Below are 70,998 nucleotides of genomic sequence, written 5' to 3'. Positions count from 1 at the left end.
AATAGGAGAGGGAGCTACAGTGTCAGGGCTGTGTGTTTTCATGTGTGTTTAGTGGAAACAGTCAAGTCAAGGTAAAGGTCAAAAGGATTGGAAGTTTTTCCTCTTTAATTGAGAGAGGGCAGCAGGATGGAAAAGACATCAGTCAGAACAGTGACAGAGGGCGAGGGAGAGAGGGAGGCGTCAGCTCAGAGAATAAACGTGAGCCGACTGGACAAAAGCTACCCGCTTCAACAAAGAGCTGGTTGTTAAACAGGTGGGGTGGATTGTGTGTTTAGTTCTTCCGGCGATCATTTGGTGGGTCAGAGAGGAAAGGTGAGGCAGGTTCATGAGGCCTCATCATGACAAAGGTCACCTCGGATTGAGAAAAGGTCTTAATCAAGCTCAGACTTGACAAAGTCAAAGACATCCATGATTCAAACCCACAGATGTAAGGGAGAGCACATGTTAGAGCTCTCAAGAATGGAGCCTCTGCATTGCACTGAGGCTGATGGGAATGTCACTAGTTTTGCAGGTACTTGGTCATGAATTAAATATTGGACAATGGCATTAGATGAAAAATCTGAAGTTGTTACAATTCATCCTGAGGGGGACTTGAATGTCTGTAGCAAATATAACGGTAATCCATCCAGTAGCTGTTAAGATGTTTCACATTGAACTAAAAATTTCAACCAGCTGTTCAGTCTAGATCAAAGTTATGGACTGACTAACGTTGGTAGACAGACAGAAAAAACATTTCACATCAACATCTCTGTTCAGAAACAGTGTCCCTGTTACTCTTGATAAACCACACAACTGGGTGGAATTTCCAGAGCAATGTGGAGGAAAGAGATGTTACTGTTGAATTTTTTCAAATGTAATTCTTTAATGTGTGAACCCCTCAAAATAAATCTCATTCACCTTCGAGTGTATTGCGGTGGCAGCAGAAATGTCATAATACAAGCACGTGCAGGCAAAACCAAACACATCTTTTTTGGAATTTGGGTGAATTGACCCTTTGTAGTGATTTATCCTTCATATCATACTATGTTAGTATTTAAAGTAAGTACTTGTTGTCTCAGTCTGCTGTAGACTAAAATGAGAAGATAGTAACTACGGCCCAGACAGCAGAGCTGCCAGCCGGCATTGCACAGTAGTTGCGTAGTGATGATACAGACCATTACCTCTGGTAAACACTGAAATCTTTACTTAATAGATAACAATATCAGGCTCCCTTCACCCTCCTCACTTCCTCACTGCGCCCACCCCCTACTATCTTTTCTCTGCATTCACACACACACACACACACACACACACACACACACACACACAAAGCCATCCTTCATTCAACTGGTGGAGTCGCACAGAGTTCATAGGAAATTATTTTTAGCTAAAGGGGTTTACTGAAAAAGAAAGCTGCTGTGGGGGCAGTAAAAAAAAATCTTTTTACTACAGTATATAGTGAGACACTAAAGAGAATCGTTCAGGGAGGCATAGATGGCTATCTACTGCAGTATAATATAAGAGAGAAGCACTCATGGGAAAACTATAAAGAACTGGCCATCTATTTAAAGTTAAAGGCCCTGAAGATGGTTTTTCTCAATCACACTCTTACCATGAGTGATGCGGTTCCACATGAGCGCACTCACTTCTTTTCTTATTTCACATTAGACATTTTTGTATTTCCATTTTTCTCTGTGCTCTTTTCATTGGTTTGAAGTGGGATCCACCGATTAGCATTTAGCAACATTTGAATCAGAATGTGATTGATGGGTTGTTTGGGGTCACTGTCAATTCGGGCTGCAACTAATGATTATTTTCTCGATTAATCATTTTACCTACAAAATGTCCGAAAACTTAGAAAAATGGCTTATGTGATTTCCCACCGCCCAAGGTGACGTCTTCAAATGTCATGTTTTGTCCAACCAACTGTCCAAAACCCAGATACATTTAGTTTACTATCATTCATGACAAAGAAAAGCATCAGATCGTAACATTTGAGAAGCTGGGACCAGCAAATGTTTGCTTAAAAATTGACTAAAATGATAATGTGATCATCAAAATAGCTGCTGATTAATTTTCTGTTGATTGACTAATCAATGAATCGACTAATCTTTGCTGCACTGCTGTTCTGATCAAACCATGGCCACACAGTCCTGATCATTGAGTTTTTCAATGTTAAACCTACAGATGTTTTGCTTGTTTATCCATGAATATCTGTGTTACAGAGAAGTACTTTAAGTGTACAGTGCAATGACAAGCAGTATAGAAAAGATGGTAGAGAAAGTATTTCCTAATGGAAAAGCATTTTGGGAGCCCAGCAGTGGTTGCAAAGTGACAGATTATGAGATTATCTTTGTCCTGGAAGTACAGTTTCCCTGGAGGGAGGCAGGGTGACGGTGACCCAGGCCGGGAGGCAGAGCCGAACAGGCTGGCCGGAGGAAGATAAACAGGCTACTCTGTATTGTTCTCCTGGTATCACTGAGAAACTGTCAGCCGAACTGATTGAAGGCTGAACCTCCCAAAATAGGCCCTGTGAGGCCGGGCTGCCTTTCCCTTCGACCCTGTTATAAATAACCCCTCTGCGTGTGTGTGTATGCCCTGTGTTCATGCATTTTATGTGTGTGTGTGTGTGTTTTAGAGTAAGGACAAGAAAGAAAGAGTGTGTGTGAGCAGAGAGAGAGAAATGTGATCACTGCCAAGGCAGCCTTAGAAAGTGAAGCCACTGAAAACAATAACAGGAGGTATGTGGAGCTCAGAGCCAAACAGTGACAGGGACCCAGCGGTCAAGACCCTCAGCTGACCTCTTCTCAACACACACACACTGATTTGGACCCTTTAACATGCTAATAGTACACTCCCTCTCCCTCCAATACCCAGGCTGCATGATTCCTCCATGCCTTTGTGTGTCTAAGTCGGTAATGTTTGAATAGGGGCTTGTAAATGACCACCTGAGGGAATATCACTAGATCATTTGGGCTGTTTACTCTGTTCAACAGGTGTGCCGGGGGTAAATGTTTTTCATGCAAATATATGACGGCAGTGCAGCACGAGCACACTCATAGAAACACATAACATAGCTCAATGCATCTGGGTGGGGACTCGCTTGCTTGTTTACAGCGCCGAGCAACAATCAAACAAGAAAATTCTTCCTCTGAAATGTAAAACAGCAGAATAAAGTTAGTCAGAAAGCTTTCTACTTCGACCCCAAAAACCTCAGCCCACCCGCACTGCCTGGCCTAACAGGCTTGGCTCTTATTCCCTCTCGCCAACTCCCTCTCCGTCTCTCCTTTCCTTTCCCCTCACTCTTCTGGGTCCAGTAACTCTGCTCAGCTCAGCCCCAACTCTCAGTTTATACAAAGGGTTTTTAGGCATGTTGCTCCTTATTTGATCTGGCTCCTCTCTCTACCCGTCAGACGGTCTCCACTTTTAATCCACGGGTGTACAGTTTTTCACCTTTTGATTTAGACGTGTGCTTGCATTCGGCTTTAGATTCATTAAAAGGTAATAGATGCTCCTGCATGCACACACTCACGCTGAGCTGGTGACTGTGCCAGGCCGGGGGAAGTCACGCTCACAAAGACACACAGATAACTCATAACTCAGCACAGTAGTGCACAGTCTCTGCCTGGCCTCAGTCTGCTCCCAAGTATGTCTGCTATGCTCAACACACTGCTGACCTGATTTCCTATCATCAGCGCGGGTTACCTAGAGAGAAGAGAGAGCAGACAGAGGCCAGAGAAAGAAGCTTTCTCCAATCAAGAGCCTCTGTGTGAAAGAGGCATTCGGTTTATTGTTCTAGCCAACCTGTTGAATCGCTCTCAGGAGGGAGGAGTTTATGAGTTCAGGGGAAGGTCAGAGGTCATGTTGACTCTCAGGCCAGGTTAGTACGCGAGGGGAATAAACCAACCCCTCTGTAAATTTACAAATATTTACATTTGCCATTCTCCTCCTGCAGCAGCTCACTGTAAAAAAAAAAAAAAAAAAGGTTTTTTTATGAGGAGGAGCAAAGACAGGAAGGCTCGGGAGGCAAGCATCAGTTTTGAATTTGCTAGCGTGACTTTGTGCCAACCCATGTGGAAGACGCCCATGCTCTGATATCCCATACTGCTGCCTGTGTTTAAATCATATAGACAGCAAAAGAGCCAAGGCGGACTCGAGAAATCATGGGGCAGTAAAGAGAAAATGACAGAAAACTTGAGGGTGGGACATAAATCTAGACTCAAAGACTTCCAAGATGCAAGTTAACTATTTAAAACTGACAACTCGTAGCTGCAAGAGTTGATTAAGTTTTGCTTATGTAACAAAAAATACGACATTTTGAATGTGAGGGAATTGAAAATTATGTGATATTTTCTGGAAAGTTGCAGGCATGGACATCACTGCACAATCGTGGAATAAATATTAGATTATTTGCAAAGAGGTTATGAAAGATAACATTTATTGTAGAAAGTTGATTCAAGTTGATTTGTGAAGTTGTTTTTGTAATAAAATTCATGAGTAGATCAAATAGTTGCTTCTTTTCCAACTAGCTGTAATTGACGCCACCATGTAAACCTGCTGTTTTACCAGAAGGTGTTCATTCAGAAATTCAGTCCTGCATGATCTATTGTGCACGTAGTATATCCAGTGCATGTTGTATAAACTTTCACTCCCTTTCCATATCTCTGTATGCTGTGCAGAAACTAGTGCAGCCTTGAGGAGTAAGAGGAGGAGAGGCTGACCTCAGACTTTGACCTCAGGTTGTTTTCAGGATTCCTGCTCTTTGAGGGTACTGTAACTGAAACCTGGCTGAGGGAAGGAGTGACCAACGGTCAGTTCATACAAGGCTAAAGGAGGGGAGGGCGGACGGAGTACACGGCCAAATCCTTGACGTAGATGTGGCTCAGGGCATGTTTGAAATGTTGCAAGGGTTTATCATGAAACTCCGCTATTTCACAATTGTTTCTGTGTATAATTGATGTATAATTATTTCTTCTCAGTATATTTGAACTGAATATTTGTATTTTTACAGAAAATCCATCTTAAATAACTGATTTTGTCTATATTTGTGTTTGTGCATGCATGTCTTTTTGCAATGCATCTGGCTTTATTGGCATTACACATATTGTGTTTGGATTACAGATAGATAAACAAGAATATGACTTATTTTAAAGAGAATGTAGCTAAATCTGATAGCCTTGGCAGTTAAAGGAGTAGTCCAACATTTTTGGAAATACACTTATTAGCTTTCTTGCCGAGATTTCAATGAAAACAATAATACCACGCTCATATTTGTCCATTAAATATAAGCTTACAGCCAGCAGGCGTTATCTTAGCTTAGCATAAAGACTGGAAACAGGTGGAAACAGCTAGCTTGGTTTTGTCCTCTGAAGCTCACTAATTAAGATGTATCTTGTTTGATTAATCTGTGGGAAAACGACATGTTGTGATTTCATGGTGGGTTGTGACAGACATGAGAGTGGTGTCTCACCTAACTTTCGTCAAGAAAACAAATAAGCATATTTCCCAAAATGTTGAACTATGCTACTATGCACACATGCAGTAAATTCTCTGAAATATTTTTTTTCATTTGTTATTCTTCCAGAATGGGTAATAAAGAGCAAGTTTCACATAGTGTTCAGACCTCAGATAATATTTAGGGAGAATTGGCTCTACTGAGGTTGGATTACAGTTCAAGCAAGGCAGTCGACAGCCCCAGGGCCCCAAATGCCCAGGGGCCCTGTAGTCCCCAAATTCACCTTGTTTCATTTGTTATTCAGTAATTTGATTAAATGCAAATGTGTGTGGGATTATGCACTATTCAGGCACAGTATCAACTGAACTGATGGGGGGCCTCTCTCAGATTCCTGCATTATTATCCAGTCTTGCGTCTCTGTTGTATTGAGATTCGGGCCCCTTCACACAACAGTTGGTTGGGGCTCATGGTATATTTCTGCCCTGGATCTGCCACCGTGGACTAATCTGGCTCGGATTTTAACTTGAAAAGGTAAATGGAAAATAGGTAATAGAAATAGCTTTTGGTTTGCTTTGGCTTTGTTGATGTTTTTTAACTCATTGATATAAAGGCAGAGTAAAGGCACTTTATGTTAAAGGGCCACTCCAGTGATTAAGTTCAGTTTACATCATGAGAAGTACCATTCAGCCTGTGAAAACAGTCTCTGGAGGGCTCTCTGTTTTTAACACCTTGCGTTACAAACTGAAGGTGTGGAGCTTGAAAGAAGTGGGCAATTAGGAGACGGAAGAAGACTAGTGAAAGATGCTAATGAGTTGCATTATGGAAAGTGTGGGACGCTGCGTTTTTGAAGCTCAACCCATGCCAGGAACTAAGAGTCAAGATAGATCCATTCTTTCTGTCTGTCTCTAGTGCAACACTAAATCACTGGAGTACCTGTTTAAACAGGGCCTCGGAGCACTGTTTTCTCAACAGATCAGTCTAACCTTCCAGCTTTCCCCTAACAGTATAATTGCTGAAAATGAGAGTGTACCTGCCAAAAAGGAATAATACCTTATTTGTAATAAAAGCCGGCTGCTCATTTTTGTTGAGGTAAATAAAGGCTATTCTGCCATTTTTGGCCGTTGTCACGGCAAGGATGGCAATGTCGGTCAGTCCACCACTGTGGTCCAGACTGAAATATCTCAACAATTGTGAACAACAACAATCAACAAGTGAACTACCCTGAAATTTTGCATACATTCATGGTCCCCAGACGATGTATCCTACTGACTTAGGTGATCCCCTGACTTTAACTCACCATGAGGGGGATGTGTGTGTTTTTAAGTGAAATATCTCGACAACTATTGAATGGATTGCCATGAAATTTGGTTCTCAGGTTCCCAGAGAATGAAGCCTACCAACTTTTCATCTAGCACCGCCAGCAGCCTGACATTTGTAGTCCAGAGTGAAATGTCTTGAAAACTTGTTGGATGGATGAATGGATCACCGTGAAACTTGTTGACATTCATGGTCCTTGTGAACTTTGGTGACCCTCTAACATTTCATCATATAGCACAGTAACATAAAAGTAATGACAATACATGATTGATGACTTTCAGATCAGCCATCGCTGACCAAGATCTCCATTAGTGAACAGTACAGGAATTCATCAGCAGCAGCAGTTAATTGAAACGCAGGCTTTGATACAACACGCAGTAGTCTATGACCAATCGACCATAAACATACCGATGCCGACTTATTAACCAGCTGCGTCGTTCCGCTCTATCTCTTGTGGCCCAGTGCCTCCTGTGCCAAACATGGCTGCGCTGTGCCAGGCCATACCATACATGCCCGTTCACACAGACATAAATCCTGTTGTTTGTTGTTATGTGTACATACGTGGCCCACTGGCTTCTCTGAATGGGCAACAATTGCTCTTTGTGTGAATAATTGGAACAAGGTTATTTCAGCAGTTTTGTCAGCCAATTAGGGTCCAACGGAGCTGACCTCTCTCTCTGCCACTCATGTCCTTGTCTCGCCAGTGTAACTCCTCATTAGAGCGCTCCACCCATCGATCCCGTTCCCCTTTTCTTTTTATTCTCCTCCACAATGATCTTCCCACCTGAGTTTCACCATTGGCCTGTGCTTACAGTTTAACTTCGAACTAAAATGCTTTTAGTGAAAAAGTATCTCTCTTGGTTCTCTCAGCCACATCCAGACCACACTGTAAAGATGTCAGCCGTCTTCTCCTCTGGCTCTCTGCGGCCCTTTCAGAGCACACACTCCCTGCTTTGATCCGGACCCTGGCACAGGATTGGTGGAATGGAGCAAATATTGACTCCATCTGAGCCAGACAAATCACTCCCCCCTTCCTGCGTTCTTTCTCTTTCACTCTCCTTTACACTTGCTCAGTTCCCGTCTAATCTGCCATTACCTCTTTCTCTCACATTCCCTTTCATCCCCTTTCTGCTGCTGCCTTTCTTTTCACTCCCTTTGTGTCCCCGTCTGTCAGTCTCTCTCCTCTCTGCTCGAGGCTTCTCAGGCTGTCGGCACTGTTAGGTCAGGACTCTCCTCCTCGTCTCAGCTGAGTTAGGTGCCTTCGCAGAGATCAATCCGTGGCTTTCTATATCTCAGTGTAAAGCTAGTGTGGATTTCACACTGTCCAAATGAATACGTGTCACCTTCAATGTGCTGTATGTTGAACTACATGCTCCTGCCGTAAGCCTGGAACATACTTGTGCATCCCTTCAAACATGCACAGGCAAAGTGTGAAGACATTCATGAAGGCATGTGCTAACATACTTTTATGTAATGCTCATGTTTGCTGCAGCCGGCTGCCACATTGACGAAACCAGACTATACAGAAACAGAGAAACCTATAAAAATCTGTAAATGGAAAACTATTTTAAACCTAACTTTGAAAATAATCCTTTGTGCTTTCACCGTTTGGTTCTTTGTTTTGCTTCCATGTTGACGCAAGACCAATACTACTGGATAACCGGATAGTCAATGCATGTTTAATCCACCAGCTCTGGTGTGAGCTATAGTTTCCCCACAAGACTAAAGCTGGACTTTGCTCCTGCAAAGATGCATGTAAATGTCTCTGCGAACCTACAAAGAGAAGGGTGTTATGGGTAAATATATAATTATAGGTGGCAGAGGCTCGTAGAGGAGCTGACGCACACTCCTGTCCTGTTGGAAGGCAGATTTGAAGCAGAGACGAAACATCCTCTGGGAACCATGAATGTCTGTACACAAAATTTGTGCCAATCCATCAAGTAGATATTTTACTGGATAAGAGAAAACTTTGACGTGCTGGTAGCGCTAGAGGAAAAATTCAGGGAATTACAGGAGTCGTTAGGATCCATCTTCCTGGCACCATGAGTACCTTTTATAGGGATCTCCAAAGACGGTTATTGCATGGCAAACCACCAAAGTGGTGGACCGACCGACCGACAGACAGATACCAACACCTTCTCCTCCCTCCTACACAAAGACGATTACGTGCATCTTTGTTGAAACATGTTTCAGCCCCGTGTCCTCTCTCTGTCTGTAAGTGAGTTTGGACTGAGCTCTTCTGTTATCGTTACTGGAACAGCATTACATGAACAGGGCCTGTGGTCTGAAATTAGTTAATGATAACCATCAGACAGGTCTTCATACTAGTCCCCTCTGTTTGACCTATTTAAGTCACTCGCTGTCTCGCTGCTGTCTTCATCGGAGGCAGCCTGCAGGGGTGCAAACCCAGAGCCCCGACCCTCTGCTGGTCTGAAGAAGCCTGGAGGCCTCATTAACTTTAACAGTTAAAGGGTCGCGGGCCTACTGTTTCTGGGCCCGAGGCTGGGGTGTGTGTGTGTGTGTGTGTGTGTGTGTGTGTGTGTGTGTGTGTGTGTGTGTGTGTGTGTGTGTGTGTGTGTGTGTGTGTGTGTGTGTGTGTGTATTTTCTGGAGGCAGGGTGTGTGCACATGCAAGAAGTTTTTTTCCGAGTGATATATCACTCCCACAGGGCCCTGCTACTCTGATCTGCAGTGCCATTACTCAGATCAGCCATCCGAGACAAATCACAGATCTGCTGCTACATACGGACCTCCCCGGACCTCCACCACATCTGTGTGTTGTGGTGCCTAGTTGATACAGACATTTAGCTTATCAGGGTTGTGTGGTTGGTGGTGCATGTCGGCAGGCCAACACGTTAGTTATTGCTTCTTGGGGATCCAGAGAAAGAGAGATAGGGAAAGAGGGAGAAGAAGGAGACAGATGGAGGGAGGGAGGAGGGGAGCAGAGGGCTATAAGTGGTCACGGACCACTGGTGGCCATGGCAATGACCTCTGGCTAATTGTAGTTACTGATAGACATGCTGCTTAGAAGTACAGAGATATCCATTTCTCTAATCACACACAAAGTTACTGCATGTGTCTATGCATGTGCCTCTGGAAACTACCCTCGCCATTCTTGGAACGCCTTTAACATTAACGTTTTTATTTTGACAGATCAAATCTTAAGCCCACTCTGTAATGTGGTTAAAGTCTTCAGTTGTTGGCTCGCAGCGGGCTTTGAAGCCGCTAATCTCCTTCGCCATCGCCGCGTCCATGTTGTAGGATGCCTGTCCAAGAAAAGCAGCAGCCTGGCCCTGGGACATCTCAAGCCCTGGGTGTGTTAATATGCGTTAGACCATAACTCAGGACGTACCCACCCCTCCCGTCCACTCATCGCTCTCTCTCACATTTCCACCGTCTCGCCTCTCTTCTCAGAGGCAGCAGGGTGGGAAATGTTAATGAGGTGGTTCAAGAAGGACCAGAAATGTCCTTGAACGAGACCTACCAACTCTAGAGGAGCTGTTATGTTGATGAGCTGGGCTCCCAGAGGATCAGTAGTAAACTATGTCTTTAGTATCACATTAGTATAACTGGTCCTCCCTTTTTTTTCCTCCTTTTCTGTCTTTTATCCACATTTCATCCAACTCTTTCACTCTCATGCACCGCTTTCTGTTTGTTGCCTCTTTCTTCATCCTCGCTTGTCTTCACTAATCATCTCTTCTCTCCTCCCTCTGTTTTTTTCATGATGAAGATGATGTTTTTCATTATTTGTCATGCACACAACTGTGCCCAAGCCTCATAGGCTTAAAAGACACCACTAATAAACATAAACCAGATCCAGAGAGCAGCACATACATTTTAAACAATTCTACAAAGAGTCCCAAAATAAAGAAAAACAATTCTTTCATAATCAGATTAACCATATTCATTATAGTTATATCCGACTACTTAAATCAATATAAAGAGTAAATTGTCCATCTTGCCTTCTTTTCTCAGGGCTGAAACATGTTTCAAAAACTCAATTTTTCCTGGTTTTGTTGAGCAGTTTCATTAAAAAGTGACACTCTTAAATCACCGTAGTATGTACAATACAGAAGCAACTCACCAAGCTCACACAAACATCTGCCAACCTCAGTGGAGGAATACCAGTTCTTATTTGTACAACTTTGTGCAAGACATTGATTAGTATTCACATGTCTTTAATTTTGGCTTTGACAATATATTTTCAAACCATTTTTCTTCAAACTTGTGTGAAAGCTTATTTAACATCCACCAGAAGTCTTTCCAGTAGATACACAACATATCAGCCTCTTCAGACATAGAGTAAAGCTCTTTATCCCGTGAAGGACTTTTCATTTTTTCCTCTCCACCTCTGTGCCCCCCCCCCCCCCCCCCCCCCCCCCCCCCCCCCCCCCCCCCCCCACTGTCCCCTGTGGGCTGTGTTTAGGCGGCATGTTCTGTTTTAGAAAACTGCGTTGACTGACTGGGAAGGTTGGTGGATTTCAACTAAATAAATATTGTGTAAACAAGTTGGCATCGGGCAGTTTTCACATCTGCTTCAGACCGCAACCAAGAAGAGCTCGCAGCCCACACACACACACACACACAGAGTCGTCACTCCCGCTCAGAAGTGGCATGTCTCCTGGGTGTACTTATCTGAGCTCCAAATTGGTGGAGCATGTCTGTTTTCAAGTGCTTAACTGTGATAAAACAGTTACGAGAAAACATCAGTGTTCGTATCATTAAAAAATATCTTTCCCAAAGCAACTCAATGCTGCCATTAAGCCAATAGCCAAATATTTAATCCATGCAAAATAAAAAATAAGCATTTTCCACTTCCCACTTTCATTTTCCACTTTGTTATCGGACAATTAGTGTTTGTATTGGCACAATAGTGAGCCCATAAGGCTTTGTACTTCCCCAACAAAGTGTCCCTGCTGCAGATGCTGCCAGCTCAGGGCTGTTTCCGACAATGAGTAGATCATTACTACCGATCAGTGTGACCCAGTACAATGGAGCATTCTTATGTTGGATTGTGCAACTAAGAAAGCGGCTCTGAGAGTTATTCTAGCTTAGTCAGGGCCCATAGTGGTGTGTGTGTGTGTGTGTGTGTGTGTGTGTGTGTGTGTGTGTGAGAGAGAGAGAGAGAGAGAGAGGCGGTGGGAGTGTATGGTTTATGCGTGTGAAAGAGAGGGAGAGAGTTGTGTAATCTGTCCATTTTGTGTCTCCTGTCTCTCCCCCCGGCCCCCTGGCTGCCAGGCGTCACACCAGTTTATAATAAGGACCCAAAAAAAGTTGTCGAGTGAACGGACTGAAAGAGAGAAAAAAAACGGAACCCTTCCCACTCTCCAAAACTCACGGGGAGTGACTGTGACAGGAGGAAGGGGACAGAGAGAGGGGGGGAGAGAGAGAGAGAGCTGAAGAAGCCTTCGCAGAACTTCATCACATTTCTTTCAGGACTGCACGGATCGGAACGGACCACTAGCCAATAACTAGACTGGACTGTTAATCAATAGCGGTGATTAGCAGCGGAGTGAGATCTGTTGTGGGAGACTCTTGGAGGAGCATGCGGCTCAGTTTACTATTCAGGTAAAACGTTGGCTCCACACAGCTGCAACCTGCTGCCTCTCTCAGTCTGCTTGTACACAACACCACATGGGGGGGTTGCATCCTCCTCTGAGCGGCCACGGTGTGTATGTGGACTGTGGAAGAGGTTTTTAAAAGTTGTTTTTGGCGAAGTTTTGGCTTTTACGCACGACGCCTTCTTGTTACGCACCGGGCGCTGTGCAGGATGTACGACAGGAATGTACCCGACGGCATCTGGGTTTAGGTTAAGAGTTCCCTCTTTCTCCTCAGGGCGGATTTTTTGAGAGTTTCCCCCTCTGTTGCATATCTCTCTCTCTGTCTGCCTCCCCCTCTTCCTCTGTCCCCGCGGCTCTGAGTTTATTCTACAATGTGCCACTGTAGCGGCCAGGGAAACGTGGACCCGGGTAGGGGGTCGTTACTTCGGCCTGAGCGGCTCTGTTGTGTCGGACTGTGCGGGACCTTTGTCTGTTTTTCGGGGTAGTTATGTAGTCTGGTGTTAGGGAAGCTTCCAGAGACCACGGCGGTGCACCACACTGGGAAGAAGGGACCAATTACTCTGACTACATGTGGCCTGCGGACTGGTGATTGCGGTGATGGTTTGGTTCTCGATGTGGGCGCTGTAATGTCATCTTAGCAGATCGTTTAGTATCATGCTGAGGCTATTTTCTTGGCAGATGAAGAGGTGGTGTTCCACTTGTTTCCAATACACTTGTCTCGCAGTTTCATGGGGATTGTTTTGTGAAACCATAAGTGTAGACACAACAGCTGATTTAAGAAAATGTACATTTCACCTCAAAGCGAAATAGGCTCAATATTAAATTCAGTTACTTTTTCAGATGCACTGCACACTCTGCTCTAGTGCTTCCTAGAGTAGTTTCATGTCAAATTAAAGGACACTAACCCAAAATTAAAGGAGACATTCAACACCATCCCACACCATAAACCACATCCTTTGAACATCAGACCTCAAATAAAAAGTACCTCACTGTACACGATGATTTTAGATGTTGTGACTGATTGCGCCTGCAAGTGTGGTAATTGTGTGTGTGTGTGTGTGTGTGTGTGTTAAAACCACATCCCCAGGGTGTGTATAGTCCCAGAGAGAGGCATGTGGAGGGAAAACATACTTGCTGTTTAAACCCATTAGTTTGTTAGTGCCTCCCAGGCTTCCCCAGATTGATTGAGATGTTTGCCTGTGAACCCTGAAAGGAAAAAGAAACGTGTGTCAACCCCTCCCTTCTTTAGTGGGAAAGAAAGTGGCATAAGTGGTTGCTAAAGTACAGTTAGGTCACTGGAACATTCGATAGGGTGTCCACTCAACACATTCAACACTGCTGTTAAACTAAATGTACATTGAAAATGGAAAAGGTTGAAGAGAGTTGATGCGCATTGGACAGAGAATAAAGAAAGTCTCTGTGAGTTCGCTCAGCGTATACCAATTTAACGTTTAGGTCATGGAACAATTATGTCCTTTATAAAAGACCTGATTCAACCTGCTGATGTTTAAACTCCTGCCACGTTGTTCACCCTCTGTTCTCCGTCCCTCCAGGCTCTATGTACTGTGGGGCTTTGTGGTGGCCACGACCTCCGTGACCAAGGCTGCCAAGAGGAAGGTGAGTCATCAGCTCATTATGAGTGAGATCCACAGACAACAGCAGCTCTATAGAGAGGGGAAAGGTGATGACAATTAAAGGACAGATTCACATTTTTTGTATGTCATATAAGTATGTCAATCTGACAGGCCCACATGTACATTGAAAGAGTTATTGGACCCTGCCCTCCCCTCCATACCGTCTACGAAAACACAAAGAGGGGATTTCGTACTAAAAAGACTGTAACTTTGGAAGATAGCCACTTGATTTTACTAACTCAGACTGCTCAAATCAGCTCCAGCTGAACTTTTGTTAACGATAACGCCGTCTTTTTATGAGCTGCTGTTAACAAACACAGTCTGTTTTCAGCTTTCAGATGTCAGTGCATTTTTCAGATAATCCATTTAGGTTATTAAATGGTTTATTTAGCTTAAAGCTGCTATAATCAATATTTTATACTTTACTGTTTCGGTTCGCTCTCACTGCTCTCATAGTGTTGTTTGGACTCAGGCAGCTGTTTTCAGAGAAAAGACTCTGATACACCCACTGTACACTACCTGCTCATCACCAAACAGCAGACAGACTCAGTTCGTGACTAGCTGGTGAACATAGTGCCGCATTTAGCAGCTAAGGAGCCAGATATTTCCCTCAGCAGTGAAGACCATAAACAGAGCTAAAAGAGAGAGAATATTGGACTTGCATTCACCAGATGGCCTGAAACACAACAACAAATTAATGCTTATATTGCTCCATAACTGCTGGATGTGTAAATAAGCACCTGTTTGCCAAAAAAAACTTGGTGATGATATGTCAACTTTGTGTTCAAAACTTGTTTCTGCTGCCCCTAAGTGGCCAAAAGGTGAAGTTCCTCAACCTATAGATGAACACTTAATCCTTCAGTTTATCTAATAAATCTGTGAGCCTCTCCGTCGACCTTTGTGTCTGACTGTACTCTGCTGTACATGTACACACTGTATATCCAGTATTATTGAAGTAAACACATCCTGACGTCCAATACAACAAACTTTCTCCTACTTTAACAACTTATTTGCATAATTGTACTTAGTGCCAAAGGTGTCTCTCTGACGAGTCATTTTCTCTGACGGTCTTAATATCAAAAAAGAAGACATTTGGTTTTTGTCCCCGTCTCTACCTGCATGTACATATAGGCATGTCAGTGTTGTTTTAAGGCGGGTGTAATAAGAGGGGACACAGAATCTGTCTGGTTCAGGCCTGGTAGTACAGTGTCGCAGGACTTTAACCAGTAGCTCCGGAGGTCAGCGGTGGCTGCTGCAGGGTCACTGCACGGGGCTCATTAATGCTCCCAGTTATGTGGCAGCTGTGTGTTTGATGTCACTCATTACACCAGACCACACCTCCCCTACGGACACACACACACACACACACACACTCAGAGTCATTAGGCTTGTCTGCCTCGACTCCCCCTCATCTCTCTCACCTCTTTCTCTTTCCTTTTCTCCCACCCTCCCGCCATCTTACCTCAGACAGAGACAGGAACTTTTTAAATCTGGATAACACAGTATCAGAGCACACAGGCAACACACATAGAAAGACACACACACACGAGTACACTGCTTACACCTGTCCTCCCTCTCGTCTGCAGTTTGTACAGTATGTTTACTTGCATATTTCTGCCCATGTACACACACATTTACACTCCCAGAGAGAGAGGAGAGAAGTGGAGCGAAGATTTATGTTTTGGTTCTTTCTGAATGGAAACTTTTGTTCAGCTCTCATGTTTGCGGGTCTGCCAACCAGGCCAACGCTTCAGTTATGAAATGAGAAGAGAAACATTTATCTACAGCCGCAGAGGAGGACATCAAAGCCTGACCTGGCACCCACATACATGCACTCACACACACACACACACATACATACATGTATATATATACAAACACACATGCACAGCCAGATCAGCCCCAATCTTGTCATTTCTGCAGCACATTCATATGACACCAACTCCAATGAATTTATCCATCTGCTCATAAGCTGCTGGCAGGTGACCGAGTCTCCTTTAAGCCTGAGTGAACTATGAAAAGTTTGGGATTTATATTTTGGCCTCAGAGGAAGGAAACTCACGAGACTGCAGCTCATCAGTGGACTCAGTTACTGTGAAGAAATAAGTCCTTCCAGAAATTTTGGATTTTGCAATGGCAAAGTTAAGTACTTCTTTAAAATATTGCCATGGCTTGCAGTTTTTAAGTTTTTTTCAGTAGAATTAAGGTTACAGTCGGTTGTAGTGCACTTGAACATTCAATTAAACTGACTTTATAATTTCCCTTATGTTTTCATTCAGCCCTAACATTTTGAAACAGTACAAAAAATACTGAGACCTGACTTTTGAATCAAATTTTCACGAAATGCAACACGAAACCAAGAACTTTTTCAATGCTTTCTCTTAGAGTCAAAAGAGATGCAGCTGCTGGATTAAACTGAGGACTCCCCGCTGTTTTAGTACAGCGGACCATTTTTTAAGAAACTTAATTTTATTTATCTTGTTGTGGTTACTAGATAGAAAAAAGATAAAGGTACAGAGGTTCAGAGGTACAGGTGGTGGCCTCACACTGATTTCTTGTACTGCTGAATGCTGAAAGGTGGTGATGATAGACCGGTTACCTCATGAACAGATGACCTTTTGTTAAAAACCAGTATATTGTTGTCGCGTGACAAGGAGTGATAAGGAAAGATGTAGCACTGACAGATTCAAGGTAATTACCTCAAAAATAGCCTATAATGACTCATAAGAGAGAGCACTCCAGTTCCAGTTTCTCAAATGTGAATATTTTCTGGTTTTCTTAGTTTTATAAGTTAGTAAAGTGAAAATGTTTGAGTTTTGAACTGTTGGTTGGACTCTGGGAACAAACATCTTTTGGCTATTTGCTGACATGCTATGGATCAGCAATTAATCGATGACTCAAGGGGAGATTCATAATAAAAATGATTGTTTGTAGAGCTGAAGCGATTAGTCAGTGTATCAATTAGTCAAGCAACAGAAAAATAATTAGCCAATAACTATTATGATAATCAATTAATAATTTCAGTCATTTTTTAAGCTAAAATAGTGAAAAAAATGCCAAATATTCTCTAATTGCAACTTCTCAGATGAGAGACTTTTTAGGTTTTGGACTTTTGGTTGAACAAAACAAAAAACAGTAATAAAATGTGTGTGTGTGTGTGTGTGTGTGTGTGTGTGTGTGTGTGTGTGTGTGTGTGTGTGCGCCAGGTGGCAGGCCGACGGTCCAGACAGGTGTTTGAGGCGGAGCCTGTGGAGGGGGTGTGGTCTGTTTGGGGGGAGTGGTCCGAATGCTCTCAGACCTGCGGGGTGGGCGTCTCACAGAGGAGCAGGAAGTGTTTACCTCCTCCACCCCCCCAGACCCCTCCTCTCTCCCACTCTCCGCCTAACTGGGCAGGCTATTTGCCCGGGGGCATCGGAGGTCCTGTCATATCACCTGTGCGCCCCTACTACCCTCCTCGTTACCCCGGGCAACACCCGCCTTATCACGCCCCTTCGATCCCCACCAATCACAACCCAGGATTGTCGCTGTATCGGAATACCAACGCCGGGGGAGGAGGGGCTCCTGTACAGGGACAGGCCAATCCATCTCCTCCTTTTTACCAGCCAGAATTCTCTCCAACCAATCAAAACCATGTCCCCGTTTACCGATCGCCCTACCACGCTCCTTCACACGGCTACAACCAGCCAGCACGGATCGTCAGGAGACCGACCAATCCAGGAGCAGTGAGGGCTGGAGGAGGCGGGAGCAGAAGGTCGGTCTCCTCCAATCGGGAGGGTCTGCCTGCGAGGAGGTGAGTGAAAATGGACAATTGCAAGACAATTAGAGTTTATCACAGATATATCAGTATCTGCGTATGTGCTGATAAATAAGAACTTTCAGGACAGAAATGCAAAGGATATGTTTGAGGTGATGTAGAAACAGCTGTTATATTAAATCAATCTCACCACAAGGTCCACTTAGTGGCTATTCTGGAGCTTTCAATCATATCACACACTTGTGTTCCACTTTTTCTGAGCACTTCTGAGAAGTCCTTGAAAAATGGAAATTCCCATGAGAACTAGGCAACTGCATCTGCTGAGAAAGACGGTGTGATTTGATGGAAAGCTCCAGAACGGCTGCCGAGTGGACCTTGTGGTGAGATTGTTTTTTCAACTGCTGCTTCGAAGGTCAAGAATGAAGTTGAATCTCAGTTGTTATATAGTTTACATGTCAGAGAGCACTGACAAGTTAATTCTTCAACTTTAAAATGTCCCACTCAGTACATATTTTGGTCACAATTCTTGATTAATTAGATTTCCAGAATCCTTATCGACCAATAAATTATTATCAGATGTTTCTAACTCAAAAATATTGATATTGGTGTAAAAGCCAGCATCAGTCAGGCTCTAAAAACAACAATCGTCAACATTGCAAGTGTTTTTTCAGTGGACAATACCAAAACACTGATTCAATCCCTTTCCAGTTAATGGAAGCTTTTACATGTGCTTTGCTAAGCAGCCCGAGTTGGTCATTTCCAGGAAAATGACTCCAGCACACAGGAAGTGAGTTTTGCCTCGCTTGCAGTAGCAACAGTGGCTTGTATAGAATAAACAGAAGAAAGTACAAGCTAAAAAAAATGCCATTGACCTCTGAAACAGCGATGACTTCTCAACAAAGACGTCACCAAAATAAAAGAAAATGCTGATTCCTCAGAGTACCATTTGATGTGCATGCAGGATTCATTCAGGTGCCATTAGTTAAAGGGCTGACATTGTTTAGGCATTAGAGGGGGTTTGTTATGATGTTTTGAGTATTGGGAGTTGGAGTTATGCCCATCTGTGCCGCTGGTATCTGCTGAGTTATTACATCATTACTTCTGGTTTTTGTCATACACTCTGCCCACTCTCACGACTGATCCTGCTGGCTCCATGTCGGTTACGATTATGTTGGACATGTAACATGAGCTGTATTTGAAATGTGTCCTGTCTTTCTCTTTATATCTGTCACTGCCTCTGGCTCTCTCTGTCCATCTGTGAATCTTCTTCCTTTTTTCATCTCTTTCTCTTTGACTCGCAGGCCTTCAAACATCCGTCCAGGTCAGTTTGGGTACGGCAGGGTCCCGTTCTCTCTGCCTTTGCATCGTCCCAACCGGCAGGCTCGCCACACTGTCAACGGTACAGATGCTGCAACACCAGCATCTGGACTCGCCGTCAATGAAGACAATGCAGAGAACAACAGGAGAGAGGAAGAAGACACAGGAAGTGATAGAGAAGACAGGGAGGCAGGGAGGGGTGAGGAGGACGAGGAGGAGAGCACTGAGGCACCTGCTGCTGAGGAGTTTCCCACAACCACCACCACAACTGGCAACCCACACCGCCATGTTGACAGACCCTCACACACCAATACAGAGCATGGGAGGCCAAGAGGGCGAGTCCCATCCACTCATCACTCTCACCTCTCACGCTCCTCGTCGCCGTCTCTCCAATCCAACCGCCACAGGTTTGACTGGCACTCCGTCACCGCACCGCCTCCTCCCGTGTCTCCTCTCTCCCGCCCAAACTCCCCTGCCGCCGCTTCACCCTTTTCCACTCCTCTCCACCGCTCCAGCCCCGTGCACAGAGACAGGGAGCACCACCCAGGCTTCAGCCCCCAGGTCCCACCCGCTGGTAACATCTACCCACTACAGCACCCCCACATCCCACACCTGGGAGGCGAATCAGGCAGGGATGGAGGAAGAGGAGCTGCTCAGGTCTACAGATGCTCTGGGCCGGAGAAGGAGTACCGCAGGTGCTTCTCGCAGGTAAGATCTTCACCCATAAACCCCAGAAAGAAAAGAAATATTCCACTTGATTTACTGGCTTCACACCCTCTTAATCCCTTTTATACCAGCTCCTCAGCGCGTATGTCCCCTGCTCACCTCTGCTTTATTCAGCCTGCAGTCATGCTTGATTTATATGCATGCCGCGTGTTGAAGGGAGCAGTTAGGCGGCCATAAAAGGAGGAGTTGAAGGTCAGCAGAGTGTATTTGATAGGTAGATCATTCCCCGGCTCCAACACTAGCTGGTTGTCTATGAGCACTCGGATGGAAACTGACTGCGAGTGCCTCCACTTCGCCAAGGCGTGTGTGTATTCTGGGTCACAACCAGAATACACACCTCCGTTGTGAAGCCGCACACATGCCTGTATGCATGTGTCTTCGCTTGATATCATTGCCACTGATTGCACATATGTGTGAGTATGAATATGTGATAGTTTGTGTGTGTCAGCGGCACAGTGTGTATTGATGAAATGTCCTGTCTGGCTCGGGGCCTGCAGTGATGATTGGGGTTGCGACCTGCACCTCTTAGTGCAGCTCAGCGCGAGCATTATCAGTAGCAAAGTAAGCATATGTGCTGCCAAAAAGAGCAGTCAGAGACACAGACAGGCCGGCCGGCTCACCTTCAACACACAGGTGAGAAACTGAGGTTGACTCCGCAGTAACTCAGGTTTCACTGAGACAGGAATGCCACGCTTGATTTCACTCAATTAAATGTGAGATTGAGAGTGAATATCATCGATAAAGAGTTTTATGCAGTGTGTTTTATTTATCAGATCCTATTCACAATGTCCCTTAATTAATGTATTGTCAATATTCTGTATCTATTGCTATGGTGGAATATTTTAAAGCATAACAACCAGGACGTTAGTCGTTTTTAGTTTAGCACCTGACCTGGCGAACATGTGACACATTCTATATATGTTTATTAAAATCAGCTGCATCAGCCCAGCGGTATCAGACTTGGCTAGCTGCACATTTTCCACTTTTTGCAAAGGCTGCTTCAAATTAACAGCCGGCTTTTCACACAATCTTCCACCATCTTTGCCATTTTTCAAACATCAATCAAATATTCTTGTCTCTGGAGAGAGCGACAGCATGTGGAAAGTCACAGATTTCAGCTTGAATGTATTTTTGTTTTCAAGCGCAAGCACAAAAATGTAACACCTGCAGCATCTTCCTTTGGTCAATAAGTGTGAACTATAACTTGTGGTAACTATAGGGCTGGGGATTGAACCTAGATACTCTTTTAGTAACTTCTGACATGTGCGTGTAGCACCAAGTACCCAAAACTGTCCCGTGTGGAAGGTTGGCACTGAATTATTTGTCTTGTTTCTTTATTCTTTGATTTCATTTTCTTTATTTATATTATTATTTTAGGACAACATACATTAATCTACATTCCTGTAACTGTGCCAGTGTTAGCTAGCCGGCTAATTGTCAACTGCAGTCCTTTGTGATCAGACAAATTTTACACTATATTTTATTTAGTCCTTGTACTGCTGCATTTAACACATTTAACACGTTTATGTTAACAAACTATGGTATCGATGGTAGCTAGTATTGGTTATCTAAAAAGCTGAAACAATACCAAGACAATAAGAAATACATACAAAAAACAATATGACGTCACATCTCTCTTGGGCTTATCAGAGTGCTATTCAAAAAAACGCCAAAATGCAGCGGTGAGAAGTATCATTCCTGCTCGAGTTTCATGAAAGTCGATCAACCTTGTGTGAGATGTGGCACATGATGGATGGAGGGACAGACAAATGAAATAAACAGGAAGAAACTGATCCATAGTCTCTTTTTAAGATTTGATCATGGGGACAAAAATACAGAGAGGGACATGTGACCGGGTTATTTATACCAGCATACCACTTGTAGCAAGGGAGAGTGTAGGAGGAGGTGATAAGATTGAAGTGAACAAGTACCACACACACACACACACACACACACACACACACACACACACACCCTTATACGTTTTCACTCTCACACATTATTTCCACAACCGGCTCTCATCGAGTGGAAGTACACACTTGAATTTGGGGCCAGGTTGGCACTCTTGGGCCCTTGACTTTTCTCTCTTTAGATAATAATTTGGCAGCCTCTCTTAACCTCTTTCTTTCTTTCTTTCTTTCTTTCTTTCTTTCTGTCTGTCTCTGCCCGGCTGTGTGTGATAGTCCCCATGTTAAAACAGATTTAGTAGCTGGCAGAGTACTTGCCCTGTGTGTGCCAGGAGCGCTAATAGCAGTCCTGTGATGGCTGAGCCTGACTCATTGGGTTACATATTTACCCAACATTAGCCTCTGCTTTAGCCTTGTTTGCTCCTGCAGTAAATTGTTGGTCCACATTTTATACGTTTTATCATTGCTTAAAGGTAGGTTTAAGTGCTGATGAATGCAGGGCTTTGCCCAGGCTTGTATGTACTGTATATATGTGTGTGTGTGTGTGTGTGTGTGTGTGTGTAATTGAGGGAGTGAGCCAGACTGAGTGTGACACATCCTATTATCTATTAGGTGTGTTTGTCATAACACACCGCGCCTGAGGCCCATCACAAGTGCTGTTGGCTGTGTGTATGTGTGTGTTTGTACTGTTGCGTAGAAGCAAGTGGGGAACCAAGAGAGGGACAGAGGAAATGAGAAAGGCAAAAGGGGAAGCGTGTGTGTGTGATGTGTGATGTGTGTGAGAGTGTTAGAGTGAGGGTATAAAGGGAGGGTGGTAAAGGAAGTGACGTGGTTAAATAGTAGTAGTGAAAGAGAGTACTGTTTTTAGAAAATCTGCACACAGTAGTGGGAGGGTGAGCTAAAGGGCAAGGGGAGAGAGACGGTGGGGAGGCAAAGAAGAAATGGAGATGAAGGCTGGTGAGCTGAGTGTTTAGGTGTGTATGTAAGGAGGCTAGTGGAGGAGACAGAGGAGTAAAGAGAGGGAGGGTCAGCAGCAGCAACAACAGATAGAGCCGATGGAGAGAAAAATACAAGAGGAAGTTTGTGTTAGAGGAAGAGAGGGATTTATGGAAAAGTGTGTGTGTGTGTGTGTGTGTGTGTGTGTGTGTGTGTGTGTGTGTGTGTGTGAGCACAGAGTGTAACAGGAGGCGAAGTTATTCTGTCAGGGGGAGAGGGGAGGAAAAGGTGGAATTTGAGAAGAAGGTGCCTGAAAATAAAAAACACAGAAGAGACACACCAGCACTCCTCCTCCTCCTTTCCTTTCTTTCCTCAAGTCTTTCACCCCAAATTCTCTAAGCATTCCCTCTCGCTTTATGTCCTCCTCAGAGTAAATATTTACCAAGAATCACTAACAGTGCATGCCGCTGCCACAGCAAGTGAGGCGAGATCAGAAGCATGTGGATTTAAGATGCATGTTGGTAGCAGTTCACCACACGGTCTAGTAAAGCTCGAACCCAGAAAACACAAGGGTGTACTTTTCAATGGGGACGGGGGGGGGACATGTTCCTTTCACTTTTCAAAATCCTATTTTTGTACTCAATATGATCTCTCTGAATATTGTCCTTTATATGTGACCCTACCAGCCTGGACACCACAGGCTGCTGCTACCCACCTAGTATAATTTTATCACACAGCTAAATAGAGTCGAAGCTTAAAATAGAGGTTAGCTGTATGACACTTAATGAATATATCAAGTTTTGCAAACTAGTATCATAAACGTTGTTTGTTGTCGCAGACCGGATAATCAGACTTGGAAGCTGATGTTCTGTCTGTTCTTTGCTGGTTAGGAGGTGTATAGGTTAACTCAGGGAACTCAGATACCAGTAAAATCAGCTCCTGTATCGTTTTCCTCGCCGTGGTTTCTGTGGTTGCCATGGTTACACGGCAGAGCCACGGTGGCAAGTTGTAAAAGTTCAACCATCATAAACTCTAAATGCAGCTGCAAAAAGCTGTGCACATTCACTAGTGTGGGCGCCTGTCATAAAATATCAGGTCTCTATCAAGGAAATAAAACATTATTTTAAGTTGGGTTAGAGTACAATAATCAATTTCATGGTAATTTGTTATTTTCTATATTGATGTAAGCATACTGTATATTAATGCCCATTAATAGCATTCACACATTATTTAAAAACCTCTGACTTCATGGTGCCCCCTTCCCCCCCACCACACTTGAGCAGACATAATACCATAAACAATACTTTTGTTGAAACACACACTAAAATGTAATCGATTTTGCTCCCGTAGCTGAAACCTGAGGAGGTGTTGTTGTACCTACCAGACACACGAACGTAGCTTCAGGCTGCTGCAGCGAGAGTCAGATCATCTAATCACAGTCTGTCATTACACAGGCGCTGTTACACAGGAAATATATCATTACAACTATCTGCACGAAGACCCTGCCACGCTTTCTGTTGTTCTCATGAAGTGACAAACAGGCCCAGATGTGTTGGTTTATGGGACTTAAGCCCACACATACACAAACCACATTGACTCATTCAGACTGATGTGTACTTTGTTTGCTGTAGTACTTTAACAAGCAGCTGTACCTGCTTTTATACAAAAACCAGGTACCTCTGCTTGTTAAAGTCTGTTTATATCAGCTCCAGTGTGCTTTGAGTTTCCTTCAAATCCTTCTTTCATGTTTCTTTTCATCGCTTTCTGCTTTTCCTCTCACTCACTTTCCACCCCTTCAGTCCTTTCTTACTCTGCCTATTTTAAATGTAATCTTTATTTAAAGGAATAGGTCGACATTTTGCCAATTTATGCTAATTTTCTTTCTGGAGTTAAAGAAGATTGACACCACTCACATGTCTGTACGGTAAATATGAAGCCACAGCCAGCTGCTGGTTAGCTTAGCTTGGCACAAAGACTGGAAACACAGGGAAGCAGCTAGTCTGGCTCCATCCAAAAGTAACAGAATCCACCTACTAACACCTCTAAAGCTCACTAATTAACACGTTATATCTTGTTTGTTTAATCCATACAAAAACCAAATTGTAAAAATGGTGACGACATGACTCCAGGAAATAGTCTGGCACATAAACGGCTGTAAAATCGCAACATGTCATTTTTACACTTTTCAGTCTGCAGTTTTCAATCTTTATGCAAAGCTAAGCTAACCGGCTGCTGGCTGTAGCCTTATATGGGACAGATGTGAGAGTGGTATCGATGTTCTCATCTAACTCTTTATGTTCAATTTCAGAAGGTTCCAGACAGAGGAAGCATCATTACTGTAAACAGTAAAAGGTCTTTTACATAGTTCAGTGCAGAGTTTGGGAGCTTTTAATGAAAACAAGTCCTGGGAACAAAGAGCATAGCTGTTCACACTTTGTACCTCTCTCTCTCTCTGACACCCATGTGTTATTATGAAAATCTGTGTTAAATCAAGAGTTATCACTGCATGAAAACACTCTGGTTTGTAGAAATATGATGTGGGTTTGTAGAGCTGCTACAGAGAAAGTGGAACATGGAAAGAAAGTCATTTTCAGTGCCTTTGAGCAAAGTTCTGGTTTCATTTATTGATCTTGTGGCTACAGTGTTTATCTGAAGTTTTCTTCCCTTTTTCTTCTCTTCTTTTTTTCCTTTCTTTTCTTCTCTTTGCGCTCTAACACGTTGTTTTGAGGCTCAAACTCAAATTCCTCCTGAGAACGACAGCAAAGTTTCGTTTTGCGCAGCACAGGGCCTCCTCCGTCAGTCGTTGATAGATGAGCTGTGTTTCCTCTGGAGGACTCCTGACCCCCCCCACCCCCCAGGTCAAGGCTGAGACCTGGGTTGTGCCCTGCAAAGCGCCGACATGCAGCCGTGGCCACAAGATTAGCTGGAGAATGTTAATCGCTCAGGACAAACACATACATGAGCGTACACACACACACATACACACATATTAACATATGTCATGGATTTGTGTGCATACATGCGGTGATTAGTCCTGCTGTGTGGAGTGTGTTGATTTATGGCTGCAGGGGCCGGCGGTCACTTCTTTTGTCTTTATATTGTTGCAGTAATGCTTGAGGAATGACCGGCCAGCCTTAACCTGTATGAGGAATTGAGGCGGCATGGCCAGCTGTGCAGGCATAGACTTGCATGGAAAATGACTGAGCATTGAACAGGATGATGATGATGACGACATGTCACCTGGGCTTTCCCTACAGAAACACACATGTGGTGAAAGGTTCCTGCTTTCCCCATAATCTGTTCCTGCACAAAACTCATTAGTCCCGTCTGGGTCGGTCTGGGTGTTTTTGTTTCACGTAAGAGTGTTATGTGTGATCAGGACCTTGACTTGTGTGTGTTTATATATAAGTGTGTGTGGCATTTTCGTGTGTGTGTGCACAGAACAAAGCTTTTATCCCTCAGGCATGCTCCTATATACTGCACACAGACCTTTTCTCTCCTACCCCCTCCCTGGTAGTAAAACACATCTATAACTTTCACAGCTCCTGTGCAAAAACACTGACTGCCTCTCTTTCACCAGCTGGATTCACTTTTCTTTCACCTGCTCGCTGCAGCTATCCATCTGTCACTCTTCCACCCCGGCAGTCTGCCAGTTTTTGTGTCTTTCGCTTCAGGCTTCTTTTATTTTTACTGACCGATCAACAAGCCTTTCAGTGGCTTGAAGTTGTTCTTTTTCAGGTGCTTTGACTGTATTTATGGTATGTGATAATAGTGAATGAGTTGTGATTGGAGTTAAAGAGAAATCCTAGTTTTATACAACTTGAGATTAGATTTAGCCATCATTTTTACTGGTGACGATTTCATTTTTGCTGAAATCTGGGAATCCCAGGAGACATCGCAAAAACATCCAACGGAGCAAGAAACTCAGGCAGTCAAACAAATGTAAAGATTTTAAACAAACCCCCATGTTAGTCAAACATACTGGGAAGAGAAAATAAAGGCAAGCGGTGAAATGATTCCCAAAGTGAGCCTAGTGTTGAGTGTAAATGATAACCAGAATATAGAAGTAGGATCCAAGTTGGAAGAGACTGTAATTTTCCTTTAATCAATATTAACCAAAAAGAGTGTAAAAACTGCCAAAACAAATCAAAGTTATTTTAGTTAATTAAGTATTCAGCTGTCCAATAGTCATTTGATTATTTATTCTCTAAAAAGGACTGGTTATTGTTTCACATTTCTAGATACGTTAACCCTAACCCTAACCCTAACCCTATGATACCTGAGTTTGGGTACTTTCTCTTAATGCATCACTTGAGAAATGCAACTTTTTTTATTTAACAAAAGAAGCTGAAGTTCTCAAATCTTATATGTTGTTTAAACACAAGCAGCCGTACAAAAACTGCAGAAATAAAAGCATATAAAATTTGGATTTAAATCAGGAACTAAGAAAGAATACTTAACATTTTTTGATATTCTGTGCTATGGATACGTATCGGTAGGTACCAAAAAAGTATTGAGGTTTGATATCCAGCCTTATCTATGAAAGGTAAAAAATAATGACAACTTTGATGTTCTGGTGACTTAGTGGTTAAGATGCATGCCATATAACCGTAACGTCCCTGGTTCGCTTCCAGTCAGGGACCTTCGCAGCTCATCAAACCTCTCTCTTCCCTCATTTCTTGTCTGTTTCTCTAGCGACACTGAAAAAAATAAAAACTAAAGGCCAAAAAAGAATCTAAAAAAGACAACTGCTTGATGAACCAGAGTCTAAAGAGAAATTTAGATTTATATTAGAATTCCTAGAAATCTTCCAGTGTTATCGAGGCCTACTTACAGTACAGAGAGTTGATACACAGCTTAATAAACTGACATGAGGCAAGTCACATTTTAAACCTCATATTTTTGAACATTTTAAATGATGTTTTTGAATGTTGCTAAGTGATTGAATGGTTTTGACTCTGTTGGGAGTGTTCTTGTGGTTTGAGTGTTTTGATTTCATCCACAGGCCCAGACCCATCCTCACTGCCTTTCTCTCCTTCCATCTACCCCCTCTTTAAGGATTTAGCTTCTGTAAAAGCCATCGCTCTCTTTTCTCTCCCCTTCTTTGCCTATTCAATAACTGCCACTCTCCTTTTCTCTGCCCACCCCTCCCCCCTTCCTCTGTTCATGCTCCCCCTTGGCGGTTATGGGGAGACCCCCTAACCCTGCACTCATGGTAAATGAGGGAACACCAAAGTATACCAGTCCTTACAATAACACACACATTCTCCTCCAGGACCATGAAACACCAGTGAACACGTCCTCTCTCTTCTGCTTTTACTCTCACTTCACCTCCCCTCCCTCCTTCCTCCATTCAGTCCATTAGCCTCCTGATGTTTTTACACACCCTCAGCTCTTTTAGGAGGAGAATCCTCTCGCCCTGTAGCGCTCATACAATCACCAGCGCATGAATGCACACACTTGACTTTTTCTGTCATTCTCTCTTCTCATTTTACATTCCGTCTTTTATGGAAACTCATTCTTTTCTTTTTTACTGAACTGTAGCGTCCCATAGCTGCATACAGACCGTCTTTGTTTGTGTGTGTGTGTGTGTGTGTGTGTGTGTGTGTGTGTGTGTGTGTGTGTGTGTGTGTGTGTGTGTGTGTGTGTGTGTGTGTGTGTGTGTGTGTGTATTTGGGGTCATCGTCCGCTCATTGTTTATGGTCTTACAGGAACACACACACGTGCACAGATACACAGAAACTATCCAGTTTGAAATGGGGCCCAACATGTTTATGTCCAGCAGAAATATTTACAACCATTACCAACCACATTTCACACACACATCCGGGCAGATTTACACGGTTGCTTGAAAACATCGGGTCACATACTTACACTGACCTTCAAGCTCCCACATGCACTCACGTATTCAGTGCAGCCCAAACACACTCTCGTATAAGAGGCTTAAACCAGACTATAACATAATGCCCATAAATAACACAAAAATAAGTCTGTTTCAGCAGCGTGAATATGTGGCAGAGTATAACATAAAGTTTCATGAGCTGGTTTCACACTTCACCAGAAACAACAGATGATCCTTATGAGTGCCTTGTGACATGACAGCTATATGCATTCCTTCTCTCTCTCTCTCTCACACACACACATACACACACACAAACACACACAACACAGTGAAAGTGTGAAATTCAGGGCATGCTTTGACGGTTTATCCATTAGAGTCTTTTAGTTACACTTTGTCGCAGAGCCTGGTTCACATGGGAAATGTCGATCTGTGTGTGTGTGTGTGTGTGTGTGTGTGTGTAAACTGTAAACTACTCCCTTGCTCTTGTCTCCCGAGACGAGTGACTAGGAACGTTCCAGCTGTTTGTGACAGCTGTGCAAGTGAAGGGAGATTCGGGAGAGAAAAAAAAGAAAAGAGAAACGAATCAAAGAAAGAGAGGAGCAAAAGACAAGAAGATTGTGGCGCTGACATAGATTAGAGTTGCAAAGAAATGTGAGAGCTCTCTGTGTGCGGCATGCCAGAGTGTATGTATGTGTGTGTGCGTGTGTGTGTTTCAGCCAGCTGTATATCAGAGGGCTGTGAACTCAGTGGGTTTTTGATGAGGTAGGATGGTTGTGGCTTCCCAGAGTAATGATACCTGATGAAACTGTGTGTGTGTGTGTGTGTGTGTGTGTGTGTGTGTGTGTGTGTGTGTGTGTGTGTGTGTGTGTGTGTGTGTGTGTGTGTGCGTGCAGTGGTGGAAGAAGTATTCACTCTGTGAAGCTGTACTTTTAGCTTGCAGCTTTCTGCTCACAATGACAATGCTAACATGTTGGTGTTTAGCAGGTATATTGTTCAGCATGTTCACTATCTTAGTTTAGCATGTAAGCATGCTAACATTAGCCAAGTAGCACTAAACACAAAGTACAGCTGAGGCTGAATTTCATTAGTTTTGCAGGTATTTTGTTGCAAACCACAAAGACGAAAAGTCGGGATCACCAAAGTCATGAGGATTTGTCGTCTGGGGAGGACAAATGTCTGTACCAAATTTCCTGCTTATCTGTCCAATAGTTGTTGAGATACTTAAGTGTGGAGTAGTGGACCGACCAACAGGACTGGGGCACAGCTCAGTGAGTTATAGTCAGTACGGTGTAAACCAGCAGAGTCGTGTCTGCCTGATGTTTCAGCTGTTGTTTAAGTGCAGGTATGCTAAAACTCTTTCCGCTGTACGACTCCATAAGGACTCTGCTTGAACGAGCACAAGCTGGACATGTGCTCATACACACGCACACACACGCACACACACGTGCTCACACAGTCACTCACATTCTGCGGTCATGCACTGAAAGCCACGGTGGATTTATGTGAGCAGCCGCTTCCAAAAAATCTATTATTTCCATATGGTTCTAATACACTCGCTGACTGCCAAAAGCAGCATGGAGACACACATGTAGTGTGTGTGTGTGTGTTTGTGTATTAGAGTGTGGCGTGTTTACGCTTATCTCTATTATCTCAAGTTAATTCTTCCGTTTTTTATTAGCTGTTTGTCCTCGCTTTTTACTCACGACAGCCCACTCCACCCTTACCTCTCCAGGGACTTGGAGAGAAACAACTGTCGGTTTAATAGCTGGGTGATTTCATATTAGTTCAATGTGTGGCACTGCATTTTAAACTTTTCTCTCTCTCTTTGTGTTTCTGTCCTCCAGGTGTGTGGAGGAGGTGTGTTGGAGTCCAGAGCAGAGCAGTGTGCAGCCTTTAACACCCAGGAGTTCATGGGTCGCCTCTACAACTGGGAGCCTTTCACTGAGGGTGAGGACTGAGTTAACACACACGCGGTGGTTAAGGGGTTAGCTGCACAGTGCTTCAATGTGATAATAGGCTTATAGAATAATTAAATGCTAGGAGAGGGAGTGGGGGTGAAAGAGCGTCAGTGAAATGTGTGTTTAAGTGAGTTAAATGTTGCTCTGGTATTAGTGTGTGTTGGCAGGCCTCCACTGCATGCCCAACCCACCACAACCCCTCCTGTCATTGGAGCAGGCCTACAGTACATGTAGCGTCGAGGGCGGTGAGAGTCAAGGGGAAAAGAGAATGACTGGAACTCAATCTGCTTTTATTCTTCTGCACAAAACACTCTCCCTCCTCTCTTTTTCCTCTCATTTCTCCAACATCTCCCTTCCTCTCCTGCCAAGCTTCTCCTCCCAGCTCTGACTAAGCACACAGATTCCTACTGAGTGAGATAAAGAAAGAGAGAAAGCGAGAGAACGAGAGAGAAAGGGGAGGTGAGAGGTGATGGGATGCAAGCGTTTTGTCACATGACCACTGGGAGCAAAGGGAAGACAACGTGGCTTGTGTGTGTGTGTGTGTGTGTGTTAGTGTGTGTGTGTGTGTGTGTGTGGGTGCGTGTGCGTGTGCGTGTCTTTTGTTTCGCCACACTTAATGTGTGAGTGTGTCCGTGTGTGGTTGCGTGTGTTTGTTTACTTTCTTGTTAAGTGTACAATAGTTCAGCGCTGAGGAGATTGTGTCTATTTATCTTTGTTTTCCAATGCTGGAGGGAAAGAAAGAGGACGAGAGAAAACACTAAACAGATATTTGAGGAATTTGATAGAGAGAATATTACAAACATGGGGATTCTGGGAGTGAGAGAATGGAGGAGAGAGAGAGACACAGCTGTGAGATGTTATGAACAGTAATTGTCATTAGACTTTGAAATATGTGGACAAGCATCTGTGCATTTACAGTATGAGCATGTTGGCAAGCATGCTTGTACTGTAGATGAATGGCTTAATGGATCTGAGATAATATGTGGAAAAATGTTTGTGCATGTATGTTTGTGTATCTGTCTGTCTGTGCACTTGTGATTACTGTATCAGCACACACACACACACACACATACACACTGTGAGAGAGTGTAGAGCCAGCCGCACTAGATCAGAAACACCAGCCTCACACATTAATTTGGTTTGGTTTTATTCTGTCTTAAAACGGTGCACAAAAAGCATGTAACACAAATAAGATTCAATGAATTATGAATGATGAAATCATAAGTTAAAGCTGCATTAAGCAATATTTTATTTTAACAGTTAATAAAAAAAGACTCTATCTAAAGGCCCCTCTGCTCTATGGAGCATTTTAGCATCTTTCGGCTAATTGTTTTGGTTTTATGGCCCGAAACTGCACTGTTGTCACTGTCACTACTCTCATCATCGTTGTTTCCAGATGCAGCAGGCAGCTGTTATCAGTGAAAAAGCTCAGATAAACCCACTGTACGCTACCTGCCCGGCACCAAACAGCAGACAGACAAAGTTAGCGAGCAGCTGGTGAAGAAAGTGAGACATGTAGCAGCTAAAGAGCCAGATATTTCCTGGTGGTGAACAGAGATAAAAAAGGAAAGGAGAGACTGCAAATAAATGCTAATGTTGCTCTGTGACTGCTGGATGTGTAACTAGGCAACTGTTTTGCCATAACAACTTAATACTGTGATAATATGACAGCGTTGTTGTTGACAGCTTGTGAAGAAGCCCCCAAGTGGCCAAAAAAATCAATGAATGCTGCTTTAGAGGAACTTATTTCCACAGTTTTATGTGATCACATAACGCTGCTTTTGAGTAATTTTGTATTGCAACAATATATTTTGTGATATGGTGCATTTTCTGCAAAATTAATCAAGAAACCTTTTTTGGATAAAGTAAGCTGATAGGAATGTCTGTTTTTGTATAATCCAGTGTATAACATAGCTAATAATAAATTAACTAAATTAGAATTTTAAATTATTAATTGCATGTATATGTGAGTGTGAATGGCTGTATGCCTGTATGTGTTACCCCTGTCACAAACTGCCGACCTGCCCTGGGTGTCACCCACTTTGAGCTGGCCATTCCCCTGTGACCCTGCAAAGTGTCTATAGATAATGGACGGATTATGTCATTTATTTCCATTACTTGTGTAAAAGGTCAGAGGCAGGTGCTCTGCTGGTAGATTCCCTGCCTTGCTCAAGATCACACAACACTGAGGGAGTACACCTTAAAGGCTGCACTGTTATCTTTTGGTCTTGTCGGAGCAGCCTTCAGACCAGTTTTGAGGATGCAGGCAGATCTAGACAACGCATGCTGTACATCTGTACCAGGAGCCATCGCCGGGGTATCAGCCGGAGACTAACTGTCTGCATAAACACACAGGGGCTTGCCTTTGCAGGGGGAAAGAGTGAGATTACTGCATTTATCCTGAAATGAGCTGCTCTTAAATATTCTCTATCTGCTGTGCGTCCTTGCCCTCTGCTCCACTCTGGCTTGTTGTAAACCGCAGTGTGTCCTTGAGATCCGCTGAGAAGAGGAGAGGACTGGACAGAGAGAGAGGAGGGGAAGAAAAACAGGGACAGCCTCTGATAGGGGGGGTGCATCGGAAAATCATGGTTCTGGCATCAGAAAGACAAGATATTACTGTGAGGATATTTTGGATAAAAGAAGATATCACATTTATTAGTGGCTGCGGTATGACTCAGACGGGGGTAGCTACAGTGCTGCATGTGTCAAAAGTATTTGCAGATGACGTCAGCTGGGTCAGACACACTCGATCTGCGCTGGAGATGATCCTTTTCCACTCTGCTAAGTAAACAGTGTCACACTGTTTACTCCAGTCCGGTCCCATTGGCTACAACCCAAACCTTCGTATCTAGCTTCCCATCAACACACTGGAGGCCGCAAGGAGTGTGTGTGTGTGTGTGTGTGTGTGTGTGTGTGTGTGTGTGTGTGTGTGTTTCGACTGTATTAGTCATTTCTCTCCAGCTGCACTCATCTGTTTAGGACTCTGTACAGCGCTGCATATATTTCCCGTTAGTATTTATGTTAAACCGTGCAGTCTGGTCTTGCTACTTAGTGTGTGATTTTTTGCCTCCAAGGTGACAGCCCTGTTATGTATGTACTGCAAAGGGTTGTGGCCTATGGTTTGAAACTGGAAGCTTAAACTGTAAAGCTGCCACTACGGCTATAAACCATAGAAGTGATTGTCTTGATTCATTTTGGTGGTAATGTTTCCCCCAACAAGCTCAGCTCTAGAAAGCAGTACCTCTCTAATTTTGTAAGCGCTGCACGTGCAGGTGTTGTTTTACTTGAATATTCCCTTTTTTTTCAGGCCTCATCCCCTCTCTGCGCACCCATCCTCCCCTCTTCCTGTCCCACTGCCTCTCTCTTTCTCTCTCCCTGTTGGAGTTTGTTTAGACGGAGAGATAGTGGGGAAGTATATTTAGACAACATATATTCCACTGTCTGAACACTAAGCTCGGAGAGGGAGAGAGGGAGAGAGAGACAGTGGAAGAGAAAGAGAGGCCAGAGATCGAGGCGAAGAGGGAAACAGAGGAGCGGAGAGAAGTAGCTAGAGACTAATGAAAGATAAAGACCAAAAATAGAGGGAAAAATTCAAGGTGATTAGGAGTTGGAGAGGGCTCGAGCATGACTTCAGGGCAGGATGAAGAGGAGATGGAGAATGAGGGAGATGAGGAGAGAGAGAGGCAGAGAGTACATGAGTGGCAACACGTCTCCCACTTTTAGCTCCCCCTCTCTTTTCTGTCACTGTCTCCAGTCTAATCTCTCAAAGATAACTATGACAGACGGAAAGAGAGAACCAGGGTGGAGAGAGAGAGGGTGGGAACACATGCCTCGCTTTCTCTTTCTCTGTCTTTCTAAATATGTACTGTATATCTGTCTCTGCGATTATCAGACAGTAGCAAAACAATGATGGAGATAGAAGTTTGGCTTGTTTGTCATGGACAGTGGCTCACGCTTTCACACACATTATTGTACAGTAATTACACACAACTGACAAGATTGACGTGCATGTGTTAATCAAAATCAGTTAAATCAATTGGTAAAATCTATAAAAACAGCAGATTTACAGTATTTTTAACTCACATTGTAATGTAAGGTCATCTTAAGATCTTTCTTAAATACTCACTGATGCCTTTTTCTAAATGAAAGCAGTTTTGGTTCCACGTTGTTTAAATCAGAGGCAGTAAAACAACTCCCCTTCATTCCTCAACTTACTCTCATTGGCACCAAATCGTTTCCACATATACTGATGACACATTGTTTTATGTTGGTGAAGCACTTTCTTTTCTAATGTTCTCTCTCTGTCTCACCATATTTTAGAAACAGTCACAGAATTCGTTCGTTTTTTTTCCAGCAACAGAGTTAACTCTGATGGGCCTGCTGTAATCTGTCACTGCTCCCTAAACTCTAAAGTATCGTGGAGCCGATGTTTACCAATGCTGAAGGACCACCACTACATTTTCAGAGTATATTTATAAGCCAATTAATGTGCCTAGTTTTGCATTACCTTGATTTCCCTACAAAGTTGTAGAAATATAAACATCCAGCCTGGGTGAATTGCTTCACTTGTATGACTTCCTGACCACTTCCAGCCATTTAGTGAGATAAAATACATTCCGTAATGTCCTTAACATTTGGTCAGGCAAACAACCATGGATCAAGATTTCTAACTCGCAAAGGCACAAACCTGTACATGATGTCAATTACATTACATTACATTGCATTTGTCCAAATGTAAGATAACATGGCTCATCCCTGATGCAGATGTTGTTGTACTTCAATGTACAGATTCAAGGAACTTCAGAGATTCTGTGAAAGCATATGGTGTTTTTGCATTCTCTCCTGGACACACAAGGTGAAAGCAGCGGTCTGGTATTTGACCTTTAGTCTTTGTTATCGGCTATCTCCTATGAACCTCTTGACTTTGAAGATGGTAGGGGCTTTGGGTCACTTGCTGATGATGGCTCATTGAACTGGGAGAGGAAATCTTCCCATGGTGAAACAATCTTCAGTGTTATTATATGCAAATTAAGAGGCATTGGTGTAATATCAGAACCACACCTCGATTATTTTGAAATGTCAAAAATGTTTCTCAAAATAATGGCTTTTGGAGAGAAATACCTATTTTTCAAACTGCTTCAAGGACAGAATAATATAACAGTACAGTAGTTTTTGACCACTTTTGGCAAGGTGTCATGCTGTTCATATTTATTTGGGTTCATTTCCATCGCAATTTGGCAGAGAAACATGACACCATAGTGAGAAGTCACAATTTCAGAAGCGCAGAATTTGTCCTTTTAACCCCTGAACTCCCAGTGACAGAAGCGCCTCCCCTCCATCTGCAACTAAATCTATGACCCCTTACTCATGCTATGAGCTCATGTCTATAGCTCTATTTCACACACACACACACACACACACACACACATGCTCTGCCCTCGGGCCTTTAACCCCTGTTAGACTCACAATCTCTAACCTCAAAGAGTGATGACGAACAGTTCACTGTCCCTTCCTCTCTTTGTCACCCATTCTCTTTGCCTCCTCCTTAAAAGAATAGTTCAACTTTTTGAGAGATTTGCTTTCTTTCCAAGAATGAGCCAAGAAGATCATCTCATGTCTCTGTGTTGAAAGAGTACTCCACCGATAGTAATACACTTCTTTAACATTGTGGGACGCATGATGTACAGTTTTTAAAAATTGCTGCAGCAGAATCAGAGCTATATTTTCTTTTTTATTTCACACATTCTTCTTTCTTGTTAAAACCTGCGCCTACATTACCCACAATGCAACCCGACCACAGACAGTTTGGTCAGAGATTCGGGTGTGTTATGCTAGTAGCGGCTAATGTAGCCTGACTGACAACTTGAGGCAGTTTATCAGACTTCACACAGCTCCCTCTGGAGCCTCAAAAGTCTTTATGCAACTTTTTTCCACAGATGCTGTAGAACTCTCTAAGACCTTTAAACAGAGTTTGATTTGTAAAATTGGCAAGTACAGAGCTGGAGGTTGGACATGGTTAGCCTAGCTTAGCATAGACACTGAAAACAGGAGGGAACAGCTAGCCTGGCTCTGTTCAAAGTTCAAAAATACACCTACCAACACCTCTAAAGCTCACTAAATAACACGCTGTGTATCTTGTTTGTTTAATCCTTACATAAACTAATATGTAAAAAAAAAAAATGTCTGGTTTTAGAGATTGGAAGTTACATGGTGTAACTATTACAGACATCTGATTGATATCTTCCCAAGATGTTGTACTATTCCTTTAAACCTGCTTATTGTATTTCACCACATAGACACTTCTTTTTGCTTGTACCCTGCCCCTTTTCCCTTGAGAGATCCTTTGTATTCTACGCTCATCTATTTGTCTGCCTATTCTCTCGGTACTGAAGGACTTCAATTTCCTCTTTTACCTTGAAGCTATCTTCTCTTTCTCTGATTCTTCCCTTCTGTTCCCTCTTTCCAAGTATATGTCTCCCTGCTGTATGTGGCAGTCGGGTTCCTCTCATAAATCAAACCTTCCTCAAGCTTATTCTCTTCTGGGTATGTATCTCCTGGGAAGGTGCAGCCGTGAGTACACTAGTACAAGTGAGCAGCAGGGGAAATAGCTAATCACTCTGGTGCTGTCTGACAGTCAGGGGTTATATGGTCTGGCCTCGGTTTCCTGACCACCTGGAAAGACGTTCATCGCCCAGCTGTGTCTTCTCCACGCCAGGCAGATGCATAAAGAAACACGCATTTATACAGAAGATCTCACACAGCCACACATAAACATATACGTTGTGCAATAATCCTCCTACTGTATCCTATGTATGTTGCAGTTGGTGCGGACAAGCAGTGCGAGCTGACCTGCAGACCTGCCGGCTATCGTTTCTATGTTCGTCAGGCTGAACGCGTCAGAGACGGGACCCCCTGCATCAACGTCAGCTCAAATGACGTGTGTGTAGAAGGACGATGTCTGGTGAGTGCATTTAAATGTGCATGAGATTTTAGCTTCAAGTGACTGAGCCCAAGTCCATCCTGTCTGGCCGGGGGTTGACAAAGTCCAGAACCTGACTTTCTTAGTCTCATGTCTGGAGGTTGATTTAAGCCTGGCATTCAGATTCAGAGTGTCTCCAATCTCTTTTTTATTACCCTGCTCTGGGCCTCTTTTCTCTGTGTCTTTCACTCTTTCTCTCTTTTGCACTCTCACTTTCTGATTTTGCTCTTATTCCACTCTTCTGTTTTCTGGCATGAATCTGGCCAACAACAGTGATCAATTTACACAAACACTGGCGATGGATGTGAAATGGCAACAAGTTTGGAATAGCTATTCTCTGCTCTGTCCCCACCCCTCCTCCCACATCTCTTGTTCCCTTACCCCTTCTTTTCCCCCCACATTGTCTGACCCATCACTCACATCTTTTCACCTTCTTCTCCTGCCAGACCGAGGGTTGCGATGGGGTATTGGGCTCCGGCTCTGTGATTGACAAATGTGGAGTGTGTGGTGGGCGGGACACCTCCTGTCGAAAGGTGACGGGAAGCTTTCAAAATGTCACGGTTCCCCTTGGTTACCACAAGATCCTGGATATCCCGCCTGGAGCTACATTCATTAATATCACGGAGAGACGAGCCAGCCCTAATTACCTGGGTAAGTAATCGAATGGACACAAACAAAATCATGCACATGTTCACACACATGTGCAGTTTAAGATTTCTTTAATAATACTGGTGGCAGCTCCAGTAAAAGTGAGACGTTGGCGAGGGAATTGCAGATTTGGGAATGAGATTTGGCCCATGAGTATGTGTGTGCTGGCTTGAACTAAGACTGTAAATTGTGTGGCTTCACAGACGCCAAGCAGATAGAGCCAGTATTGTTAGAGCCCATAAGGAACCAGTGAAGTGTGTGCGTGTATGTGTGAGTGTTTGTCTTGCTAGCCCCCTGTTTGGTAATGAGACAGCACTCCAAAGTCTGTGTTTGTCTGTCTGAGAGTGTGTTTGAGCTCACGGGGCTTTCCTAAGAATTCACCACTATGTAGCCTAAACAAGGTCAAAACAAGAAAAGAAAACTTAAGTCAAGTCTTGCTCCATGCCTCCTGTCTGCCCATCTGACACTCCACCCCCATATCTCCAGCCATGAGGAGTGGCACCGGGGCTTCAGTGGTGAATGGCCGTTGGGCTGTGGACCCTCCAGGGGAGTACCAGGCAGGAGGGACTACCTTCACCTACGCCCGACCGAGAGCACAGGTGGAGGGGGAGGAAGAGAGAGGCGAGACCCTCAAAGCTCCAGGACCCACCACCACACAGCTACAGCTATATGTAAGCACTGGACCACAGGAAGGCATTTATTTTAACCCTGTAAGCAAACATGAACCCAGGCGTGGCAAAATTAAGTTAACGATAAGAATCGCACACATACAGAAAGACATGTGTATACACAGAGTGTTTCACATCTCTATTACATTGTCGTAAGCCTGAGGCTATGCTCTCCTGCTCTGCGTCAAGATATTTCAGCATTATGGCAGGATAACGTCAGCTATACTAAAGCTGAGCCTGAGCCACATCAGACTATCCAGGGCTTAATAATAACAACTCTAACCTGAGGCTAAGATCTTATTAAAGCAGAGGAGTCATCTGCAGCTTTGCATCCAGTAGCTATAGGGCAAGTGGGAGTAAAAATAGCAAGAATCCACCAAAACCAGAGTTTGATCTCCTCTGGAATCACCTGCATTTTAAGGCTTAATGGGATTTTGAAATAAGACATATAAAGACTAAAAGTCTATAACCACGCCAGTAGCACTGTGAGGCTTTAATGCTCATTGTACGCTAGAAATGAAATGGTTGGATGGTTAAAAAAAAGAAAGACAAGTCTACTATCTGTAGGGCTTTTTCACTGGTGGGACAAAATTATGAAGTTTGGCCTGTGGGTGGCACCACAGAAACAAATATGAAAAGAACTAAATCAAGTGTTTATCGGTCACACACTGGCCGCTGAGCATACAAGCATACACCCTGCTGAGGCATCCTTGAGCATGATGAGTCCCTGCCAGAGCCATTGTGGCTGTTCTGTAGCTCATCCTGACCTCTAACCTCCCCGTGTTTCTGTTTTATGGTGTTTCTTGTCGTTGGCTATTTTTCACCTCCTAGTTCTGTCTGTTGTCTCACCCTGTTTTGCTCTGCAGATCATTTTCCACAAGGAGAACCCAGGCATCGACTATGAGTTTTATGTCCCTGCGGAGAAGAAGGAGGTAGAGAGGGAGAGGCTGACGGAGAGAGAGAGGGAGACACCCAGAGAGGCACCCAGAGAGAGACAGAGGGAGCGAGAGCCAGGGAGGGCACCCCTTCGAAGTACGTCATCACACTTCAACTTTCTGATTTTCCTTCTTCTGTTTGGCAGCCATGTTTTCTGCATGTTCCATACAGTAGCGAAGAGACACTGAGTTCTCGACATGTACAGCACATAGTTGAATCTTGTCAGTGGCAGACTTGAACCATAAATCAAGATTCATTCTTTCCAAATTACTCAAGGAAACACTTCTGCAACAACCCATGTCCTTGGAGAATGATTGACGTGTTTATGGATTAGCATGGGTGTGGTTGTGGGACAAGTGGGAGGGATTATTGTATAAGTGTGTTTGTGTGTTTGTGTATGACCTAGATGGGAGGCTATCTGGTCCACATGTTCGCTGTCATGAGACCCTGACCTCATCATGACATCATCGGCCTCTGACTCACTGCCTTCCTCAATATTTCAACGTTCGTGTTTCGCCTCTTTCCTCCCTCTTTATCGCTCTTTTCTCCTCCTCCTCATGTCTGTTTCCCAATCTTCGCCTCTCTCTCCCACCTTTCCTGTGCTTTCTAATTTGTCATTATGTCCATCTATGTTTTCTTCTCTCCCAGGTCCTCTCACTGTGTCAGTAGAAGACCCTCCCCCTGCTCCTCATCCTGTTTTGATCCCTTCTTTCCCCTCTTCCTCCTCCTCCTCCTCCTCCTCCTCATCTGTCTTTTCTCCTCCCTCCTCGGACCGGTGGACACCTGAGAGGTCACGTCCCAGAGGCTCTGCACCCAACAGGAATGCTCGGATCCCCCCTCGCACTGACCTGCCACTGGACACTCAGCCACCATTTGTGTGGAGGAGAGGTGGACTCACAGAGTGCTCTGCTTCCTGTGGCAAAGGTTAGACTCTCATGAGCCTTGTAAACCTTCATATATGATATGCGTCATTTTAAAATTAATTGCCTTTACACAAATGTATGCTTACTTACTCTGGATGATGTGATGCCTCCCTCCTCTGGTTGGTGGGTGCAAGTACAAGAACCTGGAACTGATGTCTTTCTCGTTCTGTGTATCTATCCATCTCTCTGTAGGTTCTCAGCACAGAGTCCTTCTGTGTATAGACCGCCATACAGACGAGGAAGTCTTGGAGAGGAAATGTGACTCTGCAGCCAAACCTGTCCCCGAGGAGGAGCCTTGTAACACACATCCCTGCCCACCATTGTGAGGAAATACAGTTACCTTGAAGAGACACACATTATATAGACATTATATAGATTTATATTAAGTTCCAAAACTTCAGCTCTCCATGCATTTTTCATAGAAAACCAAACTGCAAAATCTCCTTATCAAGTCATTTTTGTCTGTACTTAAAGTCCTTAAAGTCAAATTCTTTTAAAACGAGTAAATCTGCCAGTGTGGTATGTAAAACATGCTTCAATATGCTCCCTCCCCCTTTACTGTTTCCCTCAGCTGGGAGGCCAGTTCATGGTCAGAGTGCAGTGTGTCCTGTGGCCCTGGGGTGCAGCAGAGGCAGCTCCAGTGCAGGCAGAGCTTTGGGAACCGCTCCACCATGGTCCACCCGCAGCGCTGTGCCAACCTCACCCCACCAGACTCCACACAGGCGTGTGAGCTCCGCCTCTGCTCCCACTGGGAGGTCGGCTCTGACTGGAGCACGGTAGGTCAACAACACCAGTATGTGACTGGGAAAATGCATCCGCTAATGGGTAAAAAGAGGCAGAGTAATGTATCACAGAATCTGTGAACATAACACAGACTGAAAGACAGAGAGTGGGTGGCGTCTGGTTAAAATAAGCTTGTGTTTGTGTGCATGGAGTTCCTTTTCATTTGGGCATGGTACTTTGAAATGATGGCACTGTGTCTCTATCATACATTTTAAAATTCCTTCATTAGGTTAGCTTGCAACTATTTAAGTACTTTTCAAGTCACAGACTGCTGCAGACACTGTGCCATGGGTTGGGTTGCAACAAATCATTTTTGAAGATTATGGTTAATTTAATTTTTTCAATGAATCAGTTACACATTTTTGGTAAATAGAAAAATTAAAATAGATATTAATCATAAGAAAAGCACACAGTTCCAACCAACCACAAACTGTTTATAGTTTGATAAATGATCTTACACATGGTTTTATATTTTCATTCATAATTTAACTTATTTTTAAATTGTTTTAACTTTTGACCTCTGTTAATCGTTTATATTTTGTATTTCTATCATGCATTAACTGCTGTGCAGCCGGTTGCCTTTTGGGAACAAATAAAGAATTAATTGATTGCTAATCAACTTTCAACCTTTTTGTCATTACGCCCTTTCTTTCATCTGTTTGTGCTCATTCTTGTTTTCCTCCTGTTCGTTTGTCATAGTGCTCAGTGGACTGTGGAGTTGGGAGGAGGACGAGGAGTGTGAGCTGCGTCAGCGATCAGGGCAGCATCGTGAACGACAAGGATTGCAACTCCAGGGCTCGCCCACAAGGAAGTGAGGAGTGCAACATGGGGCCCTGTGTGACCAACTGGTACTTCACTGACTGGTCCAACACTGTGAGTAACACGCGTACACAGAAGCGAAGGAAGATGCATCCGCTGCACTTAACCATAATCCTCAACATGATCTTCCACTTTGTTCCTCAGTGTTCAGCGCAGTGTGGCCCCGGGGTGCAGAGGAGAGAGGTGGTGTGTCTGACTCGAGGAGGGGTCAGAGAGGGCGGAGGAGGAGGCGACTGTGTTGCGGATAAACCGGCAGAGATGAAGGCCTGCAACGGGGGTCCCTGCGTGCTTACAACCATGTGGTACAGCAGCCCCTGGACACAGGTAGGATGGAGGGAATAAATAATGAAAGAAATACAGAGACGAATGGAGGAAAAATAGACTTGAAGGATAGAATGAGACCATGTTTTTTACTGTATAGTCATTTTAAAATGTGAATGTATTTATTTGCCTTTGGGTATGTTTTTCTTTTGTGAGTTTGATGCCTGACAAACGTTTGTGACCATTTTCAATAAAGGAAATTCAAACTTCCTTTTTAGTTTCTACGATTCTAGACATTTTTATTGACCCATAGTAACTTTAATTAGTACTTTATGTAGTTTTTTATTTGTGAGTGAAAGGGCATTCATATTGCAGTGATAGATTAAGTAGTTCAGTAAACACAGCTTCTGTATTCCTGGTATAGAGATTTATCTTCTTTTTTCCAGTGTAATGTCCTATGTGGGAATGGAACTCAGCGGCGGGACATCATTTGTGTCCAGAAGACAGGGAATGATTTTACTGTCGCGCCAGCCAGTGAGTGTGCTCACCTGGACAAGCCTGCCGCGGTCCAAGAGTGTGAGATGGGAGAGTGTCAGCCCCAGTGGTTCACAACAGAGTGGAGCGCGGTGAGAGACGAGGGAAGAGGGAGGGGGATCTGAGAATAAAACATTGATGTGACAGCGCAAACAAAACTGGCCAGAATAACTCCAGTAGAAGTTTCAGAAGATTGTTGCTGTATTTACACTACTACAAATAAAGATGTATTTCAATTTGTAACCATATTTTGTACTGTATCTGTTCTCAGTGCTCACGTTCTTGTGGGAAAGGCCTACAAATGAGGGAGGTACGGTGTCTAACACAAGACAAAAAGCACAGTCATGATTGTGATTCAAGCCCCAAACCTGAACAGGAGCAAATCTGCAACATAATACCCTGCAGTCCACAAGTCTCAGGTTGGTGTGTGTGACGATGTAACAGTGTATGTACATGTCTTGGTCTTTCTCCCTGCCAACTTTAACCCTAACCCTTTCCTCCTCCTCTCTGTTCACAGATGAAAACTGCCGGGACCGGCGTCACAACTGTGTGATGGTGGTTCAGGCCCGGCTGTGCGTCTACTCCTACTACAAGACCGCCTGCTGTGCCTCGTGTACCCAGAGTGCTCAGCGTGCCAAGAGGCACTGACCAGCCAATCACAAACAGCCCAGGTGTGCAAGAAGTCAAGGATTAGGTCATGAAGGCCCCCGAAATGACAAGTCTGTAGAAATGGACAGCTCAGAGTAGACATAATCCCTGTGATGGTTGTCAGATAACATTTAGCTATTTTCTCCTGATCCTCCAGGTAAAACACTGTGAAAGCAGCCGGTTCCTTTTCCCAGTTCTCTGTATACTATTTTATATGGTCGTTTAGAACCACATATTCTCTGTTTACTTTGTACATTAGCTTTAACAGGTTCATAATGTGTCACACAGGGCTGACTGATGCATTTGCTGTGATTTCAACTCTTTTCTGTGTCTGATAGATTGTAATGGAAGGTGCTCACTGAGGACACAGCTGTGTTTCAACAGCAGATTTAGCCTTTCCCTAAGATTCTTTCTAATCTACTGGATCTTAAAACAGATGTAATCAGACATGCATACCACTAATTATGGAAAGAAACGTGCTGAACAAATTACCATGTGTGCTAGATAAACTGTATACTGTAGTAATATGTGTGCTGAAGATCTACTGGAATAGATCTACTCTGTTTCTGTACACTGCAGATGTCCCCCACTGCACACTACAGTGGTAACAACCCCCACCCCCAAACTAAGCTAGAAGGATTTCATTAACATACCGTGTGTCTTTTTTCTGCTTGCCAAAAATATTTCCTCAAGTGTCCTCTTATTGGACTGATGAACCAAAGGAGTGGGGTGACCAAATATATCAGAGCGGGAAGAGGTGAGATTCTTCCCAAACAAGAAGGACATTAGACATGGATGTTAAAGGAGTCTGTACAGTCCTTCAACGTCTTCATGTCAATTATATATACTCATGTAGGGCTTTCTAAAGAGAGCTGTTGAAGTTAAAATACACAGAAAAGGTGTGAAGACCCATAGTGGCAGTTTTGATTTTAAAACTTAAAACGATGCTACTCATAAACAACAGACATGAGATTATTAAGTGATATGACTGGTGTTGTTCTAGACTTTTGTTCTTGCCAATCCCATGAAAAGATCAAACAATGTCTTAGTCTGTCTCTCAATACTTTCTTGAGTTCCCAACCGTGTCTCTGGCACTCAGCCCCAGGACTATTTGTTCCTACTGGTGATATAAATCTTTAAAAAGGGCTCACAAATATACAGTTTCATTTTCTTTAATGAAATGCTGAAATGCTCAGTAATTGTCTAAAACAGCAGGGCACTGTAGTTTTTAGCAAATGTTATTCAAACAAGAGAAAATTGTGAATTTGTTTGGAACTATTTTCAGCTGCACATTACATTAGTCAGTATTTATGACACCAGGACGGTGTATGTGGGATTGAATCAACATAAACTACAGTGTCCATGTTCATTTTATATGAAGGAACACATCAGTGCAACAGAGTGGCTCATTAATGTGCTTTTAAAACAGTGGAGCTCTATTGCACAGAGAAATAAGCTATATGAGAGTTTGGCTGGTTTTGGTCTTTTCATGCAATTTGTTGACAATAAGAAAAATATAGGATATCGCTTTTAACCATGAGCTAGGTGACGCACAGGTTTGGAAAATGATTCACTCCTGGTTGACCTAATTTCACATGTTAGTAATCACGGCACCATGACGACTGTGCTGAGGTATTAAAAGAACAACATGTCCTCCCTGTTTTCTCACCTCATCTCAATATATATTTTATTTGCATCCATCATCATCTTCTTTGGGAGGGGATGATGAATCTGTCCTAGGTGTAGCCAGAATTAGGAAACCTCAAGGAGACTGAGAAAGCTGCTTTCTTATGACAGTCTGTTAATAAGATAGCTTATACGGATCAAATGCAATCAACCTCTGTATATGTGTGTAAGTACTCTTTATGCTTTTTCTCTCTTTCTTTTATAACTGTTTTTACTTTTTCTCTTCTCTTAACACACACACAACACACCCTGCCCACTCAAAGATGAGGAGTCTGTATATTTGTCAGATATGTTTTAATGTCTATAATTTTTTTTGAACATAGTAGGCGCTTATGTTTTATAACTGAGTAGATTTATCAGAAGCGTTGTTGTAGACTGCATTTATTCACATCTAACTGTCATATAACTATTGCATTTTGCATTCGACAAGAGAATCAGTGACTTTATTTTACCTGTGAGTTTTGGATGTTTGCGTGTGTGATGTGTATGTGTGTGTCTGTGGGTTTATGTATGTGTGTGTGTATTTTGCGATCGTGGCTTTGAATGTGTCATTCTTGTCTCTAATCCCTCGTAGTAAAAAATACTTTTTATATAAAAACAAAAAAGGATAGTAATTTATCTATTATCTAAAGAACATGTAATTTATTTTCTGTTTTAAGAAGCTGTAGCAAATTTTCTTTGTTACCACCAGAGTTTATGAGATTGTTATTACTGATACACGGAAGATTTCTTTTTTTTTTTTTTATCATGCAAAAACAAAAAACAGTGTGGAAAAATTATTATCTCTTCAACAAAGGCTTCATTTTAAATAAAATTGAAACAACAGAGTTAAGTGGTGTGTTATATTTGCTTTTCTCCAAGAATGATATAGCCATTTTCCCCCAAATGATGGCGCTGTTGAGTCTCATACATGAATGAACAGACCTAGTTTTCCTCAGAAATGAGTGGCCTACTGCAGCCAAAAACCGAAGATATTTACCCTAAATGTCTCTTTCTGGTGCCAAGTCTGCATTGTAACTAGTATTTTGTTTGTTTCTAAATAGAAATTTGGTTACAAGCTTGACTTGGTCATCCCAAAGATATTTTAATTCATTTATTTATTTGACCAGGAAATCTCTTTTTTCAAGAGTTACCTGTTCAAAATGGCACCCTAAAATCAGTTTGATCAGTAGTCAAATGAGAATGCATGCAGTCGAGTTACAACATTCACATACGATACAATAAAAGTTATTGGACCTGAATGACACGAACAAAGTCCTTCGTGAAGCATTTTTGATATGGAATGTGGTGTTTGATACAAAGGCAGTATTTTCAAATTAAGGTTATTATGCAGATTATTCAAAGCATTATTTGCCAAGTTCAGAAAGGTCAGATGTGTCTTGCTGCCTGAGGTGTAAATGTAGGAGTAGGAGTATGTTGGCCAACATTAAAACAAAGAGAAAGCAGAAAAGAAGAGTTTGAAAGTTTAAAATGCGTAGCAACTTTGTTAAACTAGAATTTTGCTAAAGTGTAATAGGTCTGGGGGTGACGTGGTTGGATGCTGGAGTACCAAGTGACAGGGCCGTCAAATCATCAGTCCAAGTCTCTCAATTTCTAGAATCTGCCTATAAAAAAATCCATCAGGTTTTTAATTGTAGAATGTAAACTCCCTGCAGGTTTCTAAAACCCTCTGTCCTCTGTGTCCTTAATGAAGGCCCTGCAGGATTTCTAAGGTGTTTCTAGAAGTTTATAGGGTATTGCACTTGTTTGGTAATATATATGTTTTGTACAATGGGACTTTTCTTCTTGCATAGGTCCAGACCAGTGATATTGAAATGGAAAATATGTTTTTTAAGTTTTATAAAACACTAACAGCTCTATCTTTGATTTGTTTGCGGACAGACAGACCACTCTGAAACTTAAGCCTAGAGGTGTATTAATAATCTGCTTTGGCTACAAAAAAGCTGAGTAACATAAAGTTGAAGTTTTCCCTCCTCAGCATCCCTGCTCTTGCACTTGCGTGCGTTATACCCATTTCTTCTTCATCGTGCAGGGAGGCTTAACAGCTCCGGTGGCGTGCTGCCCGCTGCCTGCACACCGTTCACACCCTCAGGGCGCAGCGGACGTTGCGTGTCTCCTCTGCCGGTGCTGGGTTTGGAAGAAAGCCCCTAGTGTGGTGATACACATGCAATTGCGTGTGTGTCTGTGTGTCTGTGTGTGCGCGTGCGTACGTGTGCTGTGTGGGTGGGGTGTATATGGTGGATGAATGTGGCGGGGGATGCTGGCTCACAGAGGGCACGAGGCAAGGCAGGCAGATGGTGACCTTTTGGAGTAAATTACCATGAACCCTATGACTCTCTCTTTTCACTCAGTCTCTCTCCTTCCTCCTCGGCACGCACGCACACACGTACACCACACAGATAAGAAAAAATGGTCAACTGATCTGGCTGTTGGTTTGTTTAGGAGTAACATTGGCGGCTATCTCTCTTTACATAGCCTGTCTCGGTGAACTAGCCCAATGTCGGACGGTTTTCCAAAGTACAGGCTGTAAAGTAGGCCAACTCCAACCCGGAGCTATCTCTCCTTCTCTCTGTCACACATTTTACTCTGAGTGGGTGTGAGCGTGATTTCGGGCTCGGGCGTGAACAGCTGTAGTAGTCGTGACTGCGTGCACGTCATCGGCGGCGCGCTTCGGCTTCACGTCGAGAGGCATCGTTTCAGCACCAAGGCCAGGGCTCGCGGCTAGAACAATAGGCGGCTCCGCGCACTGTGTCGCCTAGGCAGCGTCTTCAAAGTCTCACCCGCAAACCGTCGCTCAAGGAAATAGTTTAAAAACTCAAACAAATGCTCCTAAAAACCGCATTGTTGATTTAAACATAGTACGTATATCACTGTGTTGACCGAGCCAAGTTGTACAGGCGATTGATTGAGTTAGGGGCAGTATTGTTTCTTTTTTCGTGTGAGTGACGCTAACACAGTTAACGACGGTCCCTGGGAGTTACGTCACAGGCTAGCAACCGATTTGGTGAGGGGAGGGGGAGGGAGAGAAAGAGAGTAGCGGAGATACCGGCATAGGACGTGAAAAGCCATCCAGCCGTTGGACGGGTGAGACGCCAGAAGAAAATAGAAAATAGCAAGAATAGTAAGTAAGAATAGCCCCCATTGACGGTTGGAACAATAACAGCAGGGCTGAAACAGGCTGTTACAAGAGACCACGCAAGTTTAAACAGTTGGATGTTACCCGAATTTAAGCAGCTGGTTTGTCTGTTATCACTTTGAAGTTAAATAGGAATTAAGAGTGGGCTTCCGTGAAAGTGAAAACTAACTAGCTAGCTAGCTCGGTCCACTTTTTTGTGGAGAGTCGAGAGGTTGGTTGAATTTCAGTGGGACCGGTGACAAGCTGTGATTTGGACTCACCTGCTAGGACTTCTCCTCTGCCACCTCGAGACCGGGAGCACGGGGGCTTTGTAAAAACACACAGCCGAGCCTCTAGTGTCTGTACGCCGAGGAGAAGGAGGAGAGGGAGAGTACGGCAGGCACAAAGAGCGGAGAGCATCCAGGGGAGGAAGGAGGACGGGACGGAGAGAGCGCGGTGAGGACAACAACGGGGACCCAAAAGAGAGCATCCCACTTAAATTTGTGATCTGCACAGGCAACACTCTGCCCATAAGAATCATCTGAAAACGGTAAGAGCTTTGGTGTGTGTAGCCTGTATATTTCCCTGTGTTGTTTTGTTCTGGTGTGTGTGTGCGTGTGTTTGCGCGCGCGTGTGTGTGCGCGTGTGTGTATATGTGTATGTGTACATTGAGGGGGGATCGGACAAAGAGCAAGGGAGCCCCATGACATCCGTGTGTATGCTGTAACCTACAGCTGGCTAAACAAAGAAACCGCTCTATTGCAATCATTTACCCCCAATCACGCTGTTTCTTCTCCTTCTTGTGTGTAGGGATCCTGAACGCTGTTTATCCACCAAAAGGTAATGCATGCTTATAGATATTTTCGATTTATATATATTTAATTGAGGCTAAAAAAAAAGTCTCATTATTGTTTTTTGATTGGCTAATTAACATTTGCATAATTGTTTTACCAGAAGCTACTGGAGCCCTTTGTCATCAGGCTGGGCAATAAATACTCAAAATAATCACGAAAATAATCTTTACATTTATTTACATAATTGGGACACACATTTTATTGCCCGAGAGCATATTCAAATAAGACATTTTATTCAGAATTTATGTTGATAATATTTTTTTATTCTTAATTTTTATAACCTTACAACTAGAAATATACTAATACTATAATAAATGTAATAAATGCCGTATCGTAAACATAAGCCCCTGAGAGAATACTACAAATATTATTGTGAGTTTTAAAATCTATAAAGTGTAGTGTAAGTAATTATGAACTCATTTTCATATACCACAGACATACCATAAGCCACTAAATGAATATTTTTAGGATTATTATTGTGACTATTATTGTATTATTTTCCACTTAACCTGTAACTCAAAGACTCATCCAGTATCGGTTGCTCCTCTCCAGGGATACCTGCTCCTGATCTGTTTGCCCCTCAACCCCTGCAGTACCCAGTCGTCCTCTCCACACTGTCCTGATGAAGGAGGCCGACGCCATCAAGCTGTTCGTGGGACAGATCCCTCGGAATCTGGAAGAGAAGGACCTCAAGCCTATCTTCGAGCAGTTTGGCAAGATCTATGAGCTAACTGTGATTAAGGACAAATACACTGGCATGCACAAAGGTAGGTCTTGCCATTATAACACGGCCTAAACACTGAAAGACTAAAGGACAGAAAGATAGGCAGATAGCTAGATACTAGATAGGTAGACGTGTGACAGTAAGCCTGATAGATGGGTGGATTTTCCTGCGCTGAGTGTCACATGTCACCATGGAAACTGTCACACCTCCTCTCGTCTCCATCTCCTGTTAACATTGCACCGTGAGATCATGAAGACAGGCAAATAAACTCAGTTACTACATGTACACTGTAAATCAAAGACGTGCTTGTGCATGAGTGTGCTTGTGCCAAAATGTACTAAGAAGAATTCTATAGAAAGATGTGATGAATAGGTTTATAGTATATGGCATATAGAGTTGAGAGCCTCCTAATCGTGTTAATGATTAGGATGCTTTAAATAATGGCCCCTTCTAACAATAGATCGGTAATAAAGTGTAGCAAACACACACACACACTCTCTCACACACACACACATGCACACACACACACACACACACACTGACCTGGGGTCGTTTGTGTTATGAACCAGATTAGGTTGTATGCTCCAATCAGTGTAATGGGCCTGTAAGCCTGGGTGACACGGGGGAAAGAATCTGTTGTTTTGAGAATCCCTGCGGCCACAGTAAGCCCCTCTTAAAAGCAATGAGATGGGCCATAAGATGCATGTTTGTCCACGTGTGTGTGTCATTTACTTTCCTGTATGTGCTCATGTGTGTCTTGTCTTTCTTTGTGTCTTTCTTGTCATTCTCAGTTCTTCAGATGTGTGAATGTTTTCCTTCCTAATCGTCAAATCTTCTCTTCTTTACTCTGAATCTACATTAGTCTGTCTGAGATGTCACCGGGATGCTAACCTGCTGCTAATCTTGTTGTCTTAGTGCTGGTGACAGGTGTAGTAAACAGCTCTGGCCAGCCAGCTCTACTACCTACCCCTCCCTCACACACACAGACACAGGTACAGCACATAGGAAAAACAGAGGGAGTGTATTTGGAGTGATCGTGAGGCATGCATAGTGGTTGGTATAGGGCAGGAACCTGACTGTGCCCAGCCTGTAAGGCCTTGTTAGCCCCGCGCACACGTCTGTGGTGCTGTCATGTGTGCTGACTCGTGCCGTGCCGTTCTGAAATGTGCCGTGCCGTGGAGTGTCCTTCTCTGCTCTAGAGTGCATCATCATGGTGTTGTCAAGTTTAATTACAGTGCATGAATATATTTTTTTTAATCCTCTCGCACAGTTAGCCTAGTGATAATTCAGAATAGGTGACGAGCAATCAGGGAAGGCTTCAGAAAAGGAGACATTTAAATGATTTAAATGGTGTGTGACTGTGTGTGTTTTTGTAGGGGGTGGTAAAGAGACAGAGATAGAGAATGACAAATATTAGAGCTACTCGCTGACCTTTTCTACCTTTACTCCTCTCCCCTCTTCTTTTCTCCTTCTCTGTCTCTCTCTATCTGACAGGATGTGCGTTTCTGACGTACTGTGCGAGAGAGTCAGCATTGAAAGCCCAGAGCGCTCTACACGAGCAGAAAACACTACCAGGGGTAAGTACACCTCACAAACAGACATACACACACACACATCCCCAGACAGTACACACTTCACACTTATGCAACAATACACAGAAGCTGGCACATACACTCATATCGCAAGAGCCCCCTCCCCCCACCTACATACACAGACGCTGCCATCCACCTTGTATACACGCACAGAAGTGGCCTCAAATCAGTGTGTGTCTGTGCAATTGGAGGTTCAGCTCCCATTAGTAACAGTGTGACATAACTCAGCAGCCGGCAGGCATCTTGCTGCTAAGGACAAACACTCCCTCTCACCGGAGACACACAGGGTACTCCGTGAGCATTATCATCTCCATTTCTCTATCTTTCTCTGTCTCTCCATCTCTCTGTCGGTCCCTCTGTTACCCTCTGGTGATAGCTCCCGCCTAGAGAGTGTGTGTAATTAATGTGGCCGTTTCCCTTTGTCTCATCCTAGTCTCCCTCGGTCTCTCTTGTGAGGGATCGTGTGCTGCGGCTGGGCTGGGGTAGGACACTGTTCATTATGGATGGGCCACTGTGCGAGATCTGTGTCTGTCTCGTAGGCTGTACCTCTCTGTCACTCCCTCTCTCTTTTTTTCTCCCTGACCTGGTTTCTGCTGCAGTTAAAAACGGATTTATACAGTATCATTTTGCATTTTTACCCTATTTTTTTTACACCGAAAGTAGTGTGCACTACAACCCAGCCAAGCGTGAGTGCAGTCAAAGTATAGGATGTTTTGTAGAGATGACATTTTCCTAGCTTTATCTAAACTCGGATTTGCAGCAGTTATAACAGAATGGCGAATGCGCCTTCCCCATCTCTGAGCCTTTCTATATCTCATTCTCTCTGTGACGCCCTGCCACTGATCAGAGTTTCAGTTCCTGCACCTTCTCTGCAAGCTGGGGTGTTGATAAGATCTCTGTGAGAAAATGGTTGGAGGAGAGCCTGAAGAAAAGGCTTTGGGGGAGGGGAAATATTCTGACACACACGAACACAAATCCCTGCATAAATACATATTGCAATCTCCCATGCTTTTCCACGCAGCTGGCGAATGCCTCAGCAGTCGTACATACACAATCACACGTATAAACACGGCATGTTAGTAATGACATTAATCCAATTAAGGCCTACTAAGGAGTCTGACCTTTCTGCAACAATCACCTTTCCACTGTCTGCTACGTCTCGTTCCTCTCTCTCATGCTGCCCTTTGTCCTTTGACTCATCCCTCTAACCCTCTCCACTGGGTTTGACTTTATCCTTTCCTGTTAATGACACCAATAACGGGCTCGCTGCAGGAGCAGATAGTTGCAGTTGAATTTCCAGATAAATTGTGCTAAATATTCTGGACACACGGAGGAAACATTTGCAGGGAGGATACTCATTAGCCGTACAGATTTACTAAAGAGCCAGCACACAACAATCAGAAGCACCGCTCCCCTGAGGAAAACTAGTGCTGAAACGAGGGTGTGGCAGTCGTGTGCTGGTTTTCAATAAGCCCGGACTGTTAATGAGCAACATTACTGTTTCCGCATGTGACTTTCCTCAATTTGGAGTATCTTGCTTTCCACTTTGAGGTTCATATGAAAGAGATATTGTCCCTCATTCTGTCAAGTTTGAGCCAAAAGTCTTCAGAGTAAAGTACTTGGAATAATATGAAAAATTATTTAATGAAGACCTTATGGAAGCTATGTACACAGTTTTCCACCAGCACTTTCCTTTATTCAAAGCACCCACAAATGTTTCTTACTCCTTCCCCATCAACAACCCAGTTAATCACTCTGGTATGTTGACTACAGCTTGAGTTTCATCAAATTTTTCAAAATCTCTCCAAATAATTCCAAAGCATTATCTTGGTGGCTATATTTTAGCTTGAAGACCACTACATAGTGCAACACCTCCCCTTCCTGTATCTCCTCTAAGGTTTAGCTCTGCTATCACTTTCCACTACCTGTCTATACCCTCTCTCTACCCTGTGTGTCTTCCTCCTCCTTCCTCCCCCTCCCTGCCTATATCCCTCTTTGACAGGATTTAGAAATGACTTCAGACGATTCCCCTCTCTCTTTCACACATCCTCCTATTGTCCCTTTCTTTTCTTTCCCTAAGAATTGCTTTTTCATCTCTTCCTTATTCCTCCTTTTATTTCCCCCAACAACCCACCATGCCTTCCCTCATTCCATTTTATCTCCTTTTTTTCCTCAAATCCCCTCTGTCCTCTGTGCAACTCCTCCCCTCAACGTCCCCCAGTTTCTCTGCACCAGTAGAATATTACAGAACGTTCTCTTCACTACCCCCAACCCTTCATCGCTCGCTCCTTTTCCTCTCTGAAATCTCTTCATGGTATCCCTCTTTCATCCCCCCTTTTCCCTTCCTGCTGTCTTTTACTCATTTTTTTCCCTCACTGCATGCTCACGCCTCCTCCTCGGATTCTCATTTCACAGTCATTTATGGTAACCCTTCTTCTAAGTCCTCCTCTCAACGTCAGTCCCTCTCTCGCTCTCCATCTCCCTCCTCCACCCCCCCTCACAGTTCCTCTACCCCTCGTCTCATTTCCCCTCCTCTTGATTAGTTGACCTTTTTGACCGTTTCACACCCCCATCTCCTCCCCCTCTTCCCCAGCTCCACTTGTTAAGCTGCATGATTAGTTTCTCACAAACTCATTTTCATAGTCAGATCCCGGGCTCACTGTGGGGCAAGGGGGCCTGAGGTGTGTGTGCATGTGTGTGTGTGTGTGTGTGTGTGTGTGTGTGTGCGTGTGCATGGTATTCTTGAATCTTGGGATGGCTCTTAATTGAGGGTACAGGTGGAATGTCAGGCACCTCATACAACTTTAATAGAGCTGTAGCATCACACACTCATACAGATGTGTTTTTCTTACACCATGGCCAAGCAATTAACGGTTTGGTGACAAGTCCAGTGCTACAGAGTGCTCCTGCTGCTTCTGTCTGCAGCTCACTGATGGGATTTAACGCTGATTTAACACTTCCAACCAGCCAATAGAGGACTGAAAGGAAGGAGACAAACACACAGAGAGATGCAGTGAAATATACCTCAAATGTCCCCTGCTAGCTTCAGCAGGGGCAGCAGACTATCCGATTGGAAAATGAGGAAAAGGACAGAGGGATTGAGAGAGATGAACAGATGGCCTTATCAGAGTGTCCTGCGCCTTGTGTTTAATTTGGACACAGAGAGGGAAAGAGAAGCGCAGAGGGAGCAAAAGATGAAGAGAGGGAGAGGAGGAGAGCTACATTATATTAGTCACAGTGGCAGAAATTGAACAGTGGAACCACTAGCAAGTTCGACTGTAGCACACAGATGTTTTGGTGTATTAGATGTGGTGCAGAGATTCCCTCTGGAATGCGTCCACATGAAAGAGCTCATGTTTAGCTGTCGCATATCAGTGCTAATTTGCACATGAAAATTGAAATTCTCATTCGGCATGCAGGGGTTGCACTAAATGGAAATAATGAGGGAAATATGCGGCGAGGTAAAAGTCTGCTCCTATAAATGTCATTTTTGGTTTGATGGTTAATTAAAAGCACGTCCAGTATTGCTAAGTGAGGAAACAGGACAGGACAAATCAGCAAGAAAACAATACAAACAAGAATCCATTAAACAGTCGTGTCCATGTATTTCACTGACATTGATTTACCTTAGACACATAGGAATATATGTTGCACCATGGGCTCTTGTCTTGTTAATACGAAGGGTTGGTGGCCGTAGGCCGATAGCATGTGTCCAAGGTCAGAGGTCAGGGCTCAGCCTCTAGTCAACAAATTCAGGGTGGCTGGCCTCAGAGCTGTAAAACTGTCCCTCCAGGAGAATCATTAGAAGGACATGACACCCCCCATGAGTGTTTGGACCACGGTTATGTAGCACAATGCATTTGACAGAATGGTGACACAGGGATGGTGAATGTTTTGTCTTAATTTTTATTTTGTCTTTGGTATTTATTGTGCCTTTGGATTAAACAGTATTACAGCATAATAGTGAGGTTTGACATGCAGGTCTTCAAATAACTTGTTTATCGCTGACAGTTTGTCTATATTTAAGTAAACAGGAACAATTACATTTTGTACTCCTGATAACAATTAGAAAACATGGCTTAAACTACGTACATCTAAATTCTTTCCAGTTGTTCTCACCTCAGGGACACTCACAGTCACTTGGCACAGAAATGCTCACATAGACCTGTAAAAAACACACACAACTGTCTTTGCTTTATCCTAATCCCCCCAATCCATCCTTCCTTCCTCTTTTTCAGGCCACACTTCACTTCCGGCCTGTTTAGATTTTAACCTCATACCTCCCTCCCCTCTCTATCTATCGCTCTATCTCTCCCAAGGCTACTGCTGCTGTATTTCCTCCCTTATCTATCCCCTTATCTTTTCCTTTTGTTCTTTGCTGTTGATATCTCTCTCTCCATTTAATCTGCACTCTCTTCTCTCCGCATTTATCGCTCCCTTCATCTTTGTTCTACTTCAAACACAAGTGTTCGTACATACACACATACATGTACACAATCTCACACACACACACACACACACACAAACACACTGGCGCACATCTGTTTGGTCACGCTGGCATCCGCAGATCTCAGTGTAGGTGAAATTAAAGTGTGATAAGCAGCTTACCAGGTGTGTGTTGTCATGCTTCACTGCTCTCCAGGCAGCACTCTGCTCCCTGTTCTTTGATTAGAGCCAAACCGAAGCCTACACACACACACACTTAGGTATACACACATTGAACTCCCCATGACGCACTTGATGCCTAATGAATTATTAAAAAGGCAGAAGAAGCGCCACAGGACGAGTAGTTAACAATAACTGATACAGCAGAAGATTGATACACTAAAAATTATAATAAATGTTTATAGTAGGGATATTGATTAAAGGGGTATTTCACAGCTGGGAAGATGGTCTTTTCATAAAACTGGGCTGTCTATGAAGGAGACACAATTGGTGCTACACATAGACTGTGTAAAAGAAGTGAATGTAAACCTACACCTTCCATATGTTTTGATTTTGGAGCGGTGAGGAGCCGCCCCTCTCTCACAACAGTCCTAGAGCCGTGACACGCCTCATCTGGTGGACGCGTTATCATCTGGCGGACTTTGCCGACAAATGAGCGGGGAGGGACGTCAGACATTGTTCATTCGCATAATACTACCCACATTGTAATGATACAAAGCTGGTTGAAGATAAGTCCATAAATTGGAATTGTTCCAGGGTTACCGCTGGATCATGCAAACATGACGGGAGCTGTTATGTATTTTATTGAGCCTGGACTGAAGAGAGAAAGACTGCATTTCTTATTTATGAACCTTTCTGAAGAGGCTGTATTTATTTGCATGCACAGTATGGACACAGGTGGAGCCAGCTGGGTACATGAAAGGTGCAACACCTCAGTAGTGATGCCAGTGCTACTTCTTTACAGTTAGTGTTATATCATTCAGTTCTTAAAGGAAAGTCAAATATGTTTCCTAACATCACATAAACAAGAAATTTACAATCCAAAATTGCTTGTCCCTTTCGTATGTCCATAGTGTTAAGAGAATGATTGGGAAGTCAGGCACCGTCTTCCCATGTTTCCATCATCCAGTGCTTGTATTTGATGTTATCAGATCCACTCAGGACGTTTAATGTTTGCATGTTGTGTATGTTCTGTGTGTGTTTCCATGTGGAATCTAAGATGCCTGGCAGGCAGCCTCCCTATGGGGCAAAGCTATGATGAGCAATTATCCACTAGGGCGACTTTGTAGGCTAATTTAGCATATTTATGTGGTCAGCAGCACTGTTTACTATTCCCCTTCACTGCTTACTGCTGCACTTTCAATTCAGAACAGACCCCAGCTTGCGCTCTCTCTTTCATTTTCTCTCCGTCTCTTCCCTCTTTGCCATCCCTCTGCCTCTATCTCTCCCCGCCTGATGGGGTTTGTGATGTGTATCGCTCCCCCCTCCCTCGCGCTGTTTCTCTATTTTTATCCTCACTGTGTGTGGGATGGGAAGGGAGTAGAGGGACAGGTGTAGAATCAAGTGTGTGTCTGTGTGTGTGTGTGTGTGTGTGTGTGTGTGTGTAGAGAAAGAGACAGAGGAGGAGTCAGAGAGAGTGATACAGAGGGGGTATGCAGAGTAGAGGGGTGTGCGTGTGGGGTTGTGTACAGCTGAGACCAAGGGGGATTTAGCTTGTTTGTTTATTTTAAACAAAAATATTTGCTGTGTGTGTGCTTGTGATATATGTGCTTGTATGTGTGTGTGCATGTGAGTGCATTTTGTGCATGCAACGTGGACAGAGAAAGAGTGCCTGCCTCATATTTCACCACAAAATTGAGGCAGAATCTAATCATAGCCTCATAAAAGCCTGACCCTGGAGAGCGCCTGCCTCTTTAAGGCCTGACACACACATGCACATCCAGAGGAACATTTGTATCTTGGCCAGTGTGGACACATGATTACCAGGTTATTTGATTGTTCACTGCCAAATCTGTGTCTCTCAGATGCTGAGCTCTAAAGTAGCCCAAAGTTGAGTTGAGTCCATATCACACACCATCTGTTTTGTAAATCCAGCCAGCTACAAAAATATGCAGGGCCTAGTTTCCACATTCATAGAATGAAAAGAACGGTTTAGTTGCAATTATCAGTCATCATTATTGCATCTGATGCTGGACTGATACACGCTTTGTTCTCGCACCTTAAAGCTGGCTTCAAACCCTTGAGTGAAGCGCAGCATGGGCAGCTTAAGTGTGCCTGTTTAAATCCTGGATTCACACATGGCTTACTGCAAGCTGCACACTTAAGGTGAAGAATTTTGAAATCAAGGCATGTCCAGTGGTAAAATCGTAATATTTAACATTAAAGGTAGATATTACACCTCGACAGACACGAATGGTTTAATTTGACTGATTATTGTAAGCACACAAGAGGGGTTTCATTTATTTATTTGGGTTTTTAAGGAAGAAAAGAAGTGCCAGAAAGCGTGCCAAAAAATCACTTAAATGCAGTGTCCTTAACAGATGCCCAGATCTCAGCGTTTGCACTTGAGTAGGGCTTTGATCATCAAGCAGTGTCACAGGTTTCCAGTGCCAGATCATATAGCAAACATCACTCCCTTTTAACATCAGTTACTGTAACATTCACCCTTTCATTTCCATTCCCAAGCACAGATCTTATTGTGCTGCTTTCAGAACTCTCCGAGTCTATATGGGCAGGAAACATGACATTTTACATACAAGACATTGAAGGATGATGCAGCTGTAGCCAGATTAAGTGTTTGCAAACTGTCAATGGGCTGAATAGCATGGACTGAGTTCCCCCCTGGAAAGGACAAAGACACTCAGATAATGTTTCAGTCAGAACTGGATCCTTGATGCTGTCTCAGGAAATTACAAAAAAAGTAAAAAATCCTTTACAATATACATTATGAAAAGTCAAGGATGATGCTGGCATGAGTTGGCATGTTTTACACTGAGACTGCTGGACTTAAACCTACAACCTGCAATCCAGACACCTTGTCTCAGCATGTAAATTTATATGTCTGCACTGAGATGGACGTATAGAGCAGGGCCCATACGAGGGGGCTGAATGAGTGTGTGAATTCGTCTGAATGAAAAGGGGGGTTAAGAGTGGTGGAGGAGGGCCATGAAGAGCTTTGGCATGAATAGGGGTGTATAGACAGGGAGGGGGTAGGGTGAGACAGGGGAGGAGCAGAAGAGGTCGGGTTAGAGAGAAGGAGGAAACAAGACAAAAGTTTGCCATAATGAGCGTGGAGGAAGGGGCAGGCGGGTGGTGTGTGGAAGAAAGGGGTTTTTCTGGGTGGTGGAGGAGTGGGAGGGAGTCAGGGCGCACTTCTGTCAGTTTAAACAGAGACATCTGTCAGAGGGGGCCACTAGTGTGTGTCTGCATATGTGTGTGTGTGTAATGTGTGTGTGTATGTGATTAGGCAGGCAAGGGGATGACAGGACTTTAGCTGCACCTGGGGTGTGACCTCCGCTCTGAGGTCTCCTCTCTAACCACACTTCAACCTGCTGTCTAGATAATGGCCTTTTCACACTGACCACAGGACAAAGCTGGAGCTTTATGCCACCAAATTACATTATTGTAGATCACCACACTTCACAATGCTGCATCTAACAGAAGATCGGAGAATAGGACAACGGGGCTCATGTAGCTCAGTCATTTGTTTGTTAATGAGAGACAGCACTAATGCACTTTTAAGCATGCTTTTTAAGTAAATTAAATTATTTCTTTTAAACAATCTTTTTTAGTTGTATAACATAAGATTGTATGTACTTCTTCACTTTGTGTGTATGGTTTACTACATTTTAAGGTTTATAGTTAAGGTTGATCAGATTTTACATAAGAGTTAGGTTTGGGTAACTTGTAATTTGTAAATTGGGAACTCTGTCTTCACCGTGATTTGAATAATCAAAAAATGTATTTTCTCTCTTTTAAGACACTTTCGTTAACCTTGATAGAAAATATCATGAGGACAAGTAAAGCCATAAAATCATAAAGAGTTAGTAGAAGACAACCGCAGAAGAATTCAACAAAATTTACATTTTTTTTTTACAAAAAACATTGCTTGGATAGATAAGCCAAATGTACAGTACAGCCTAACATACATACATTTTAGAAATTGTAAGTATGCCTTATGAGTTTTTCCCCAATTCAATAGAAGCCAGTAGTTTAAGATAAAATAAAAAAGACAAAAGAACAATACATTAATGTTACTCCTAACAAAACCAGCTGGAGTCAATTAGTCTATTTTTCCTTGCGATTAAGCCTTTATAAGAACATACAAGTCATTTGTATATTTAGCTTGCCTAAATTTTATGGGATCTTGCCTAACGCTGTAACTATCTGAGCATCCAAAAATGTGTCACTGGCGCCATGTTGAATGTAATCTCAGTGAATATGAGATTTTTGCAATCATGAATTTGTATGGCTTTGAACAGCCTTTTTTAATTCACCAGCTCATTTCCCAAAGGACTTACACTCCCTAAAATAGAAAGAAGGTCCAAGTGCATAGGTCTAACAGTTATCCTCTATAGTGCTGTTGGATTATGTTGGACTAAATCCAAAGGATCAAATTTCAGTGAGTGCTCCACTGCTGCATGCAGAATATTCTCATTGGGGTTTGACAAAAACAGCATATAATATTATAGGGATCAACAGGGTAGTTAGTTCTGCTTTATGCATGGTTTGATACCATTACTATGAGAGTGATAAAGACAGAAAGAGAGGGAGAGAGAGAAGAGAATACGTTGGTAATCCATGCTCCAGTAGCGAGGCTGATGAAGGGTTAACTGCCAGATAAAGTATTGAGTGGAGGAGAGGGAGGGCAGACTTCTCAGGTGTGAAGAATGGAATGAGGGAGACAGAGGAAGGAGGGATGAGAGCAGGGGGATGGGCCGCTGAAGAGCTTGTATTATGGTTGCAGGCCCCCGTTGCCAGGCAACGGAGCTGAGCGAGATGCCAGGTTGCTAGGTAACCTGGGGGATGCAAAGCCTAACGTGGTGCGATAGAGAGACGGGAGAGAGGTGGGGTGGAGCCGTGCTGCCGGGCTGCTCCACCTTCCCGCTCACTCGCTCTGTTTCTCACATCTCAACATCTTCATCCAGCTGTGAATGAGAGCCGTAAACTCAGTTTCATCAGGGGGCCGGGGTGCTGCACTCCAATTTTACTGAAATGTAAACACACTGAAAACACAATATATAAAAGCTCATGGACTATTCTTACACAGATGATTCACGCAATAGAGCTGATATATAGATAAATAATTGATAATGGGATTAAGAATAAAAATAGCCTGTTATTTTGGTTATGTACTATATTTTCATACTTCTGTCTTTCTGCGTTGAAAGTAGGGCTGCTGCTAATGATTAGTTTCATTGATTAATGCACCAATTTGTTTTCTTGATTAACTGATTAATTGTTTGGTTTATCAGCAAATGGTGAAATATGCCCATCAAGTTCCCAGAGCTGGTTGTGACAGTTTAACTCTCTAGGTTTGTGAAACCTACAGCCCAAAGATATTTATTGAACTGAGGAAAATATTCATATATGGGATTGTTTTGCCATTTTTGCTTAAAGGAACGACGATCAAAATAGTTGCAGCTTACTTTACAATCAACTGATTTATTTAGCTGTAACTGAAAGACAATTTTAGCTAAGTGAAATGAAAAAATCCACACTGGAGATTATTGTTTGTCAATCTCTTCTGACAACACCAGCACAAAACCAAGAACAGTCAAGTCAGAGAGCCATACCCCTTATACTGGAGTGGAAATGTCTTCTAATCGATGCAGTATCTTATGTAAGATTAGTATGATTTTGCACAGATCAGCAGGAAAAGTATTTTTAGTACCCAAGTAGGTATTTTGTCTAAAACTCAAAATCACGGTAGAATTATATGAAACATTCACGTAGGTTTATGTAAAGCAAACAAGGGTTGAACAGGACTGCTATTCAGCTCAATTTTGGTTTTGTCAAATCAACATAAGGGTTCACTGATGATAATGAGTTTGTAGGCCTGCAGGGCATGTGACAGCAATGATGAAAAAACGAGAGAGAGTAGGAGCGACACGAGAGTAGGAAGTGATGAGAGAGAGGAGAGAGCAAGAGGAGGGAACGGATGGAAAAAGATAAAAAAGCAGAGATGCCTGTGTCATCAGGCAGTGTATGGAGGGATTATGGAATTGAGAGTGGAAAGAGGGGAATTCGTGGAAGGGGAGAGGAAGAGGGAGAAGCATAGATAGTGAAGAAGGGATAAAAATAGTTTTCCTTTCTTGTGCACTCTGGAAAATGGACATCTGAAATTGTGTGGATGGAGTGTTCCAGAGGGAGATTGAAGGGGGAAGGGTGTGTGTGCATATATATGTGTGTGTGTGTGTGTGTGTGTGTGTGTGTGTGTGTGTGTGTGTGAGGAAGAGAGAGATATGAAGAGAGAGTGTTTGTGTGTCTGTACACACTCACACACACACACACACACACACACACACACACACTATTGTCTGCTGTCATGCTGAGCACTGTAATCAGTTTTATATTTCTGTTTGTGGAGTGTTGCCCTCCAGTGTTTTGTTGGCAAAAAAAATAGAAACAGAAGACCAAAATGATAACATTGATTCACCACTGTAGTTTAATCCATGTTCCAAATAGTACATGTACACACACATTTACGTATGCACATTTCCCCCCTACCCTCATGAAGTGGTGCAATGGTTTGTTCCACTGATTTTGCGTAGGAGGGGGAGGGGGTAGAATACGATTTGATTGGATAATCCAAGGATTTAATATCCCCTAATCCTGGCACAATCCTCTCTGCATTACTGCAGGGAGCAAGATTAACTGTATGTGTGTAGTATGTGTTTGTTTCTGTGTGCGCCAAAGGGTGGGTGCTCTGGGAGTGGGGAAAAGTGTACTGTATACTGTGTGTGTGTGCATATGTGAATGACATGAACTGTGTGTGTATTTGTGTTGGCACCACAGCATGCAAATGGAGCTGTGTTTGCATGCAGGGTTTGGTGATGCGTGTGCGAGTGGACGTGCCTCCACCGAGTGCGAGTGGTCATGCAAGCTCACACACGATCATATATCACATATCTCGCCCTCATGCATCGCCGCGCCGCTGCTCTCATACGAATCCACTTTCCTCAGAGATACAGAAACTCTGTCTCTCAGCGAGGGGCTCTTAGTATGCAGCAGGACGGATCAAACCTTCATACAGTATGAAGCCAGCTCCTCGTACGTGCGCACGTTTGCAGATGGTTACTGTTGATTAAGTCTTAATTGGAACGTGAGTAATTAGAGGATAATTTGACTCGAGAGGAGCGTGTGGCTGTTCATGTGTGTTGGAGTAAAGGAAGAGAGAAACACAGAGTGGAGTACAGTGACTAGCAGGGACTGTACTTTATTTGCATTTTTCTCTCAGGCTCAAGGGAATTTTAATTGCTCTACTACAATATAGATTCAGTTCTCTCACCTTCTCCCTCTCCATCTCTTGCTCGCAGCCAAATCACACTTACTTCTACCTCTGGATGCTGCCCACATCTTTACATTATTCTCAGAAATTTTCTGTCCTTGTTCTCATCCCTTTTTATATAATACCCAGTCCTTGTTACATGAACTCAAAGAGAGATAAAATGAGTTGGGAAAGATGTTGAGGGGGATAGCATGAAGCCAGCAAAGCGCTCTCCAGCACAAATTCTTTGTTTACCTGAAGAGCACAGCAGTCGCCCTTGGCAACCAGCATCCTTGTTTACCTACCCAGTGTGCCGTCATATGATTGCCATGACAACGAGCTGGTTGCCATGCCAATTTTCCGATGCCATTGTGTAGTCTTTGTAGAAGCAGTGTGCACCTCTCACCTGCTATCTTCTGTTCAGTCTCTCTGTTTTTTTCTCCTCCTCTGATTCGTCCTCCTGTCTTTCTTAATGCATCATGTGAAATTTATGTGGTTACTTACATGCACACACATTCTCAGAAACAGATTGATAAGCCTTGATTGAAAGCCATAATTTGTAATCATTAAGTGCTTCTGTTCAGTCTGTTTTTTACGGTCACAAGGATGAGCTTGAATAGGCCTAATGAGGGAAGAAATGGAAGAGGTGATGGATGGATAGACAGATAGAGAGAGGGTTAGTGGACGCACATCTTGCTACAATCAGCCTGCTCTACAACACAGCCCGAAATCAATGAACAAGACGGGACTGATCGATGAGTTGATAGCGCAAGATGGATGGCAGTGTGGATGGACAGCAATAGCACCAGGACTGGGGTATGATGGATGGATGGACAGTGTGAAAACTGTGAAGGCGGAGTGTGTGTGTATTTTCCGTAAGTTTATGTTTATGCCGACAGCTTAAGTCAATAAAGGTGCAGGGTTAAAAATGTACATCACTCCTTCCTCTGCAGACCTTGCATGAGTGCGTGTGTGTGTGTGTGTGTGTGTGTGTGTGTGTGTGTGTGTGAGTGAACGTGCGTGCAGATGTGTTTGCATCTGTGTCGGTTTGTGTCTCACTGTGTGTGATGGCCTTGCCTTAGATCAATAGCTTTGTGGTGACAGCTAAGAGCTGATTAATCAAATGTATGGACCAGTCTCTCTCTGCTCTGCCCTCTCCTCAATTACCAGCTTCATTACATTGCCTTAACACCCCACTGGGACCTTTCTCCATTCTTCCTTCTCATCCCCTCCCTCACCCCTCCCTCTCCACCCTGCTCCTCCTCCTCCTCTCCGTCCCTTCACGTCCCTTTTCTCATCCTCTGTTCTTCCCTCTGAGTTTTTCCTCCTCCCTGTCTTTGAATGACTCTTCATAGATGGAAAATGCATCGAATTCAACCACTGTTGCTACAAATCACATTTTGACTGGCAGTGAGACAAGGCATTAATTAGTGCATTTTATGCTTTGTTGCGGCAGAGTGAGGAACTTTAAATCTGAGCCTGAGTGATAACATTGTTTATTAAAGAATATAGGGTGGTTGTTTTGATGTGGTTTTGCGACATTTCAAAGCTTGAATTGGAAAATAGGAGTGCCTACTCCACAAGCATGCTGGGATTTTTTTCTTCTTTTTTTGGCTTCGCTTTGCGTATCAATGTCACTCCCTTCTTCAACCCCCCCCCCCCCCCCCCCCCCCACCACCTCCCCGTCTCCTCTACACTCCTCTCCTTGCTCTACCTCTGGATCCATCCATTTTCTTCTCTCCCTTCCTTGCACTTCTTCCCTCTTTTCAGCGCCATCATTCTGCAGCCCTTCTCCTCCCCCACCCCATCCCTCTGGCATTAACACTCTGCCTCATTGCCTCAGTGCTATGACTAAGCACTGTGTGTGTGTAATATGTTTTGTGTGTGTGTGTGTTTGACAAACCTGTGCCTCTGTAGATAGTATAAGCATGAAAGGGCCATTCAGAACATGCATGCATGCATTAGCATCCCAGGCGCTGGATCTCTGTAGTCGTGACATTTTTTAGACAGAGTCAGAGTCACGACTGAATCACGCCCCACTCCTCCCCCCTCCCCCTCTTTCTCTCTCTATTCTTTTTGAATCATCCTCTCAGGGGCAGCTTTGCTTTCATCCTCCCACTCTCCGTCTCTCTGTCTCACTCCTCATGTAATGCTTCTTTTTCCAGCCTTTTCATTCACTCCCTGGGTTCCTCTTGGCCTTCCACCTGCCCTTTCAGTCGGTCGAAGTCAGTCGGGGTCCCCCAGGCCTCTCTCTCTCTGACTCTCGTTCTCCATCCTTTTATTTTTAGCTGACTGCGCCTGTTCCCTTCACACACTTGTCATCCCATCCCATATCTACACCCACCCCCCCCCCCCCCCCACACACCTCCCTCTATTCTCTCTATCTCAATCTACTCTTGTCCCTCATCTAATCCAGAGTTCTTCTGTAATCCAGATCAGCTGGCCTGCATTCTTAATCTCGTCACTTCTCAATCCCCCTCCGTTTCTGTGTGTGTGTGTGTGTGTGTGTGTGTGTGTGTGTGTGTGTGTGTGTGTGTGTGTGTGAGAGAGAGAGAGAGAGAGAGAAAGAGAGAGAGAAATCAGAGGTAGTAAGGTTGAGTGTTGACACAGAAAGAGAGCAGCCTGGGACAGAGTTCAGACGCACCTGTCACCTGCTAACCTTGATTTATCAGTGACTGAAAGACACATGGACACACCCAAACACACACACACACACACACACACACACACACCATCAGCGCTGTAATTAACGTTTTAACATTTTGTTCAAAAGCCTTCGAACAAAATAATTTGCCAGTACAGATAATGACCTCCTATGTAACTATATTACTGTTTTATAAGCTATTTAATGGAGGTCCATTGGTCCAAATAATTGTATATATTTTATCAACTGAATTTGATTTATTTTCATTTGTTATACCATTCTCTCACAGTAGTATTTCACTAGTTTCTCATTTCACTTGAAAATGAGTCTGGCACGTTTACAGAAATGTTGATTTATGTGCGTTGATAGATAAATTAAATGTATCTATAACCTTAGAACAAATGTCATGAGGCTGTTTACTGTACGTGGAGTCAATCCTAAAGAGATTCTATGCTAAGATAAATGGAGAGAGACTTGTTTATGTTGACCATCTGTGTTGATGTCCTTCTTGTTTGTTCCTCAGATGAATCGGCCAATCCAGGTGAAACCAGCTGACAGCGAGGGCAGAGGAGGTGAGACACTGAAACATAGTTACACACACACACACACACACACACACACACACACATTTTAGTGTGACAGAGAGAAGGGTAGGTGTCAAGTTGGATCAGACGGAGATGGAAAGTAGTCAACGGGGTGCTTGGCGGCTTACTTGGAGTTAATACACACATATGTACACACAGACACACAATCAACTCACACTCTTTCCACTCCCCTCTCTTATTACCATTCTCTGTAGTCAATACTGCACCCTGGTGGACATAAATGCTAGATTCCATAGATATATAGATTTCTATTAACATAACTTCTACAGTCTTATCAACAGAGATGTGACCAGTTTAAGGGAAATAAAGTTGATTTTGTATCCTTTTATTCCCTTTCTTCCACATGTCCTTGGTCTCTCAGAGGACAGGAAGTTGTTTGTGGGCATGCTGGGAAAGCAACAGAGCGATGAGGACGTCAGAAGGCTGTTTGAGCCCTTTGGCAGCATAGACGAGTGTACTGTGTTGAGAGGACCCGACGGCACCAGCAAAGGTAAAACACATACAGTACATATTGCTCAAGCACATGTGCAAAATACTGTATAATTTAATAGAGTCTGTGCGCTGTGACTGACTCTGTTTTGTTGCAGGCTGCGCTTTTGTAAAATACCAAGGACACGCTGAAGCCCAGGCTGCCATCAACAGCTTGCATGGGAGCCGCACAATGCCTGTAAGTGCATGCATGAGATTACAAATGATTAAACACACCCATACACAAGGCAAGGACACGCTACATAATGTTTGTGTGGTCTTCCAAAGAGATGTGCATAAGTCACGTGGGAGAGTTTAAATTTTCTGTAGGTAATAATGTGAGTAATGTAAGTATCAGTGTGGTTTTGTCCTGGGCATTGTCTATACGCTGGGTTAAGCCTGAGCCCCGTGTGACTCGTAAAAGGATGAAGTGAATAGAGAAAATAAATGAATCTGAGCCCAGTCCCATTAACACATAAAGAAGATAAAATCCAACATTACTTGTAATTGCAGTTGAAACTTAACGTCTGCCTCCATCTTTCGCCACACAGGGAGCGTCATCCAGTCTGGTGGTGAAGTTTGCAGACACAGAGAAAGAGCGGGGGCTGAGGAGGATGCAGCAGGTGGCCTCCCAGCTCGGCATCTTCAGCCCCATGACCCTCAACTTCCCCGCCTACAATGCCTACACACAGGCGGTCAACGCGCAGGCAAGCAGTGCACGCATGCACAAACACTCACTGCACTACACACACATATACACACTAAGTTTGCAAAGGGAGTGCTGTGCTTATGAAAGGATGTAATAAGTTTGAAGAGGCTATCAGTGGTCTAATTGGGGGTAATGTTATTACACAGACAACAGAACATACGTCATCTGGCATTAGCTTTCCCGCAACACACAACCATTAACCCACTGACTTAGGGCATAATGGCCTTGTAATTAGATCTCTATTCATCTGTTCCTACATCACTCCCTCTCCCTGTCCCTTCCTCTCATTTTTCTCCCTCTTTGTCTCTCTCTCTCTTTTTCCCCATATCCATTTAACTGTCTCTTGGTCTTCTCTCTCTCTCTCTCCCTCACCCGCCCCCCCCCCTCCCTGTCTTTCTCTCTCCTCCCCCTCTTTTTCTCCATCCCCTTCCTCTCTGTTTCCTTCCCTGTCTGCAGCTTGTCCAACAGCAGGCCCTGGTTGCCCAGTCAGCGTACTTGTCTCCTGTGGCAACAGTTGCCGCCGTACAGATGCAGCAGATGGCGGCGCTCAATGCCAACGGAATCATTGCCACACCCATTACACCCATCACACCGTCCTCGGGTAGGCTCACATATACACACACACACAAAACGTGACAGTATTTTGATTATGGTCAGCAGTCTTTTCCCTTAGATGTTTTACTTCATCAAAATAAAAGGTATGATAAATGCTGCTACTTTTAAAGCACTTATTTATGTTTTTGACAATATTTTGCCTCGGTATAGCAAGATAACTGCATAAAAGATGAATAACTTACTCGAAACAAGTGGAGTCATGTAGGAGTTGCAATGACAGACACTCATTATCTGGGCTGTGATCTGCGTCTGTAGGTACAAACACTCCTCCAACTATTGCAGCAACGCCTGTGCCATCTCTCCCCCCGCCAATAGGAGTTAATGGTTACAGCAGTTTGCCAGCCCCCACCAATGGACAACAAGCAACAGAAGCACTATACACCAATGGTGTTCACCCATATCAAGGTATTTTAATAAAGATGTACAGATGTATAGACTATTGCAGTTGAGACATTAAACTGAAGGAAATCCAATGTACTTGTATTTTTTTTTCATTCTCCTTGTTATATATGTCTGTTTTCTCCCTCTTCAGCTCAGAGCCCAGCAGCAGCCCTGGACCCCCTACAGCAGGCGTATGCAGGCATGCAACACTACACAGGTTGGTGTATGGACGGATTAAAGTGCTGACCGGAAATAATTTTGGTCTGGATTCTTCAAATATATTAACCTCTAGCTAACTGCACATACAGTGTATAGTATACTCTATCTGTAACAAAGGAACAAAGAGCTTACAACCAAAGCACTCACTGGGCACAGCAGATAGGATTAAAGGGCACTTTACTTGGTTGCTCAGGCAACTCAAGATGATGTGACAAATGCTCACCATATTGGCACCCTCTCACTGTGTGTTGGGATGATATATGGATGGATATAAAATGTATTTAAAAAATCCCAATGTAAAGGCACTTGAGGTTCAGTAAAGAGACATAAAAGTTAATTACCAATATCAATGCCATTACATCTCTAATCCACATTCAGTTGTATTATCAGAAATTAATATTAATGTGCAGATGAGCTCATGTAGTAGGTTAAATCAGGATACTTGAAAATGGGGAACCAGGTGAAGGCCAGGTGTCTGCTTTCAGTTTGACCGCCATCGTTTCAAGGGTGGAAATGTTTCAAGGGTAACTGATTGAATACATTTTTGTATGATTTATCTGAGTTCATTATGACACATATTAATGGCTGGTTATAATGTAATAAAGCTTATCATACCTCTATGTCATCTGTATACATGATTCATACCAATGGAGTACAGGGGGACTGTAATGTGTGCATACCAGACTCAGATCAACACTGTCAATGTTTAGCAGATTTGCTCCATTTAACTGTTACAGTTAATAGTTTTCACCTTCAGCAGGAGACATTTCAGTTCAAACAAAATGACGCCATTGGACGCTGCCATGTTGCCACCTGTTGTTTTTACCCAATCAGATTTTGTTACTGTCTCTCCCAATAGCGGCATACCCTGCTGCCTACGGATTGGTTGGGCAGCCGTTCCCCCAGCAGCCAACACTGGTTGCCCAGCAACACCAGCAGCCCCAGCAACAGCAGCAGAGAGAAGGTGATGTGACTTCCTGTGGCCACACCCCTCTCTCCACTGATCTTATTTAAAGTTGTTTATCACAATGTTTTCACAGCCTGAGATCATTTATCACACTTTGCCTAATGTGTGTGTATATATCTGTGTGTGTGTGTGTCTCAGGTCCAGAGGGCTGTAACATCTTCATCTACCACCTGCCTCAGGAGTTCAGTGACTCTGAGATGCTGCAGATGTTCCTGCCCTTTGGCAATGTCATCTCAGCTAAGGTGTTTGTTGACCGAGCCACCAACCAGAGCAAGTGCTTCGGTGAGACACGCAGACGGGAGAGAAGGAGGGAGGGAAAGGGGAGAGCAGACGCATTAGAGAAAGCAAAGGACGAGTGAAAAACACGGGGTGACTTTGTGGAGCCTAAGATATTGTGTCAGTTTAAATTTAGTATTAGTCTTAGTTAATTTGAGACAAAGGGACAATGTGGAAGAGAGGTTCAATTAAAATAACAATTCTTGTTTTTCTCTCCCAGGATTTGTGAGTTTTGACAACCCAGCCAGCGCTCAGGCCGCCATCCAGGCCATGAATGGCTTCCAGATCGGCATGAAAAGACTGAAAGTGCAGCTCAAAAGGCCCAAAGATGCCAACCGCCCGTACTGAGTGACAACTGAGAGGAGGAAGAAGAAATAAAGAGAGGTGAGGCGGTGGTGAGGAGGTGATGAGTGACACGACACATGAAGAAAAGTGAGGTGTTGTATGTTGGGGGAGCAGGAGGATGAAATTAGGTTAGTGAGAAGAAAACGTGGAGAAGGTAGCGTTAACTTTGACACTACTATGCTAACTGATGGTACAAAGTTAAAAAGAAAAGCTTAACATGCCATATCAGTGAATATACGTTGGGTTACTCATATGAAAACAACTTAACCAACTCAGGAA

At 43.6% G+C, this 70,998-nt stretch overlaps 2 protein-coding genes across 22 annotated transcripts; both read left to right on the top strand.

Annotated features, from left to right (window-relative positions):
* The first annotated feature begins 12,158 nt into the window (after positions 1-12,158).
* On the top strand, positions 12,159-46,100 carry adamtsl4 (ADAMTS-like 4). Its single transcript, XM_070912098.1, has 17 exons — positions 12,159-12,318; positions 13,865-13,928; positions 17,152-17,735; positions 19,001-19,724; positions 30,272-30,374; positions 37,207-37,346; positions 37,811-38,015; positions 38,499-38,683; positions 39,547-39,712; positions 40,265-40,540; positions 40,732-40,861; positions 41,111-41,315; positions 42,022-42,195; positions 42,286-42,465; positions 42,849-43,028; positions 43,208-43,355; positions 43,454-46,100. The coding sequence occupies exons 1-17, from the start codon at positions 12,296-12,298 to the stop codon at positions 43,582-43,584; spliced, it is 3,618 nt and encodes a 1,205-aa protein (XP_070768199.1). The 5' UTR covers positions 12,159-12,295; the 3' UTR covers positions 43,585-46,100.
* A 3,755-nt stretch (positions 46,101-49,855) lies between these two features.
* Positions 49,856-70,722, top strand: LOC139289865 (CUGBP Elav-like family member 3). 21 transcript variants are annotated; one of them, XM_070911522.1, is made up of 12 exons: positions 49,856-50,006; positions 51,458-51,540; positions 66,658-66,706; positions 67,101-67,229; positions 67,327-67,406; positions 67,759-67,902; positions 68,373-68,517; positions 68,787-68,936; positions 69,064-69,129; positions 69,991-70,095; positions 70,237-70,320; positions 70,595-70,722. In XM_070911522.1, the coding sequence occupies exons 1-12, from the start codon at positions 49,862-49,864 to the stop codon at positions 70,720-70,722; spliced, it is 1,308 nt and encodes a 435-aa protein (XP_070767623.1). In that variant the 5' UTR covers positions 49,856-49,861. The 21 variants fall into 21 exon arrangements, with proteins under 21 accessions (XP_070767623.1, XP_070767622.1, XP_070767615.1 ...); XM_070911521.1 differs by having other exon boundaries at positions 69,064-69,135; XM_070911514.1 differs by having other exon boundaries at positions 69,064-69,135; positions 70,237-70,380.
* The last annotated feature ends 276 nt before the right edge of the window (positions 70,723-70,998 follow it).

This window comes from Enoplosus armatus, chromosome 9 (genome assembly GCF_043641665.1).
Source record: "Enoplosus armatus isolate fEnoArm2 chromosome 9, fEnoArm2.hap1, whole genome shotgun sequence".
Lineage (NCBI taxonomy): Eukaryota > Metazoa > Chordata > Actinopteri > Centrarchiformes > Enoplosidae > Enoplosus > Enoplosus armatus.
Note: the sequence above shows the minus strand (reverse complement) of the source record. Positions and strands in the feature narration are given on the sequence as shown.

Coding starts and splice junctions, on each gene's coding strand:
- adamtsl4 (XM_070912098.1), top strand. CDS start 12,296: ATGCGGCTCAGTTTACTATTCAG. Junction 40,862..41,110: donor ACACATCCCTGCCCACCATT/GTGAGGAAATAC, acceptor TGTTTCCCTCAG/CTGGGAGGCCAGTTCATGGT. Junction 41,316..42,021: donor TCGGCTCTGACTGGAGCACG/GTAGGTCAACAA, acceptor CGTTTGTCATAG/TGCTCAGTGGACTGTGGAGT.
- LOC139289865 (XM_070911512.1), top strand. CDS start 49,862: ATGAAGGAGGCCGACGCCATCAAGCTGTTCGTGGGACAGATCCCTCGG. Junction 67,230..67,326: donor ACCCGACGGCACCAGCAAAG/GTAAAACACATA, acceptor GTTTTGTTGCAG/GCTGCGCTTTTGTAAAATAC. Junction 69,136..69,990: donor GCAACACTACACAGGTTGGT/GTATGGACGGAT, acceptor CTCTCCCAATAG/CGGCATACCCTGCTGCCTAC.